At 40.8% G+C, this 72,089-nt stretch overlaps 1 pseudogene; it reads right to left on the reverse strand.

The window, feature by feature from the left end:
* Nucleotides 1-13,045: 13,045 nt before the first annotated feature.
* LOC118577468 lies at nucleotides 13,046-25,706 on the reverse strand (annotated as a pseudogene).
* Nucleotides 25,707-72,089: the final 46,383 nt, after the last annotated feature.

Genomic DNA, 72,089 nt, shown 5'->3' on the forward strand with positions numbered 1-72,089 from the left:
ACGGCCCCTAGTGAGGTAGCAAGTAACCGTTACATTTGTCTATGACCTTGAAGTACATACCCCTGGGTCATGGTTGCTGGGCACCTTTTAAGACCTGGGATGCAAGTACTTGGCATTCTCTCTTGGCTTCCTCATGATTTTAGATGCTGTCACAGACCAGGCAAATCTCAGACAGAAGACCAGTGTGGAACCTTGGCTCACCATTCCAGGATCTTGTGACAAATTCCTCTATTTTGTTTTGTGAGTTTTCTTTCCAAAATTAATTCCTTTGTCCTTAAAGCAGACTCCATGGATTTCTCCCATTACCAGGCTACAAGTGAATTCTTTGTATCAGATTCTCTGGGTTGTGTTGCAGGCTCTGCCATGCTTCTAGAGCTGGCGGCATGGTTATAGTGTTCAGTAGGGGGACAGTCATTGCTCTAAGTTCATTTTTCATCTCAACTCAAAGTTGGGGCACACTAAGCTTTGATGCCTCTGTGAATCTGATCCCCAAAGGACTTAATTAATTGGAAAGTGGAAAATGGTTAACAGACTGGATAGCTCAGTTGGTTAGAGCATAAAACTAATAGAAACTGGAATTCTCACGATCTTCTATTTTGTCATAATTTTTCCATTTCACAAATTGCACATGTTCAATGGTCAAATTTATATCTTGTGCTATCTGTCATTAAGTCCCTTGATTGCAGGATGCTTTAAAGGAGAAAAACTGTGTTTACACTTGGTTTTTATTCGGTATGCTACTGTTACTGGGTTCTGTTTGGTCCTGGGAGTAAAACACAGGCCAGAGTGATATCTGTCCACACAGAGGTTAAGCTTACCAGAAAAATCATCTGCCATTGATCAAATAATTGACCCAGACAGTGATTTAATTTCAATTGTTATAAAGAACTGCAAGAGGAAATTACAGCATGCAAAGAAAATAATTATTACGTTTCCCCCAGATCCAACACTCCAGTTTCATCCCAAGCTTTGCAGCAGAATTCCTGTTGTAGCCTCCCCTGCTCCCTGCTCCCATCTCCCCTGGATCCCACAGACCTTCCTCCCTTTAATTCCCCTCTCCCTACTCGTTTCTTTGTCCCAACTTCCAAACACAGCAGGCACCCCCTACTAACTCAAGGGCCTCTCCTGCCTGGAGAAGTAGGCTGTAGGGGAATCCACACCTCTCCTGCTCCTCCAGACCTGATACCCCCAGTTCTATCCCCTGATTGTAGCAGAAAACCCACTATGGTCTCTCTTTCTTCTCTTCCCCTACCCTCAATGGATGAAGATCTTCTCCCCTAACCTTCCTTCTCTCAACTCTTCCCATTATCCTGTCTCCAACATCAGCAGGCAATCTCTGTGAACACACCAGCTGAGCAGGCTAGGGAAACAGGTAAGCTAACTGAAGACCTGCACGTCTTCTTCCTCTCCTTCAAATTCAACCCTCCAGTCTCAGCTCTACAACAGAACACCTGTTGCTGCCTTCTTTTCTCTCTTGCCTGCACCTTCTGTGGGTCCTGTCAACCTTCCCCTCCCAGCTTCCCTCTCCCTACATGTTGCTTGGTCCCAGCACCCAACTCCAGCAGGCTCTCCCGCTAACCCACAGACCACTCTGCCAGAAAAGCAGGTAGGCTGTCAGTAGATCTTTCTCTCTCCTTCTGTTCCTCCACATCCAACCCCCCCATTCTCATCCCCAGTGCTAGAGCAGACTCTCTAGAGTGCCTTTTCTTCACTGTCTCCCTCATTCCAAGGGGATAAAATAAGCAGATCCAGATTGAACACTCTGCTCTCCTCCCTCTTGTGAATCCCTGCAGATGCCTATCCTATCCCCATTCCTAAGTGTCAGCTACAAATACACAGAATTAAAAATTTTTTAACCTAGAACTCCCAGTGCCCATAATTATCAAGTCCAAAGAAAATTCCCTACCAGGTAACACACAGCTGACCCACTCCAAAAATCTAGAGAGGAAAAACAAAGCAAGGAACAAAACATCCACGCAACAAAGACAATTCCAGAAATCAGCATCTAGACCTATAATCATCACAATCCCTAATGCTAAGACTCCAGTATAAAAACACAATCAATAACAGCCAGGACAATTTGTCTCCACTAGAGCTCAGCTATCCTACTATAGCAGGCCCTCACTATTCAGTAGTAATGGTGGCAGTAGAAACCACAGAACTATGCCAACATTTCCAAATGACAGACTAGAAAAGTTGCTAAAAGCAGCTTTTCTAATAATAGGAAGGTTGACTATTTATTATAAAACATCACCTGTGTTTACGAGGTACTGCATACTGTAGCTTGTTGCAATATATTGAAGTCAATATGCAGGGAAGGCCTCCACTAGGAACCATGCAGGTTGCTATGTGTCCCTTGCAAGTGAGAAGCAAAGAGATTCACTTTTGTACCAGGCTCAATATGTATATAAATATTGGCACAACACATTCCTGCCTTTTGGAAATGAATAGAAAATGATTTTTCTAGTCATTTCTGAAGAAATTCAGTTACTTAATTTTCTCAAAACAGTAGATGGTGTTGTACCATGCTTTGGAGATCATAAGCTCAAACTATCTGAGACGTGAAAAAATCAGATGGTTACGTTAATGGGCAGCTGGAAACATTAATAGACTGTAGCAATACACAGGTCTTGGGGTCATCAGGTGTGGGGCGTGATGCTGCTCTTGCCCTTTTCCCACTTTGTGAGCCTTGGCCAGGCTGCTAAGTTTTACCTTCCCCTCTCAAAATGGAGAAGATGATATTTTCTTCCTGTCTGGCTATGACTGCTCTCATCCTTATTTTGGGGTTGCAAGGTATGATGAAAATCGTTTTCTTCTCTCTCCCCTTCCAAAGACTTCTTCCAGCACAAAAGTGATTGGAAGAAGAGTGAGCCCCCTCCCTCTATCTGTGTGTGTGTGTGTGAGAGAGAGACACACAGAGAGAAAGATAGCACCCAACTCCAGCAGGCTTCCAGTTGGGTACAAATGAGTGAGTTTGGGGAGAGGGACTGCTGTACAGTTGTGGCATTTAAGTTAAGACTGACTCTCTGGAGAGTAATGCAGACTCTCATCAATATTCTTAGTCTCCATACACAATCAAAATGTTTTCCCTGTAAGATCAGAAATCTATCTGTTCATCCATCCATTCCAAAAAGGAGCCTTCATAGAAAGCTTACGCTAAAATTTTGTGGGTCTAATTTTTTTCAGGAAGATATTTTTGTGCTCATATTAGGTCCCTTGGTACCTCAGCAACTCTGTTTCTGCAGCACAGATTTCATCATTGTGTCCCAATTTTACTATTTGTCCATGATTTCAGCCTGCCACACACTTCTTTCCTAGTATATCCTAATATATTGCTGTAGGACCAGCACTGTACTTGACATTTGAACTAGTTAAAGTTGTCTGGTTGAATATGAATAGTTCTTTATACATGTTTGATAAATGTTGAGAAAGTCCTTTCATGTATTACTTTTATTTAATGATTCATTTTTGATATCATAGGTGTGTGACACTGTACAAACATCTGAGGTTGACTTGGGTCCATACTGAACATTCCTTATGTCCCTGACTACTGTTATAGGAAACAATAAGAGAGTATATTGGGGTTTCCAGCCATTCGGAGGGCCCTGCTGGAAGGCTCCCCTTTTCCAAGACTGCAGGAAGACCCTGCAATCTCCACACCCTGCCCCACACCCATCTGCCAGAGACCCCAGCCACTTCCTGAGACTCACCAGCCCCCAGCTCCCATCTACCTAGGAACTCCCATCTGGACCAGAGATGAGTGTCTCGGGTCACACCCAGAGAGGCCCACACCTGGGTCCCAGCCCTGGGCACCAGCCACTCCAGGGACCTGCCCAACTGGGCCCCAGGTTCTGGCCATAGGGCAGGTTCCCCCATCCCCACCAGGAAGGTTACCCCTCTCCAAGACCCTCCTATGAACCCTACAACCTACACGCCCTGCCCCCAAACCAATCTGCCCGAGACCTCAGCCACTTCTGGAGACTTAGAAACCAGCTCCCAGCTTCCATCCTGCCCTGGAACTCCCATCTGGACAAGAGGTGAGTGCCTGGGGTTACAGTCAGAGAGGCACCCACATCTAGGTCCCACACCTGGGCACCAGCTTGAGACCCCAGCCACTTCCTGAGACTCAGAGACCAGCCCCCAGCTCCCATCCCAGCCCAGGAACTCCCATCTGGACCAGAGCTTCCATCTGGACCAGAGAGAGGCTCCCTAAATCTGTCAGCTCTGTCTGGACCAAGTGCACTGATAAGACCAAGAACAAATCCATGAAGAGATGGGCAGAGTTCAAAGCAGAAGTACATAAAACAAAATAAAGAGCAATACAGCATCACCAGAACCTAGCCCTTCTCCAACAGCTAGACCTGAACATCACAGAAAGGAAGAAGCAGAAGAAAATAACCTTATAAGTAACATCATGAAGAGGATAGAGCCTTATATAGAAGAAATCAAAAATAAAGTAGAGGAACAGAAAAACAAAAAATGGGAAGAACGTTATAAAAAACTAGAGGAAAGGACAATTAAAGCAGAAGAAAACAATAAGTCCCTGAAAGAAAATCATTAAAAAGCAAGGGAGACAGTCCAAGACTTGAAGAGGGGGAATAGAAAAAATGAAGAAGACACTAGAAGAAGGAATGTTGGAAATAGAAAATCTGAGTAAACAAACAGGAACTTCAGAGGCAAGTATAACCAACAGAATGCAAGAGATGGAAGAGAGGATATTTGGTGTTGAAGATACGGTAGAAGAAAGAGATTCATCAGTCAAAGAAAACATTAAAACCAACAAAGTCATGACCCAAAATGTCCAAGAAATTTTGGACACCATGAAAAGAACAAACCTACAAATAATAGGGATAGAGGAAGGAGAAGAATACCAACTCAAAGGCACAGAAAATATATTTAACACGATCATAGAAGAAAACTTTCCCAACTTAAAGAAGGAAATGCCTATGTAGATACAAGAAGCCTATAGAACACCAAATAGACTTAGACCCCCCAAAAAAGTCCCCTCGCCACATAATAATTAAACAACTAAACATACAGAATAAAGAAAGAATATTAAGGGCAGCAAAGGAAAAAGCCCCATCAGAATAACAGCCAATTTCTCAATGGAGACTTTGAAAGCCAGAAGGACCTGGACAGATATAATGCAGACACTAAGAGACCATGGATGCCAGCTTAGACTAATATGCCCAGCAAAATTTTCAATCATCATAGATGGAGTGAACAAGACCTTCCAAGATAAAACCAGATTTAAACAATACTTATCCACAAACCCAGCCCTACAGAAAGCACTAGAAGGAAAATTCCAACCTAACAGAGGCAGATAAACCCGTGAAAACACAGGCAATAGATAACACCACAGCAGTAAAACCCAAAGAAGTACACACACACTACCACCAAAAAATAAAAATAACAGGAACAAACAATCACTGGTCATTAATATCCCTCAATATCAATGGACTTAATTCACCTATAAAAAGACACAGACTAACAGAATGGATACAAAAACAGGACCCATCTTTCTGCTGCATACAAGAAACACACCTCAAATTCAAAGATAGACACCTTCTAAGAATAAAAGTCTGGGAAAAGACTTTCCAATCAAATGGTCTTAAGAAGCAAGCTGGTGTAGCCATCCTAATATCCAGCAAAATAGACTTCAAACTAAAATCAATCAAAAGAGATGATGAAGGACATTATATACCCATTGCAGGAAAGATCCACCAAGAGGAAGTCTCAATTCTGAACATTTATGCCCCAAACACAAGGGCACCCACATATGTAAAAGAAACATCAATAAAGCTTAAATCACATATAAAACCCCAAACATTAATAGTGGGAGACTTCAACACCCCACTTTCACCTCTGGACAGATCGGCCAAATTGAAACTTAACAGAGACAAAATGGACTTAACTGATGTTATGACTCAAATGGACTTAATCAATATCTACAGAACATTCCACCCAAACAAAAAAGAATATACCCCATGGAACCTTCTCTAAAATCGACCACATACTTGGCCACAAAGCAAATCTCAGCAGATACAAAACAATTGGAATAACCCCCTGTGTTCTATCAGGTTTAAAGTTTGATTTCAACAACAACAAAAAACTACAGAAATCCTACAATCTCATGGAAACTGAACAATGCTCAACTGAATGACCAATGTGTTAAGGAAGAAATAAAGAAAGAAATTAAAGACTTCCTAGAGATCAATGAAAATGAATACACCACATACCCAAACTTATGGGATACTATGAAAGCAGTGCTAAGAGGGAAATTCATAGCACTGAATGCCCACATAAAGAAGTTGGAGAAATCTCACACTAGTGACTTGACAGCACACCTGAAAGCCCTTGAACAGGAAGAAGCAAAGTCTCCCAGGAGGAATAGATGCCAGGAAATTATCAAATTGAGAGCTGAAATCAATAAAATAGAAATAAAGAGAACAATACAAAGGATTAATGAAACAAAGAGTTGGTTCTTTGAGAAGATCAACAAGATAGACAAGCCCTTATCCAAACTAACCAAAAGACAGAGAGAGCACATCCAAATTAACAAAATCAGATATGAAAAGGGGGACATAACAACAGACAATGAGGAAATCCAGAGAATCATCAGGTCATACTTCAAAAGCCTCTATTCCACAAAACTTGAAAATATAAAAGAAATGGATAATTGTCTGGATAGGTACCACATACCTAAGTTAAATCAAGACCAGATAAACCATTTAAATAGTCCAATAACCCCTAATGAAATAGAATCAGTCATTAAAAGTCTCCCAACCAAAAAAACTCCTGGACAAGATGGTTTCACTGCAGAATTCTACCAGATTTTCAAAGAAGACTTAATACCAATACTCTTTAAATTGTTCCACACAATAGAAGAAGAAGGCATATTACCAAACTCCTTCCATGAGGCTACAATTACCCTGATTCCTAAACCAAACAAAGATGCAACAAAGAAAGAGAACTACAGACCGATCTCCCTCATGAACATTGATACAAAAATACTCAATAAAATTCTGGCAAACAGACTCCAAGAACACATCAAAACAATTAATCCACCATGAACAAGTAGGCTTCATCTCAGGGATGCAAGGGTGGTTCAACATACAAAGGTCCGTCAATGTAATACACCATATACACAAACTCAAAGAAAAAGCCATATGATCCTCTCACTAGATGCAGAAAAGGCATTTGACAAAATCCAACACCACTTCATGACAAAGGTCTTGGAGTGATCAGGAATACAGGGAACATACCTAAACATAATAAAGGCAATCTACAGCAAGACAACTGCCAACATCAAATTAAATGGAGAGAAACTCAAAGCAATTCCTCTAAAATCAGGAACAAGGCAAGGCAGTCCCCTCTCCCCATATTCATTCAATATAGTACTTGAAGTTCTAGCCAGAGCTATAAGACAACATAAAGAGATTAAGGGGATACAAATTGGAAAGGAAGAAGTCAAGCTCTCCCTATTTGCAGATGACATGTTAGTATACATGAGTGACCCCAAAAATTCAACCAAGGAACTGATACAGCTAATAAAAACTTTCAGCAACATTGCAGGATACAAGATCAACTCAAAAAAAATCAGTAGCCCTCCTATATACAATAGACAAACAGGCTAAGAAGGAATTCAGAGATACATCACCCTTTACAATAGCCACAAATGATATAAAATACCTTGGGGTTAATCTAACTAAGCATGTGAAGGACCTATATGACAAGAACTTTAAGTCCTTGCAAAAAGAAATTGAAGATGTCAGAAAATGGAAAGATCTCCCATGCTCATGGATAGGCAGGATTAACATAGTAAAAATGGCAATCTTACCAAAAGCAATCTACAGATTCAACACAGTCCCCATCAAATTATCAACACAATTCTTCACAGACCTGGAGAGAATAATACTGAACTTCATATGGAAAAAACCATAATCCCAGGATAGACAAAAGAATCCTGTACAATAAAACAACCTCTGGAGGCATCACAATCCCCGACCTCAAGCTCTACTATAGAGCTACTGTAATTAAAAACAGCTTGGTACTGGCATAAAAACCAACATGTGGACCAATGGAATCGAATTGAAGACCCTGACATTAACTAGCACACCTATGAACATATAATTTTTGACAAAGAAGTCAAAACTGTACAATGGAAAAAAGAAAGCATCTTCAATAAATGGTGATGGCATAACTGGATGTCAATGTGTAGAAGGCTGCAAATTGATACATAGCTGTCACCGTGCACAAAACTTAAGTCCAAGTGGATCAAAGACCTCAACATAAATCCAGTTACTCTGAACCTGATAGAAGAGAAAGTAGGACGTACTCTTGAATGCATTGGCATAGGAGATCACTTCCTAAATACAACACCAGTAGCACAGACACTGAGAGAAACAATCAATCAATGGGACCTGTTGAAACTGAGAAGCTTTTGTAGAGCAAAGGACATGGTCAACAAGACAAAGAGACAGCCTACAGAATGGGAAAAGGTCTTCCCCAACCCTACATCTGACAGAGGGCTGATATCCAGAATATATAAAGAACTCAAGAAATTAGACATCAAAATGCCCAACAGTCCAATTAAGAAATGGGCTATAGAACTAAACAGAGAATTCTCAACAGAGGAAGTTCAAATGGCTGAAAGACATTTAAGGAATTGCTCAAGATCCCTAATTATCTGGGAAATGCAAATCAAAACGACTCTGAGATACCACCTTACATCTGTCAGAATGGCTAAGATCAAAAGCACAGAAGACAGTTTATGCTGGAGAGGATGTGTAGCAAGGGGAACTCTCCTCCGCTGCTGTTGGGAATGCAAACTTGTACAGCCACTTTGGAAATCAATATGGCGCTTCCTTAGATAATTGGGAATCCATCTCTCCCAAGACCCAGCTATAGCACTCTTGGGCATATACCCAAGGAATGCTCAATCATACCACAAGGGCTCATCTATGTTCATATAAGCATTGTTTGTAATAGCCAGAACCTGGAAACAACCTAGATGCCCTTCAACTGAAGAATGGATTAAGAAAATATGGTACATATACACAATAGAGTACTACTCAGCAGAGAAAAACAATGACATCATGAGGTTTGCAGGCAAATGGATGGATCTAGAAAAAATCATCCTGAGTGAGGTAACCCAGACTCAAAAGGACAAACACGGTATGTACTCACCCATAGGAGGATACTAGATGTAAAACAAAGATGACTAGACTGCTACACAACTCTAGGGAAACTACCTAGAAACCGGGCTCCTAGGAAAGACACAGGGATCGCCCAATGACAGAGAAATGGATGAGATCTACATGAACAACCTGGACGACAGTGGGAGTAATGAACGCAAGGTTTGAGGGAAAGAGAGCTTAGGGGAGCAGGAGATCGCAGCTGGATCAAGAACAGAAAGGGAGAACAAGGAATAACAGACCATTGTAAATGATGACCACATGAAAACAGGAATAGGCAGAATGCTGGATTGGTCCCCAGAAATCCAGAATGATACATCCTCTGTAGACTGCTGGCAATGGTCAAGAGAGAAAGCCTGATCTGACCTAGTCTGGTGATCAGATGGCCAAACACCCTAACTGTTGTGCTAGCAATCTCATCCAATGACTGAGGGAAGTGGATGCAGAGATCCTTGGCCAGGTCCCAGGTGGAGCTCCAGGAGTCCAATTGTTGAGAAATAGGAAGGATTGTAAGAATGTAAAGAAACCAAGATTGGAAAAGAACAGGAACAAATAGCCAAACAAATGGAAGCACATGAATTATGAACGAAAGACTGTGGATCCCCCAGCTGGAGCAGGCCCTCTGGATAAGTGAAACAATTGAATAGCTTGAACTTTTTGGGAGGCAGCCTGGCAGTGGGACTCGGATCTGTCCTTAGTACATAAGCTGGCTGTTTGGAACCTTGGGCTTACACAGGGACATGTTGCTCAGCCTGGAAGGAGGGGAGTGGACCTGCCTGTACTGAATCCACCAAGTTTAAATGAATCCCCAGGGGAGTCTTGGCCCTGGAGCAATGGGAATGGAGGGGACTGGCTGAGGGGAAGGTGGGTCAGGGGCAAGAGGGCAGAGGCCAGGGCAACCCATGGCTGATGTGTAAAATTAAAACAGAAATATAATAAATTTAAAAAGGAAGAATAGAAAGTATATTGGTTTTCTTTCTTTGGGGAATCAGTCACACATATTTGCATATGGTGGTATTGTATTTGGAGATTTCATGTCAACTTTGCTTTACAGAGCTCATTCATCTTAGTGTACACATCTCCAACAGCTGGGCTGAGGTGAGTTTTCTATGAAGCATTTAAATACACTGAACATGTGTTTGGGTTCTCTCCCTACCGCCATGTGTCTCTCTGTGTGTGTGACTAATTCTCTCAGCTGATTCCTCGGCAGTGAGGGTCTGAGCAGAGCTCTAAGGTAGATGTGGTGGAAACAGGACATTCTCAGGAGGAATGGCAACATTTTTGATGAAGGAAAAGGAGCCCCATTCACACTCAGCAGCCCCTACCATCTTAGGAAGAGGAACAGAAAAGGTGGGTACTTGGAAACTGCTACTTCCTATTTCTGAAGGTTACTTGATTCCATCAGAAAGATGTCAAGTGCATTGCTTGGAATTTGGCTGCGGGACTGCAAATAGCACTGTTACCTATTTTTCTTTATTTCTTTCATTATCCAAGGAAATAAAGAGAAAAATGTCTTGTGAAGAGAAAGAACAAAAATTTTTATTTGAAGAGGATGAATTTCCCAACAAATATGACCATTAATACATTAATAGAACTGCTTGCCTAGCGCTGGGACTCCAACTGGTACGATGCAGAGGCTAGAGCATAGGAAGGTGCTCTGTTGCCAATATGGTAGTTTTCAACTAAAAAGCAAACATCTTTAATAAAATTCCCACAGAGATGGGTACATGGATGATTTACTTTAGAATTTGCTTGGGCATCTAGTATGAAGTAATGCAGGGTTACTTGGAGGTCCATCCAAGGCTTCATGTTGGTGTCCTAGGGGGATCAGAGTAGGGCGGTCAGCCTGAGACTCTCATCTTACTACATATTGATACAAAGCACAGATATCCTGCTGAGATTTGATTATTTGTACAAATACCCCAAACTCCAAGTCCCCATGGATGATGTGGAAAGTATCTTGGAAAGTAATGCACATGCTTCTGCTCAATGTGGGACATCAATCTAATTTAAGATAGTTATTAAATAGTAAAAACAAGGGTTGTAGGTCATCATGTTTACATCCAGAACCCATAGGCTCCTGGTAACACTTGAAGGATTTATACATTGGAATACTTCTGATCATAATTTCCCATGCTCAGAGAAAGGATTCTTTTTCACAATCATGACAGCATCTGTGTAGACCTTGTTTCATAAATAATTTTGAGGTGTACAACTTTAACATGTGTATACCACCAGCACCTCCTGTGGTGGATCCAGAGCTAATGACAGGTTGGTGAAGTCCTGCTGATTCCAATCCTCATTGGAAGTGATCTTCATGGAAGGATAGGGCATATTAATTTCCAGTGTTACTGTGAAGCTTTCTCTTAGTCACTGAGAATTTGGAAAGGATATTAAAATTGTTCTCTGGAAAGAGGTTTTGTCCTTTATCAATGGACTTGGCTTCTATGTAGCAGAGAAGAAGAAGTCAGTAGATGGTAAGAAGACAAGTAAATGGTGATATGCTCCCCTCCAGTTTATTCTATTTCCCTGTGTGTACCATGGCCCTTTGACATTTTTTTCTGTGCCTATTGTTTATTTAGTATCCTGTGTATCTTGGAGTCACAAAGTGGCTATAGTAACATTAAAGTATCCAAAAGAAGACACAATGGAGTCATGATTGGAAATGTATATGGGAGTGGGAGATCTGGAGATAAGGCCTATCATACTATACCTAGAAATGACTTTATACAGACTGAACAGGTTACATTTAGGAATATATCTGTGTATACATATAGGTATGCAATAACAATTGGTGAAAAAAAGAGGCCATGAATTTGAAGAAGAGTGGGAAGGAGTATATAAGAGGGCTTGGAAGAAGGAAAGGGAAATGAGAAATGTAACTGTATTTTAATCTCAAAAAGTCTGTGCAAGATTTTTGCAAGGGCTTAGGCCCAGTTCTGAGCTTCTGCATATAACTCTCAAACATCCCTAAATCTAGTTCCAGGGAATCTCATCTCCTTTTCTACTTTTGTAGGGACCAGGCATACACAGTGCGCGCACACACACACACACATACACACACACACACACACACACACACACACACACACACACACACACACACACACACACACACACACGAATTTCAGTGCCATAATTGAGTGCCACAATGAACACATAAATAACTATGGTTGGGACTGTTAGGATGAAGGTCTAAACTTTGCTTAGGGGGAATCAAGTGATACATTTTTCCTTCAAATTCCTGGTTTAATTGTTTATTTTGAGAAAAAGATCCCAAACATCAGGCTGTTCACAAAGTATTAACTTTAGAAAGAAAATATTAAGACTATTGCACTATTTCCCTGTAAGATGCATTTGACATGCCAACTCTCATTCACAAAAATACATGGTTACATTCGTGTTGAACAGTCCCACTCACGTGAGGGAAAACACACACCTATAATGCAAAGCTGCTCTCAGGGTTACAAGTAAACGAGATGCCTCTGCAGATAGGGAAGCAACTACCAAAATCATAGGCATGGGAAGAACTGTACTCCCTGAATAACAAGAGATTATTTTGGAGACAGTAGATAAAAACCATACATCTTTTTATTGTTAAGTCAAAGAAGTATCAAAATTAAAAGCAAAACTTACAAGGTAAGACTTAACAAAACTAAGAAGCATCAAAGGAAGTGAGAATGGAGCTAGGCGCAGGGCAATTATGAATCAATGAAACAGGAAGGATAAGGAGAAGGCGAACAGTGAGAATGTGCTCAAGTTCTAGGGGAGAGGATCTACTGTGACTTGGATTTCTCACAAGCGCCTAGGCAAATGAATAATGGATCAGATTTCTGAACGCTATGTGCTTAAGAGTCACCCTTTCCACTGGTGCTGTCTCTGTCATCCTCTCCTTCCTCAGCCTCTTCTCTATCATCCTTGATCAACTCCAGCTGGTCATCCCCCATCTTCATTGTCATCATCATCCGGCAGGTCACCGTCCTCAGCAGAGTCATCTGCACCTGCCTCAGACTCCATCTTCACATTAGTCTCATCTTTCTTCACAGAGGCAGTCCTCCGCTCCTCTTCAGGCTTTTCATTCTTCATGTCTACCAGACAAGAAGGACAAGTCTGCTTGTTTGCATTGTTCTTTTTCTTTTCCAGTAGAAATTCCACTCTTGGTTTTATCTGAGTCAGCTCCTTCTTAGTGGCCTGAAGGTCATTACCTTTCAACTTTCCGGACTTGGATGAAGATCCCCGCTGAACACTCTTCAAATTGAATCCACTTTTCCCCCTTCGAGAGGTGTTACCAGAAACGCGCTGGCATTTGGAAGGCACCACAGCTCCGGCAATAGGCGGCGGCGGCGGAGGAACACATGTTGGGTTACTGTACATCCTGTCATAATAATCCCGTTGAAAGTTATAGTCCAAATCAAATGAGGAAGTGAGTAGAGGGGACGGAGAAGGGTGTTCTGGCACTGACCCATATGTCTCCACTGCAGATCGTTTCACACCTGCTTTTCCTCGGTTCACTTTTGGTGATTAGTATCTAAAACCTGGCCAGCAACCATTCTGCCATCCTCTCTAGCTACAGCAGCCTGGGGAATTCTTTTGTTAACATATTGGACGAAGGCAAAGCCCTTATGCACAGAGAACAACCCACAATTTTGCCATTCTTTGAAAAGATTGCCTCCACATCAGTCTTCTTGACCACAAGTGTATTGAGATTCCCAATGAATACACGGGAATTCATGGATCGAGGGTCTGTTTTGTTGGTAACATTGCTAGCCAGCTCCTTTGATTACAAGGTTTCTCACAAAGCTGAAAATGTACCTGAAGATAAAAAAAACAAAAAAACAAAAAAACAAAAAAAGTCCTGGTAAGGGATTTAGCTCAGTGGTAGAGCGTTTGCGCAAGGCCCTGGGTTTGAACTTCAGCTCAAAAAAAAAAAAAAAAAAAGACTAACCTGATGGAAATAGCCGGGCTATTATAGTGGTAGCGCATGCCTTTAATCCCAGCACTCAGGAGGCAGAGCCAGGCAGAGCTCTGTGAGTTTGAGGCCAGCCTGGGCTACAGAGTGAGTTCCAGGAAAAGGCACAAAGCTACACAGAGAAACCGTCTCCAAAAACAAAACAAAACAAAAATCTCACGAGAAGATGGAGAGAGAGAAGAGACTGCCTCTCCTACTGCAGTTCTGTGTTGAAACACCAAAGCTACAGCAGGCAAGCAGCTCCCGACCGTGTTCGCTCACCGCCTCTTCACAAAATGGCCGGTGAGCTCCTCTCAAAGGGATACATTTTTAGCTGAACACCGAGGTCAAAGTTTATCTGGGTCATTCTGGACAAAGTAAGATGCACACAGAAAGGGAAATGTGAGAGATTTGGTGTTGAAAGACTTTATTGTAAGAAATGAAGATGTGATTAGAGTAAGAATACATGAATGTTGTATGTCAGACTTCATCTGCTGAGCAAAGTGAGACACAGAAGAATATGAAGCAATGAGGACACAGAATCTTGGATTAGGGTTTTATTTAAAACGCTCTTCAAGACTGAGAGGGGAAGGGACATTCTGGAAGCGGGGATGTTTTGCCAACAATGTCAGTAAGAAACATGGGACTTTAACTAGGTCAGTATTTTGATGAAGAAAAAGGTATGGTTTGGGAGAGATTTAAGAAAATAAAATACACAGGACTTTTTCGGGAATTGGATAAAGACAACTCAGGTTTTTGGTTTGAGAGATGCAGACTGTAATTTTATTTACTTTTTACATAAATATCCCTTATTGATTCAATAGGGAGCCATTACAGTGGCGAGTCCTGAGAATATCTAGAAGAAAAGGCGCACAGCCCAAGTGCCAATCAGTGTTTGCATTGCAGTAGGGAAAGATACACACATTGATGGACATGTAGATCACCAACATAATGAAGTTATGACCTACTGCTAATAAAGGCCCCGGGAAAGGGCTATAGATGATGTAGAGGGCCAGAACTCAGGAGATTCATTTTAGAGTTCTCCAGCCAAGTTCACAGCCAAGATCTTGTTAGCTGTGAGGTACCCAAGAAGTTCAGTGATGCCCTCCAAGAAAATGACTCAGGACAAAAGCAAAATTTAAGGACCAACAGAGGCAGGAAGGGTGGTTGTTAGTGAAGTTGAGAAGAGAGTGTACGAGGCAAGATGTGGGGAGCATGTGTATACTTATTTCCCATAACCTTCAAAAGTCCTGCTCTGGTAGTACATAGGAGACATAAGAAAACAGCTTTGTCTTTCCCTATGTGTATTTTGTAAGTAGCATAGAGCAGGTACTAAAAATGATGTTTCAATAAAATGTAATGGAAACATTTGAAAATTAGTTCTCTTCTAGACATGTGATGAAGAAAGAGACCTAAAGAGCTGGTTAGCCTTCTCTTCATCGTGGCAAATATCGAACAGAAGCAACTTAAAGGGGGATTTTTTAAGGTTTCATATGATTTAGTTCATGGTGACATCGCCCCATGATTTGGTTGGAAAATAATGCGGAAGATGGGGGTATGCATCTTTGTCTCATTGCCTACAGGAAACAGAAAAAAACAGGGGAAGAGCCAGGGACAGGATACCCCCAAGGACTTGCCCCTTGCTCATCTTCTTGGTCCTTAACTGAGTTTGTGATCAGGGGAATTTTAGTCACAGATTCTATGACCAACGGCTAGGAAGTAAGGCGCTTCACGCCTGCACCTGGTCCTCTCAGGGAATTGGCAGATTGGACTAAGAGAAGTGCTTTCTGTTCTGAAAGCCTGAGTCTGGAGACATGATTAGATGGTCAAGCTGCAGAGATGATGTATTATCAAACAGAGGTGTCCTGTCAGCCTTGCTGATATATTATCTTATAAAACATTGGGACATTAAATATTTGATAGTGGAACTCTAGATATTGATTCCCCCCAGTCATAAATGGCTCCTGCTTCTGAAGAATGGAAGGTTCTGCAGAGCTGTATACACCAGTAGATTGCATCCCTGCAAAACGAATGTCCAACAGTGCATCTGGGTATTGTCTTGATAAATTACATGACTCGGTGATCACTGACCCACATTCGTAATATGATTTTATAAAACCCATGTGACAATGTTAATGGAGATAGATGTACTGTAGTCTGTATACAGTAGAAGTCAACAGTGTTCCTGGAAAAAAATAAAAGTAGGAAATGTAATTATAGGTTTGCTATTATAAGATTTCATGTAAAGAAAGCGTTAGGTAGGTGGATATTTTTATGCAGGGAAGTTGTCAGAATTTCAGGCAAAATTACTGAATGCCAACTAACAATTCTGCTTTGTCAAAATAACTGTTTATTTCTGTGCTCCTACAGTCTCTCTGGCACAGCACCAGGTGTGAAATAATGGGCTTGTGTTCTCCGCATATGCTGGGGCCCAGGACACTTCAGCTTATGCAGTCTTATTTGGGGATTTCTGCTGTATGACTTCAGTGGCGAGGACTTGCTTCTGAGGATTCACAGAGAGAAAACACCGTGACCTTGGCAGTAAGGGCTCTCCCTGTCTCATCAGAGAGCTAGAAGCTCTCCAATGACAAACTTACCTGTGCTTCTGCACAGAATAATAGGATGGCTACAAGGAATTTTTTTTTCTTGAAACATAGCAGCTAATTTTGTGTCATTAGTTAACCAGCCTCAAACAGAAGGTGAAGTTTGGTGAGCTCTAGGTGGAAGACTGGTTCACAAAATCCCCTCCTAAAGTGCACATGGAATTTCCCAGTCTCCTGTGCTTGCTCTAATTCAGAGTTGAATTCCTGTGTACTGAAAAGTACAGTTATACAGTGGCAACTGAACATGATTAGGAATATCCTTGTTTGAGCTTTATGATATTCTTAATTGGCATGTAATTGTATGTATTTATGGAGTAAAATGTGGTATGTTAATACATGCATATATTTTATAATTAAAGAATTAGTCTAATTAGCATTTTCTTTTAAAAAATAATAAGGTTGTAAAGAAGTGTAATGTGACTTTGGACTATTTTTTGAGGATAGAGTTTCTAATTCACCTGCCAAGTATGCCTTAACCTTATTTCACATCTTACCTATCGTTAGAACCAAAACAGGGGAGGAAGATGAAGCTGAATGAAAAATTAGATAATTTAGGTTTAACTTTCTCTCTCTCTCTCTCTCTCTCTCTCTCTCTCTCTCTCTCTCTCTCACTCACTCTTTGGCAATGAGAACAAGGCAACACTGAGGTGAGTTTGGTCAGTTTGAAGTTCTAATCTGACAGCACAGGAAAGCAGATGTGAGCCTTGAGGGCAGATGTCATCACCTGTGTTAGCAGAGGCTCCCCAGTGGTGTGTGGATGAGATTATTCAAGGGAGAGCTTGAAGAGAGAGATAAGCAAAGCTCTGAGAGTAAAATCTTGGTTGAGATAATTTTTTTTTTAAAGTGGCTGGAGGAGAGAGACAAGAAAAATAAAAAGGAGTCAGTCAGTCATGGGGAATGTCTGGGAGCTTAGGGCAGAACAACATTTCAAAAGAAGGAAATGGTCAACAATGTCAGCTGCTGTACGAGATAAAGTACTAATTGACCTGGAACATGTCCATTGTATTCCTCAAACGGCAGGATGGACCTGACCATGGGGAGAGTTGAGAGCAGTTCTGGTAAAAACCTGGATTGTCATGCATTGGAGAGCAAACAGGGAAAGTACAAAGAGAAAGAACGCACTCTTGAAAATATGCTTGGTTTTTGTCTTTTTTTTTTTTTTTCCCCAGTCAACTTGCATCAATAGTACCAGTTTATGGGTTGGAAAGAGTTTCAAATTAAGGTCTCAAGAAGAAAGTGGTAATGATGAAAAGTCTGCTGTGTTCTGGTTTGAGGTCAGTTTGGAGACTTTTATCTAGGGAAATTTGACAGAACATGGTGGTCAGTGAGCATCTGGCAGGATCATTCGGTTATCAAGTACCCTTTATTGGAAGAGCATAAAATACAAGAACAGAGTTTGGGAGAGGGGTAAGGTGCTAGAAGTTGGACTGAGCTCACTCACTGAAGCTCTTTACAAACAGTGGGTGGAAAGAGTAGACCCCAGCACAGAGGAAAGTTTGTGAGTAGCTTTTTGTCCTGACAATTTCTAAACAAACGGCCTTAGGCAGCGACATGGGTGCAGTTTGTTCTTGTGGGCTGCGGCTGTAGGAAGGGGAGGAGCAGTTCTGACAAATGCGTGGAAGGGGCCAGATGCCTGCTTGAATTTGTGCTCTACATCCTGGGCCAGCCGTGAGGGGAGAGCCATTTTCAGCCTTGTTTCTTATGCAAGCCATGATGCAGCAGTGTGATTCCATGAAGAAGATGTTACTCATGGTTCATAACTAAAGACAGACACAAAGGGGCTTATATAAAAATCCCTTAGGAAATGTTCATCCTGAATTTTATCTCTGGCTATGTGTGCCACACCTGGCATATTTGTGGTGTCAGAAATTCTAGACATAAAAGGTGACAAAACATATTAGAGGTCCTTTAGCAGAATGACCAGAAGAAGGAAAAAATCAAGTCATGAAACATTAAGTATTGAATTGAGGACAGCAGGGATGCAACAAGGTAAAGCTGGCACAAGGTAGAGCCATTGTTTTCTCCTCCTGCAGTGAGACAGCTTAGATGAAGTCAGGGTGAAATGAAATGTTAGTAGGAAATATCATCTCTTCTAATGTGAAAATCCCCTTTCAACTGCCCCAACCAAGACGCATGATCATTTCCAGTATTGTGGACTTATCACTAGATGTACATATCTTCAGTGCCCATCTCTGGAAGGGGTATAAACGTCTCTAGTGCTGGATAAATCTCAAACTATGAGAATATCTTTTCTACTTACAAACTAAAATTTTTGCAGCTCTGTGACCTGCATAGTCAATTCTACTAACTTCCAAAGTTATTTATCTGAAAGTTTCTTCCTTGTTAAAAAAAAAGTTGTAGACTGTGGTTTTATTTCAGACATCTGGAGTTACCTCTTAAACATTAAAGACATCTATTATTTTCAGTTATATCTTTTAAAAATCACATGGTTTCTAGTTCCCCAAATCCTTTGACATTTGTGTCTAGACCTAGAGCTGAACATAGTTCTCTAAGTGTGGAATGATGGCATGTAGTAGGGCCATTTCCTGTTTGGAACCAAACATAATGATATCATCAACGTATCAAGATCATATAGCTCTAGTGTAGCAGTTTTTAATACTTAAATTTATATTTTACCACTTTATCCTTTGATAATGAATTATTTTATAACATAAATGCAGGTTAAATTTTATCTTGCTTGCTGTTTAAGCCCCTGTATTAGCAAGGTTTGCTAGAGAAACAGAACTATTAGAATGACTATATATATTCTGAACACACATATACATACATACATACATACATACATACATACATACATACATACATACACTTTGCCTGTCTAAAACACCTGATTTGTTTAATAAAGAGCTGACCAGTCAATATTAAGGCAGAAGAAAGGATAGATGGGCTGGCAGGCAGAAAGAATAAATAAGAGAAATCTGGGGAGAAATCAGAAGATCTAGTAGCAAGAGAAAGAGGAGGAGAGGAAGACTCTAGGGGCCAGCCACCCCACTACACAGCAAGCCATGGAGAAAGAAGTAAAGAAAGGTATAATGAAACAGAGAAAGATAAAAGCCCAGAGGCAAAAGATATATGGTATAAGTTAAGAAAAGCTCACTGGAAACAAGCCAGGCTAAGGGTTGTCATTATAAGTAATAGTAAGTCTCTGTGTGTCTTTATTTGGGAGCTGGGTGGCAGGCCCCCGAAGAGTAAAGAACAACCCCCCAAAAGCCAAAAGAGTGAAAACAACAACTGACCTTTTAGTTGATCCCAGATCCAATTAAGTTGTCAGAAAGAATAAACCATTCCAGCCTGATCTGGAGCTGGATCCTTATCATCCCAAGTATATTTAATATCTCACCTTTGTGTCATCTGTAAAAAGACTTTCCTGTGATGAATAGTCTTCAGTGTCAACTTGATTGGGTTTAGACTCACCATAAAATTTCCTCTGGGTTTGTCTTTGTGGACATTTCCAGGAAGCTTTAACTGATGAGGAAAGAGCCACCCTGAATGTGGGTAGCACTAATCTGTGCTGGGGTACCAGACTCAACAAGAATGAGAAAAGGAGCTGAGTACTACCATTAATTTCTCCCTGTTTCCCTACCATGGACACAATATGACCTGCCACCTCATGCTCCTGTCTTCCCCAGCATGGTGTGTCCTCAAACTGTGAGCCAAAAGAAACCCCTCTTTCCTGAAGTTGCTTATTGGGTATTGTGTCACAGCAACCAGAAACGTAGCTAAAAAGTTAAATTTCCCCAGTTCTTAATAAAGACATTGAAAATGAAGAGCCAAAGTAGGGGCTTAGAGAAATGTCACTAGAGCTCTTTTTATTAGAAAACAAGTTGATGCATTGACATTGCACAGAACATTCCCCAGTCACTTACAAGTCACCTGCTTCATGGCAATCAACCGCCAGCCCATAGCTCTCCATTATATCACTGAAGATCTTATGAAAAATGATCAAATAGCTTGAAGAAATCCATGTGACTTCTCTGGCTACCATTTTTTCAAATGTCTCTATTACCTATTACTATTCAGAAGAATATCAGACTCCTAAACAGGGCTTTCAGAGGTAATACTTACCAGTTTCTCCCTCTTTTCTCAATTCATTCCTCACTCTCAACTTGGAAGTCGTTGCTCCAGTCCTCCTGAACTCTATGCAGCAGTCTACACTACCCTGCTCTCTGCCTGTGTGAAGCTCTTTACTTCTGGCTTCTTCAGGCCTGATCCCTGCCTTGGCATCTTGCTCTTTTTGTCCTAGCATCTGAATGGCTCTTTGCCCTCCAGGCCCTGACCATTAACTAAAATATTTATACCTTTTTTTAGTAGGAGGGTTTTTATTATAATAAGAGAGAGAAACTATCCAGAGGCATCTGGAAGAGTCCAGAGCAGAGAGAAAAGGAAGTAAACTGGACATGGCTAGGCTGGGGAAATGGGAGAAAATAGTGGAGACAGCAAGAGAGAGAGAATAGCAAGGATGCAAGAGACTAGTGAGAAATAGAGATAGCAAGAAGGCAAAGAGATAGCAAGAGCATTTCTACCTATCTTAAAGTTGCTTGTCATTCTTTTCTGCTATTAAGCCAAGCTTAATCCCACCAAGATGACCTTGTATTTATTTCAGTCTGTCTCACTGGATTTAAGTTCCCTTGAAATCAATGACTGTCTCGTTGGCTGTTTTATTCCCTGTGCATATTATGACACATGCACAGACTCTGAACATTACTTCTATTTAAAAAAAGAAACTAATTGTGACTGATATTTGAATGAAAGTTGACTTTAGTATTTTTTGTTATTCTTCTAATAAACTATGTAAAAATGATTAGCCTTGAATTGAATTTGGTGACCTTTGAGCTGGCCTCTGGTGAGGGCCCCCTTTTCTAAGTACATAGAAATAATTGAGTTAAGGAGATGTTTTAGAATGTGGTTAGGTGTGATTATCAAAGTCATCTGGCTCTGGCTTACAAACCCCCTTTCTGAAATGGAGATATTTGCTCAGCTCTGATCTCCTGGCAATTTTCCCAATCCCTCTGATTTTTTCCCAGGACATGAGCAGCTGCAATAACAGCTGCAAATAGTTTTAATTGTCTTGGATGTGATGCATCTGGACTTGAACACAGTTAAGGCTGCCAGGCACTCTCCTCTCTCTGCCCTAGAAAGATTTGTGTTCAGTCTTTTACAGGCTTGCTACCACTTTCTCTAGTACATCAGAAATGAAAGCAAACTAGAAAATGAATTGTTCTGCTTTTGAACTGATTTACCATTTCTGTCAGTTAGGAAGCTGTTCCGGCCTTTTTATCTTATTAAAAACAGAGCTTTAAAACAAAACTTTTTGTTTGTTTTGCTTTTTGAGATAGTCTCATGTAGCTCAGATGGCCTTGAACTCCTGTACTACCTTGACTGCTTGTCCCTCCTGCCTCCACCTCTGAGTGCTGTTATCACAGGTGCTCACCATCATGCCTGGTTTTGTGTGCTGAGGATGGAATCCTAGGCTTCACACATGCTAGGCAAGCACCCTATCAACTGAGGCCAGCACCAACCCACCAGAGATTCTTATTCCATTCTCATCTAATCTGAGGTCTGAAGGGGTTTTACCAGTATGTTTCATGTAGCTGAAGGAGTCTAAATGGGCAGACACAAAGGAACAGTTGTTACACCTGGGACTGAAGGGTCTAAATAGATAGACAGGAAAGAACAAATATTAATCGTATCTAGGATATGTTTGATTACAGACAGATGGGGTGCTGCTACAAATGCCTTGGTACTAGTCCTTGAGATTTTCAAGGTCAAGCTGAAGGTGCAGAAGGCCAGAGTGGTAGATTTCAGTTATCTGACTCCACTTTGTTGTTTTTGAGATGGTGTCTGTGTAGCTTCGGCTAGCCTAGAAGTTTTGACCCCACTTGAGCCCTGAGACTGCAGGCGTGCACTGCCACACTCCAGCCATAGCTGTCTACTTTATCTCCCACTTCCCTTTCTCCTTCCAGGCTTGTGTGTTAAGGAGGGGCAGTGCTGGGTATCGCACTGAATTGCATTCCAAAATTCATCCATACATCTTTTTTTCTTTTTCTTTATTATTATGTGTTTTAAATTTTATACATCAGCCATGGGTTCCCCTGTCCTCCCCCCTCCCGTCCCCACCCCCACCTTCCCCCCAGCCCCTCCCCTCCATTCCCATGTCCTCCAGGATCAAGACTCCCCTGGGGATTCATTTAAACCTGGAAGATTCAGTACAGGCAGGTCCTGTCACCTCCCTCCAGGCTGAGCAAAGTGTCCCTGTGTAAGCCCAAGGTTCCAAACAGCCAGCTCATGCACTAAGGACAGGTCCTGGTCCCACAGCCTGGGTGCCTCCCAAACAGATCAAACTATTCAATTGTCTCACTTATCCAGAGGGCCTGATCCAGCTGGGGGCTCCACAGCCTTTGGTTCATAATTCATGTGCTTCCATTTTTTTGGCTATTTTTCCCTGTGCTTTTTGCAATCTTGGATTTAACAATTCACGCTCTTGCAGACCACATGAGAACAGGAATAGGCAGTGTGCTCGAGAGGTCCCCAGAAATCCACAATGATATATCCTCTGTAGACTGCAGGCAATAGTTGAGAGAAAGCCTGATCTGACCTAGTCTGGTGGTCAGATGGCCAAACACCCTAACAGTCGTCTTGGAACTCTCATCCAATAACTGATGGAAGTGGATGCAGAGATCCTCAGCCAGGCCCCAGGTGGAGCTCCAGGTGTCCAACTGTTGAGAAAGAGGAGCATCCATACATCTTTTAAATTCAAGGTTCATAACTATTTTAGTGTATTAAAATCATTGTTCTGAGCCAGTAGCAGTAAAGTAGGGTATAGTTGTAACCATTAAAAACTTTCATAGCATATTATGATCAGACTCAATCAGAATCTGAGAGCTTGGGGCAGTTTTGTAAAATCTGTCAACAGTTCCTTCAGAGCTGCCATATTAGAGTCAAGAGAGACCTACTGTGTGACTGAGCAGTAGTGTACTGGGCTGAGGAAAACTCGTGCTAACCTCTGCGATACAAAGGCTTGGCTGTGCAGTTGGTTACTCTGAGTAGACAAGGCATGCACACAAGGCTGGGGTGGCATGGGAGAAGGCAATGTACTAAAACTTAGGTTAGTATCTTGTGTGGCTAGAAGCACAAGTGAGAGGCAGAAGCCAAACCTCCTGGGGAATAATAGGATACTAGGGAGAGAAAGAAAATCTTAGATTAGAGCTGTGGGGGGAAAGTTGGCCCCCAAGAGCCTGCAGGATCAGACAGGCAGGGAGGCACTGCTCAGATGCAGAACACAGAAAGAAGCAGAGTTCTGATGTCAAGGACTAGTGTGGGACATTCTGGGTTCCGTGTGAGCAGATTACCCAACACTGTCTGAAGGTTTTATTTTGAGAAGGTTCCAGTATGGAACTCGTTTGTCATTTCAAGGATTTTACTTTAAAGCTACACATAGGGTGATGCTTTTTAGTTTGCTTTTTAAAAAAACATAGCCATATGCTTAAACATTGTAAGCCTTTTATAAGTCAGGTCATGGAGCAGCCTCGGCTTGGTTGGTTCTGAGGTCTATGATCCACTGTATTCAGGTGAGAGAGGAAAGGAGGCTGGTCTCATGGACAGATGGGAATGTCTCCAATGCTCTTGTTCACTTGAGTCATGGTGAGCTGGAAGATCCTAACAAACAGTGCTCTAGAAGGAAAGAACTCTAATGCACAGCATTTGCTGAGTACTTTGTAGTAAACACAGCCTCTAGGATTGATTTCAACGTCACCAGTGCTTTTAAACTCAGTTTCCAAAATTTGACATACATTCTTGCAAGCCAGTATTAGTTGGTTCTGACCCTCCACTTCTGTGTTTACATTAATTCTCTAAGAATCGTGGTTTATATAAGGAAGATCCAACTTTAGAGCTAGTATTTAGTTTAACCTATATTTGTGCAACTTATGAAAAAAAAGGATGTTAAAAGTTAACATAGAAAAATAGAACATAAGAACACATCATTACAACAGCAGAGTGGGGTGTGTGTGTGCGCTCAGGCCAGTGGCTGACACTGGGTCTTCTGTGATCATCCTACACCTCACTTTTTGAGACAGGCTAACTAACTAAACATGGAGCTCTTAGATTCGCTAGACTGGCTGGAGAATAAGTTCCAGAGATTACTTTCCCCCTTAGTAATATTTTTATTTTAAGTAAAATGTAGTTACATCATGTCACCCTCCCTCCCTCCCTGCAGCCCTCTCAAATGTGTCCTCTCTCCGGCGTCTCCATCTCCCTAGTGCGCTCACTCATTTTTACCTGGGTATTAGAGTCTGAAGTCAAGTCCCCATACTTGTCTGAGGAGACTTGAGGACTGAGCCCACCCATTTGCTCCTTCCAGGAAGAAGAGATTTCCACTTTAGTTTGGTGGTGTGGTGTTTACCTGCAGAGCCTTTACCCCTTAAAAAGCCTGGGGGCAGAGGGGTGAGAACTGGGTGTAGTGGCATGTGCTGCACTTGGGAGGCAGAAGCAGAATGACCACTGCAAGTTCTAAGCCAGCCTGGGCTCAAAGAAGCAAAACAAACAAACAAACTAACAACAAAAGCCAAGGGCAGAAAAATGCGTCAGGTTCCCATTCAAGGCTTCTTAGTAAGGCAAAGGAGAGCAGACCACAGCGTTCCCAAGGCCCAGCTCTTGTGTCTGGATCTCCTCCCTGTGGACACAGCTCTCTTCTGCAAGAGCACTTGAGCCTCCTACCTTGCCTTGGCAAACTCTTTTGCAAGCCTTTAAACTCCATCAGACCTGCTCTGATTGCAGTTGCCTCTCCATGGCCCCCAATCCTTCACAATGCCAATTAGCTGGGGCCCGCAGCCCTCCTTGGCACGAGCAGGTCCATTTCCAGTACCCAGACACCACCTGCGTCCTGCGGCTGATGCAGGCCCGGGGGCGCCTCCACACAGCTCTTCCTGTGTTCCGCATTTCCCCCTTCGTCCCCTCTCAGAGACCGACTGATGTGTGCGTAGGAGAGCCATTTAGTCCAATATAAAGGCTAAAATGTTTTTTCCTTCTGATAATGTCCCTAGTTTCGTCCCCCGTTATTATGCTCCATAATGCGCCGCGTGCGGCCATTTTGTCATCGCTTTGGGTCATCCTTGCTCACAATTGGTTATTTACTCAGGGGCTTTTGAAATTATTGAGTTGACACATCTGTCAGACGGCGAAAGCAGAAATGCTAAAAGGTCACTTGGAGAGAAACCAGCTGCTTCAGACAAACCTTTCTGCCTCCAAATAGCACAATCATTACAGCCTGACAGATGGGGCTCTGCTTTCATCCTGGCTCCCGGCTCTCCTTGCCTTCAGGTATTTAACCACACTACCTCATTGCCAGGTCAGCTGGGCCTCCTCCTAATTACCCACACAATAGGCATCTCCCTGCTTAAGAATAACAACTCTATTTTTTTCCTGAATAGGAAACCAGTTTCCCCACAGATATGAGCTATCCAGGGCTTTCCACAAACTTTGCTATTAACAGATGAGTTTTGACAGTGGTAAGCATGTTGCAATTGTGTCTGTAACCTTCCTTACACACTGCAAAACAAGGCTCTGTCCATGGTAGAGTGTGCGGGGCTTTGGGAGGGCTTGGAGTAGATGACCTCAAGGAATTAGGATGATTCCCTTTCTCCTTGTAGTCTTTCTTACTCTCATTCAGTACAGCTGGGTGGGAGGGTCTCATTTAGGTGATCTCTCTCTCTCTCTCTCTCTCCCTCTCTCTCTCTGTATTAAAATTCTACATGATGCTTAATTTCAACCATATAGGCAGCACAGGAAGATTCTTCCATGAACATGTTCTTCCAAATTCTTTTCTTTTTTTTTGGGGGGGGGGATATTAATACACCAATGGCTGTAATAATGGCCTTTAATCTTTCACAGTAATGAAAAATAAATTGATCATCATTTGATTATGGGTTTTCTCTGGACTGAAAGACGGATTTATTTATTTAGCCTGAACTTAAAACATTGTTCTTTTCTCTGAAGGTACAAGATGGCCAATGGAAAACATAAAGTCTGCTCTCTGTTTTGAGGGATACTTTGATGTGTGTGTTTACAAAGCATCTTATTAGGTAAATACAAGAGGTTGAAAGTAGAAGGATGTGTGGAGATGGTCTCATAGTTATAATTAGAGTTCTAAAATCACCACACATCTAGATGTCTCCCCTCAGGCTATTGAGACTTCACACTTAAAGAATGGGCGCCTTCACACTTCACTAGGAAAATGCTGTCACAAGCAGAAATGCAATTATAACAAACCCTCACCAACCCTAAACAATGACAGCCATGACTGACACTCTAACTATGGTTATTTTCCCTTCAGTTTCCTCCTGATTTGCTACCTTGTTAGTTTCCACCAGCTACCTCTGCATTCTCTTCATGCTTATTTATATTCTGGGGGCTGACCAGGGAGTTGGGGTCGACCTTAGGGCTCAAGAACTCTAAGTATAAAGGCTATTAGCAGCAGAGAAGACAACTGAATTACATTCCTCTTATCACATAATTCAGGAAGATCGAATTATCTACACACCAAAGCTTGAGTGGAGCTGTGAGTGGGGACGTAGTAAGAAATTGAAAACTGCCATCGTCTGTGGAATGAGGCCTGTTATTTTCTCCAACTTACTGGCAGCTGAAAGACTAAAACAAAACAAAACAAAACGTGATTATTGGATTCAAGAAATTCTTTCAAACCAAAGGAAACTGGCCTGATCAACTGGACAAACAGGTCTCTCAGAATAACGGATTTCTCATCTAAGCAACAATTTGAACATCTGACAAAAGTTTACTTTATAATGTACCTCTAGGTACCAGTGTTCCTATCAACCCTAAAGTAGTATGCCAAAAACTTTGTCTAACCTCAATTGGCTCTTCACTTTGGGGACCTGGCTTAATAGGGGGAATCATTCAAACACTATAGATTTCCTCTTCTGAGCTGTCTCCTCTTAGACGTTATGGAATCTCTGTCATGGTGACAATCTTTGATACAGGAAGTCTAACAGATTTTTGGATTAACAGATTTTTCTGGTGAACATTTTTAGGAGGAGCTGAGGGACAGCAAAGTAGACTGGTATTTCATCATGAAACAAATCAGAAAGGGAACATTCTGAAGAGACCCCAGGGAAGTTCTGAACAGCTGATTTCTAAGCGTGTGTGTGTGTGTGTGTGTGTGTGTGTGTGTGTGTGTGTGTGTAGGTGTGCATGTGGAACAATGACTACTCACCCCAGAGAGTGCGTAGATGGTAGATGACAAACCAAAGATACCGGCTTGAGGAACCACTGGATTTTACAGGGTTACTTACAGAAATATGGATGATGGGTTACTACAGAGGAGAAATGGCAAAAACAAAACAAAACAAAATAGTTGCATCACAAAAACTGACCACGACATGGGTAACAGCTTACATGAAAATAGTGCACTGCACATCTTGTAGGCAACCAAGCAGCCTGGAGACCATTTCTTTTAGGCTGATCAAGTGGTCTGAGCCCCTTCAGGTAGTTCAGGGGGGTTAAGCCTCTTCTAGGCAGTTTAGTTTGTCTGAGAGTGTCTCCCAGCAGTCTTTACTATATATATAAGCTTGGGAAAAGAGGAGCCCAGGGAATCTGGTCAGTTTCAGGAACTTCCTCGAGCCTTTGAGTTCTTTGCTTCCTGAGCTTTGGAGTTTCCCTGAAGAATGAAGTGTTTCATCTCTGCTTAGCACACCCTGTTGTCTCACCTCCCTGTAAATGTTCTGCATCTTAATAAGCTTTCCTCCAAGATGGAGGCTTTAATCCTGGAGCAAACATCTTACATAACAGGTAAATAAAACCAATAGATTTTGGGGCATGTGAGTATTCCAAAGTGATTCTCAGAAATTACATGTGGAAGCACCTTGGTAGAAAAGCACACCTCGTATGATTCACTGGCCAGTCTGAGTCATTGTAATTTTAGTATTAAAGAGTAAATCACTCTACCATGAGATCATCAGTTGCTGAAACCAGGAGCATCATGGATTCTTGGACAGAGCATATCCTGGAGTTATTGGTAGAGAGGACAATGTACAGAGAAAAGGGAATGGATGAAGAAAGACTTTATGCAGGAGGTAGGTATAATCTGGGTTGGATCTTGAAGAATGGATAGAACTTCTATGTGTATATGTACATGTGTTTGTATGTTTGTGTGTGTGCTCATCTTGAATAAAGTGAGGGAAGTGTTAAGTACAAAGAAAAAGAAAAAGAAAAGAAGCTGTGATTGCTTTGTGAAAGGAGCAGATAGATAATTCTTCTTCAGGAGTGAGGACTAAGAGAAGCCACCCTAACCAGGCTCAGGCTTTGAGGATGAAGAACTTTAGATAGCATACCAATGTCCTAAAGACAGCATGGCGAGGGCCTAAAGGGAAAGAAGGATTTCCTTTAAAACCTGCAGAGAATTGTACCATGCGTCTCAAAGGGTCTTATTAATAAAATCAAACCTGGAGCCACATATTGGGGTGAATTCTGGAAGATCAGAAAAGCAGAACAAGCCACAGCCACCTCACCTTGCCATTTCCTCGGCTGATCTCCTTTTTTCAGACTGGAAGCCTCTGAGTCCTCATCCAGAATGAATCTCAGCTGAACTGCTGCTCAAAAGCCTAAATGCTTATCCAGCCTAGTTCTTGGTCCTCATCCCTTACATACCTTTCTTTTTTCTGCCATCATTTCCTGGGATTAAAGGTATGAGTCACCATGCCTGGCTGTTTCCAGTGTGGCCTTGAACTCACAGAGATCTGGATGGATTTCTGCCTCCTAAGTAATAGGATTAAAGGTGCATGTGCCACCATTTTCTGGCCTCTGTATGTTCTGCTCTCTGACCCCAGATAAGTTTATTAGGATGCACAATATTTTGGGGAACACAATATCACTACATTTCCCATTTTTTGTCTAAAATTTTAAAAAGCTTATACAAGAGCTATATCTAATAAGTATATACAATATATACAGTCAAGATATTATACTTACAATGTCTAGTCCATTAACATTTAAACATTTAACAGGTTCAGATGAAAAACTCATATATATATATATTACACACACACACACACACACACACACACACACATATATATATATAAAATGTCCAATCTAGTAACATTTGATAAACTCAGACAAAAAATTTCATTACTTATCCTATTTAAAACAAGTAATTCATTTTTAAAAGTAGATTCAATAATTGACCTTTTATCTTATCATAACCATATTCTCACTTTTTTCTTTTCATAATAGATTCAGTAATCTACCTTTTGTCATTTTTCTATCTTCCCCTTTCCTTTTTAGAGTAGATTCACTGATCTACCCATTGAGAATCTTCATTAGAATGAGAATTAGAAAGATAGGGTGCAGAGATAAGCACCATAGGAAGGAAGGGTTGGAGAAAGGAAAGAGGAGCACCTGTAGTTAGTGTTTTCCTGCCTGACCCACAGTCAGGACAAATCTATCTCATCCGCCAGGCCCATAGACGCTCTGACCCAACCAAGTAAACACACAGAAACTTATATTGCTTACAAACTGTATGGCCGTGGCAGGCTTCTTGTTTATCTAGTTCTTCTATCTTAAATTAACCCATTTCTACTAATCTATACTTTGCCACATGGCTCATGGCTTACCATTACCTTACATCCTCCTTGTCATAGCGGTGGCTAGCAGTCTCTCCACTGAGCCTTCACTTCCCAGTATTCTCCTCTTCCTTGTCCCGCCTACCCTATCCTTCCTGCCTGGCTACTGGCCAATCAGCACTTTACTTATTTTAACCAATCAGAGCAACACATTTGACATACAGAACATCTCACAGCAAGCACCTTCAGTGAAAACCCTGTGGAATATCCAGAGAAAATCCACTGAACAAAGGTAACATCTGACTCTCATAACCACACTCAAGGGTGGGAGGTTTTACCTCAAGCAAACTTAGTACAACAGCCTGTGAAATAAAGAGCACAGAAGAGTGAGGAACTGGCTAGGACACTACATGAAGAGTAGTTATCTACAGTACAGATCAGCTTCTTAACTCTATTCCCTGATTTCTTCAGGCTGTGGGTTCTGGCCTCTGAAGGGCAACCACTATTTGAAAGGGGCAGGCTGTGCTCTCACAGAAGGAAGTGGAGGGAGGAATGGGCACATGATTTCAGGTCTGGATTTGGTGCACAGACTACCACTTAAGATGGCTCAGGCTTCCTCAAATCTCATCTATAAAAGTGGGCTAAGATACCTGTTAGGTCTCTTAAGGGTATAGGAGTCATCCCACAAAAGACCACCATTCAAGTATGCAATTAACAAGAGTAAAAATTTCTCGAGAGTAAAAATTCCAGCATGCAGAGGTCAGACATATGACAAGATGCTGATGATCATGAGGAGAGTGTGCAAGCTCCTTTTAAGGGGCTAGGGGAATTCCAGCTGTAGTTAAGTGTACTTTTGAAGTATTGGGTGTAGACCCTTATTGGTACAGGAATCATTTTATGATTGGCTCATGACATCTGGTCAGCAACTGTAGTTGCAGTGTCAGGGGTCTAGTTCACTGAAAATAGCAAGAACAGGTTTTTTTTTTTTTTTTTTTTTTTTTTTTTTTTTTTTTTTTTTTTTTTTTGTGGCCAGATTGGCTACCAGACTGGACATACTTCCTGAGGGTCTGATTGAAGCCAGACATGAGTTACATAAGATGGTAATATAGGGCAGAGGTCTTAGCTAACTGACTCGTGAGAAAAAAAACAAAGACAAAAACAAAACAACTGTCCCTGTTAGGGTCAATCCTGTTATAAGAGGGGACAGCTTCTTCAGTACCTTCTTTATTAAGACTGCTATAAGGGTAAAAGTTGATAATTTATGGAAAGTGATTTAAAAAATGACGTGGATGCAGTAAAGACCCATTAGATGTGGCTATTGTTTATTTCCAGTAAAGGCTAACGTATTAAAAGAGGAGAGAATAGCTCCTCTTAGAAGAAAGCTCAGGGCATGTTCTTGGAAAACTTGAGTGTTGAACTACCTATACAAGCATAGAAGACAACAATTCTGGAAAATCTGGAGCCAATGGTAAAGAACCATGAATTTATTTTTAAAAACTATTCTGTTGGTAGTAGGGGTCCCATTCAGGTTTTGAAGTGTGGAAGTAACGTGATTTACATCATGCTGGTAATACATAGGTTAAAGGGGATGAGAGAAGAGTTAATTGGTCAGGTCTGTGTGAGTTAAAGCAAGGAGCTGTTGGGCTGTAGAAAAGTCAGTAGGGAGTAAATTTGGGATAGTATTTCTAGTAGCAGATAGAATACATGTAAGAATGATTCCAATGCAAAATATGGCTTCTTTTAATGAAGTGTATGGAAGTGTTTTTATATTAAAAGTTAGTTTTGTCTGTTCAATTTAACCAGCTCTAAAACATATCAAATGGATTTTAATGAAAACATTAAAGGAAGTCAAGTAATGTATGCTCTAGATCTCCATGATACCTGACACCTGGGCCCAGGAATGCTAGAAATGTGAAGTAGATTTGTAGAAAAGGAGCCACCAAATGCTGTATTTTACATTGTGTGGGACATGACCTTGGCTTAGCATCTTTTGGGCTGTAGAGTGTGCTGCTTAATTTACTACATTTCTGCACATTCTAACCCATTGTAGGTTTTTCCCCAATAGGGAACTAAAGGAGAGACTGTCACCATTCTTTTGAGCTCATATCAACTGAGAAGCAAGCATTAATAAATCCACTGAATGCAGGGCTTTCTGAGCTGATCCTTGACATGCGTTAGCTATTGGCATTCAAATTTATTTAATTAGCAGGCTTTAATTTGCACTAAACAGAAAAGGCAGGATTCAGAGCAAGCATCAGGTGACACTAATGTTAGCCTAATTGGTCAGATCTGTGTTAATTATCAGGTAACTTGGCTAAATAATATAGCCATTCCCAGACAAGGACAAAGTGATTTTAAAAGTCTCTTGATAAGGCTCCACTTCTCCAGAGCAGCCTATCAGCCTTCCAGCCACAAAGTATCATTTACAATGGGTCTTTGTGAGATGCTGTTTTTAGATGAAGGGTGAGAATTAAGGATCCAGATTTAAGGTCTGAAGGGCAAGTTTCCACAATGGAGAGACCACCTTCAAGCCATATTTAGAAGGCATGTGACAAGTCCTACTTTGTGAACAATTAAGCCTTTGAACTAACTGAGAATAATCTAGATTCAATTCTAACCACTGTCAATAATTGATCAATAAAAGATAATTCTTTCCTTCCCACAGCTGGTATCCTTGTTATGTAGGATGGGATTCTTCTGACCTTTTTACCTAGCATATGATGGGTGTTTGTTTCCATGCTATTTATGGTATAATTTGTATTAATCATTCCTGAAAAACATCTGTGTAACATTACAGTAAAGCTAGCTAAATCATAGATACTATTTTAACCTTCTTATGTAGGGAAGACAATAGAGAATAAAATCAAAGAGGTAGAGCAAATATCTGTAGGGTCCAAATGTTTGAGTGAAAATAACTCATATAGAAGATATGGAGGGGGTCCTCTTTCTGTGTCAGCTTAGGAAACAGCCCATATAGAAGAGATGGAGGGGGTCCTCTCTCTGTGTCAGCTTGGGTAGGGAATATAAATCATTGTTAGGGTGCTGCAATAGTTAATATTGACAAGTTCAAGTTACTAAAGCAGACCCTTGGGTATATCTGTGATGGCATTTACAGAGAGGAGTCACTAGGGCATAAGACCCACCTGAATGACATGGCACCATCCCGTTGGCTGGGGGCCTATGCTTCCTTAGAGGCAGTGAAGTCTGGAGCTCAGGAATATGGGAATTCTTTCTGTTTCCAGCAACCACAGTGTGAGATGTACTGCTGTAGCTTCCTTGTCATAGTGGGCTGAGATCGCCAAAACCATGGGGCATAGCAAATCTATTCTGTACATTATTTATGTAGGTATTTTATTACAGCCATGGAAAGTCCAACTAAAACAGAAAAACAACACACACACACACACACACACACACACACACACACACACACACACACACGATACTAGAGCAGTGGAGAGATTGCTGCTGCCACCTGACTGTGTGGTTCTGTTATCATCTAAGGGTCTTGACAGGGTTTTTTTTTTTTTTCCTATGTCAGTTAAAAAAATTAAAAGGCAGGAAAAATTCTGAAAAAAAAAGCAGTAGCAGTGGGAAAATTCTAGAATACAGCAGATAATCAGCTTGTGGAGAGGTTTTTATTAGAGGAAAGGAAACACAAATAGCAAGCACACCAAAAGACCCTTTGCAAAGCAGGGACTCTGGAGCCTGGATTTCCAGGCTCAACTTGAGGGGTGGGGTTTGTAATATTTCAAAGGATTTTCCTCTCCTAGTTTAGGGTTGGCTATATTGGACAAACACAAGATGGCTGATCAGCCCACAACAATTGTGTAAACATGTCCTCATCAGGCCTTGATGTCTTCCAAGAGTTCATTAGGAGGGATGTTTTGATTCTGGGAGAAAAAGACATGCTAGGACTTTGTTTGAACTTCTATACTATTGTCTCAGGTAAAGACAGTGAGAAGGAAGCCAGACATCTTGGAAGTTCAATGTCTTTATTACATAGTCATGGCCTTCTCTCTATTTATCTACCTGTCAGCAAATCTACCTCTACTCCCTCAGTTCAGAAGCCTGTAGAAGAAGTTTTTTATAGGAAGAATTCTGGAATATTTGGGAGAATAGGCTAGGAAACCTTAGAATGCAGCAAGCTGACTTAATGAATGTGTTTGCTGTGAGCTCAGAAGAGAGAACCCTGCTAGGGAAGGCAGACAATTAAGCTAGTGTTCATGAGGTTTCAGGGAGGAATGAGGACTCTAGGAGCCATTCATGCTCCACTGTAGCAGCCAGCTTCTCTTCATGTTGTCCATGCCCTAATACTCCATGGGAGGCTGGATTAAAGGTGGTGGACTAAGGAATCTGGTAGGGGAAATTTTAAGATAGGCCAGCATCCAGACTGCTGCATCGGCATTACTGGTTCTTCTTCTTCTTTTTCATTATTTATTTATTTATTTATTTATTTTTCTATTATCAGCTTGATACAGTATAAATTCTTTTCCTAATATGAAATGTTTTGTTGAGGCTTGCCCAGTAATTGAGTAAACCCAAAACTTATTATAAGTCACAGTCATCCTAGGGTCCCCCTGCTATATAGCCTCCCTGGTTCTGTGAGTTGCAGTCTAATTGTTCTTTGCTTTATATCTAGTATCCACTTATAGGTGAGTATGTAGCATGTTTGTCCTTCTGGGTCTGGGTTACCTCACTCAGGATGATGTTTTCTAGTTCCATCCATTTGCCTGCAAATTTCATGCTGTTATTGTTCTTTCTCTGCTGCGTAGTACTCCATTGTATACATGTACAACATTTTCTTAATCCATTCTTCAGTTGACAGGCATCTAGGTTGTTTCCAGGTTCTGGCTATTATGAATAGTGCTGCTATGAACATAGTTGAGCATGTATCTTTGTGTATGATTGAGCATTCCATGGGTATATGCCCAAGAGTGGTATGGCTTGGTCTTGAGGTAGATTGATTCCCAATTTTCTAAGAAATCACATACTGATTTCCACAGTGGTTGTACAAGTTTGCATTTCCACCAACAGTGGAGGAGTATTCCCTTTGCTCCACATCCTCTCCAACATAGACTGTCATTAGTGTTTTTGATCATACCCATTCTGACAGGTGTAAGGTGGTATCTCAGAGTTGTTTTGATTTGCATTTCTCTGATGATTAAGGATGTTGAGCATTTTCTAAAACTTCTCTCAGCCATTTGTGATTCTTCTTTTGAGAATTCTCTGTTTAGCTCTTTAGCCCATTTTAATTTAATTGTTCAGTATTTTGATCTTAGAAAGATCACGAATACAAGGAACATTCATAAACACAATAAAGGCAATCTACAGCAAACCAACAGCCACCATCAAAGTAAACAGAGAGAAACTCAAAGCAGTTCCACTAAAATCAGGAACAAGACAAGGTTGTCCACTCTCCCCATATTTATTCAATATAGTACTTGAAGTTCTAGCTAGAGCAATAAGTCAACAAAAGGAGATCAAAGGGATACAAATTGGAAAAGAAGAAGTCAAACTTTCACTATTTGCAGATGATATGATAGTATACATAAGTGACCCCAAAAATTCTACCAGGGAACTCCTACAGCTGATAAACTCCTTCAGTAAAGTGCTAGGATACAAGATCAACTCAAAAAAATCAGAAGCCTTCCTATACACAAATGATAAAGGGGCTGAGAAAGAAATCAGAGAAACATCACCTTTGCAATAGCCACAAATAATATAAAATACCTTGGGATAACACTAACTAAACAAGTGAATGACCTGTTTGATAAGAACTTTAAATCTCTAAAGAAAGAAATTGAAGAAGATATCAGAAAATGGAAGGATCTCCCATGCTCATGGATAGGTAGGATTAACATACTGATTCTTTTAGAACAAAATTTATGGGGAGAATAGAAAGAAAATCAGCAAAGCAGAGAGATCTGAAAAACTTACCATTTGTCCAAACAAACTGCACATGTAAAGTTGTGGCCAAGGAGACTGTGTGACCTGCAGAGAGTGGGGCCTCCAAGAATAAGCATTGCTACTGGGACAACTGGGAAGCTTTCCAAGAGCATCTCAGGACCTGTTCAGCAACCACCCACTGGTCTGTGGCAAGATGAGTAAATTGATTTGAAAGGCTTTCCACAGAGCTGCTAGTGCATCCTGATCAAGAGGGCCACACAGGGAAGCATTTCCCTGCATTCAGTCACACAGGCATTCAGAGGACCATTGGAGTTCAGCTACTGCTTGAGCAAACAGAGGGCCTTGTCATGTTCCTGTGATGTCAGTTAGGAGGTACCTGAAGCATCTACCAAGGTTTCAAAGGAATGCCTGGGAGACCAGGTCATTGTATAAAGGTGAGGCTCTCTGTAGGGAATCCCTGAGAGCTCTTTGAAGCAAAATTGGGGTTAATTCTCAAGTTGAGAAAATTGTGATATTTTGTAATGCTCAAACATATCAAAAGGAGAATAATACTAATGGCACAGCATATTTATACAGAATTTTAAATTGTGTCCAGAAACAGTTTTATTGGAACACTGCTATATACATTTTTTTTTTTTTTTTTGCAGATTCTGTGGTAACTTTTGTATTATACTGATAAACTTGGATAATTGCAATAGGGACTGTATGGCCTGAAAAAACCAAATATTTATTGTCTGGTCCTTCATAGCAGAAAGTCCTTCTATTCTTGCTCTAGAAAGTGAATTGTTGTTTTCAAAACCACTTGTGAAATTCCAAAAAGAAATCCTAAGCCTTGCCTTTACTGACAGTTTCCTGACATCATAGCCTTGGCTAATAGTAGAATATCTCTTTGTTACTGTGCAGGCTTCTTTAAGTAATTAATCATCACTAATGTTGCAACTGGCCTAACTTTACATGCCTGTGCTAAGCACTTTAGTGACCTCTGCCTCATTTATGATCTGTCAGGGCCAGGATTACATCTCACTTTACAACTAGAATCACTTATTGAGGAAAATGTTTCCTTAGGTATTTTATTAAACTTACATACTTAAAATATTGCTCTAGCATAAAATGACAAAAATTCAAAGATTTCCTAAAGAACTAGGATATCTCCTGGGTGGTGTCTGCTGCAGCCAGGTGTTTGTGCAAGTATGTGTTGGGAGGAAAAATTGTTTGAAGATTGTGTGTTATCTCCACCCCCCCCAACTGAAATTCAAATTGGATACTCTATAGCTATTGTTTTACACACATGCTATATCATTGTATTTTAATAATATGGTTAGCTGAATTTTTGCTAATGTGCCAATTTTTGCCTATATTACTCTTTATTCATTATATATGAAGAGAACAATTTCATGTTTGACATGTAGTGAACACTTAATAACAGTTGTATTTATTTTGACTCACAGTTTCAATCCATCATGGTGGGGATGGCATGGTAGAGTTTATGGCAGTTGGAGTGTGTGGCTAGCATTCCTGGTGTATCAGGCTTAAAATCAAGGCTGGGCTATCACATTCACAGGCCATGCCTGGTCTATGTTTGCTAGTGAGGCCCTATATCCTAGCAGTTCCTTAACCATCAGGTTTCAAGTGTTCAAACACATCAGTCAGTGAAGAATATTTCATCTGCAATCCTTATCACCTGATATCATCACCATTATCATCAGCTGCTTGATCAACATGACTATATATGCAGATGTTATTTAGGGTACTGGCTAATACAATGCTATTCCCAACTCAATGTCACAACTTGGCTTCTAATTATGATGATGTGTCTCTAATTTTCCTGTACAAAACTGAAAGTGAGGTGCTTTCATGGTGCACTTATAGCTTGTTAAGGAAGACATGGTATCATGTATTCCAGGTTGACCTGGAACTTGCTATATAGTCAAAGGTGACCTTAAATTTCTTACATTTCCATCTTGACTTCCTGAGTGCTTGGCTGTACATGGTCCTGAGGATTGAACCTGGAGCCTTGTGCATGTTAGGCAAGCTCTATACCAAGTGAGCTATATCATTAGTTCCAATGTGCATGTGCTTTAGGTAGGTATGTTATGATTCTTGTAACTTCCTGCTGCTTTAAAATGTTCCTTGTCTTATCATTGGAACAGCTGAATATTTAATCCCTGTAAGCAGAACTTTCTGTCCCACAAGCAACTTCCAAATACAGTCACTTCCCAAATTACCACACAGAGTTGTATATTAATTATAAATGCTTGGTCAGTAGCTCAGGCTTACTACTAACTAGCTCTTATACTTAACACATAGTTCTTATCTATGTTATCCACATGACTTGGTACCTTTTCTTAGTATAACATTCTTACCTTTATTTCCTCTGCATCTGCCTGGCAACTCTCTGACCCCATCTGTCCTCTTTTGAGCATTCTTGGTTTGGTCCTCCCAGCATATACTTCCTGCCTGGCTACTGGCCACTCAGTGTTTTATTAAACCAATCTGAGTGACAAATCTTTACAGTTTACAAGAGGATGATTCCACAGCAAAACCCCACTTATAATTATCTCTAAGACAAAATCATTAAGAAAATGCTTGAAGGAGTTTGGATATATGCCTTTTTGTGTATATTTTTAACTGATTATCATCTACTTACTTCTATGTTCTAAATTTCAAAATAGTACATGTAAATAGGCAGCCTGATGAAAAAGAACTTAAGGCAAATCCAATAGAACATTATCAGTGTCAGCAAATGAATGAAAACCTTTTGTTCCTTTCTCACAACATCCTCTGTTCACCATCTTCTACATTCATAAGTAAAAGTCAGAGATCAGTGAATAGGAAGCTGGCATTTCTCTAAAGTATATATATATATATCTCATTAATTTTTAAGGCTTGCTACCAAAATAATAGTAAGTAGGGGTGTCTTATAAATAATAGTTTATCACAATTCTGGGAGGCTAAGAAGTCTAACAAGAAGGCACTGAAAGATTCAGGGTCTGGCAAGGGCTCATTTCTTGGACTTCATGTATATTGTCATGGTGTTTTCACATAGTGGAAGAAGTGATATTTCTTTTAGGCCTCTTGTGAGGACACTTATCTCATTCTGAGACTTCCACCTCACAAATACCCTCACTGCCAAGCACTATCACCTTGGTAGGAAGGATCTCAATACAGGAACACTGGGGACTGCATGGATTCCCTCTTGGTCTAAGAATATTATAATTCCCCTAGGAAAGCAGCAGGCATTCCTATGAAGAGAAGTCTGAGTGCTAGCCAGAGTATGCAAATGACCTCCTGGCCAATGGAGAGAAGCAGACTCATTGTGTCTGTCAACTCCTGTAAATTAAATACCATTTAGATATCATCACTTTGTCTATCTAGGTCATGGGTACATTTGTTTGCTTGTCTGATTGCCCTGTGTGGGATAGTCTGAGAATGTGAAAATCTTAAAATTTATGAGGATAAAGGAAGAAATTATTGAATAGCATTTTGGATCTATAGTAGAGCTAGAAATATAAATTTTAAGAGTTTACATGATGGTTTCTATAGCAAGAAAATCAAGAAAGAAAAGAAGCTATAAAATGAAATAGGGGCCATGACTGAAGTAAGACCACTCAGGAACACCTTTGCTTTTTATGAAAATGCTGCTCTACCAAGACATGGATAATCCTAAGCAGAAAATTAGATTTAGCAACAAAGACAATATCCATTATGCAAAAGTGCCACTGTGAATGCATGAGGGAGGGAGGGAGGGAAGGGAGAGAGAGAGAGAGAGAGAGAGAGAGAGAGAGAGAGAGAGAGAGAACCTGAACATGTGCTTCTAACCTTGAGCACTAGCCTACCCATTGGCCACCTACCTACCTGCTCTTTTACTTGATCTCTATACTTTTGTCCATTGTGGCCCCCTCATCCCGTCCTTCTCTATCCTGTATTACAGAGTCTGTTCTGCTTGTTCTCTGGGCAATTTTTGTAGACAGATAAAGAGATAGAAAGTATTGTCTTTTGTTTAGGTGTTTCATACTGGAAATTGTTGAACCTAGGGCCTCATGAATGTTAGGCAAAGGCTCTTTACATGTGCTATAGTCCCCCAGCCCCAAACTATTCCTTTTTTGAAGTTTATAGTGAGAGGGTAGGCAAGCTAAAAGAGTGCTGAACAGAAATTGAGGCGGAGATAGGAAAAGAAGGTGAAGTGCTGTTTTGTTATTTTCACAATGAAATGCATGAGCACACGTTATGCTCATCATATTCTGAGTTTTCTGTGAAGATGACAATATTCAGTCATTGAAGGTGGGGCTGTGAAGGAGAAACAATGTGCAGAAGACTAAAGCTCCTAAATGCTAAGATGGAAAAAGGTGGTACAGGAAACAAATTGTGTTTGGAACTAAGGAGAAAATGGCTCACTATGGGGGAGATTAGCATTAAAATAAAAGAAATAGAAAATACTACAGTTGCATGTGGTGCCCACATCCTCTAAACAGAAATACAACCCCAACATTCAATTCACTGAAAAGATATCAAATCACCTAATGAAAGACAGTAAGGGGGACAGCTGTTTCTTCAGAAGACTAGAGTACTTATGGAGTCTAAGACAGGTCTTGGAGAATATCTTAGTTTGCTTTTGTTGCTTTGATAAACTCCATGACCTAAAGGAACTTGGGGAGTGAAGGGTTGATTATATACAGGTTACAGTCCATCATCAAGAGAAGCCAGGGCAGGAAATCCAGGAGCTCAAGGCAGTAGAAACCACAGAGAAATGCTATTCCCTGGCTTGCTCAGCTTACTTTCTGATATAATCCAGGACCTCTTTCCTATGGGTGGCAATGCCCACAGTTGGCTGTGCCTTCATATAAACCACTAAGAAAATGCTTCCCAGGCCAGACTAATGGAGGCGATTCTTCAATTAACTTTTCCTCTTTCCTGGTGGCTCTAGTTTGTGTCAAGTTGACAAAAACTAATCAGTTTAGAAGTCAATAGAACTGGGCACAATTCATGTTCCAATTGTTTAGGCTTGATCATGTGGGATGATAAACAATTGTATGCTGAGTCTAGCTAGGTGATCTCTCAGCAGAGGAGCTTTAGTATTTACTTTGATGAAGGTCATAGAGTTCTTCATGGACTAAAGAAATGTATTTTCAGAGAGTTTGTGAAACAAAAATTCATGCAAGTTTTTGGCCAAACTTCCACATAATACTAAAGTCTTTAACATAGAGAGGCAAATCATGATGTCCTGTTAATGAAGTGTTGTAGATGGTTTCTTTCTGAATTCAGGCAGGGTAAGTAAACAATCCCATTAAGAGTAAACATAAATTTGAGATAAATCAGGAAAATAAAATGAAATTACCTATATTTAAAAGGCATCTAATTACTGACAACCCAGTAGGATTACAAATGTTTTTTTATAGAATGGAAATCTGTTGATGTTCAGATTTTTCTTTGTTGATTGCTGCAAATAGTGCAAAGGGATGTAAAAGAATATTAAGACAACAGAGAACCAGCATACAAGAAGTTAAAGTAGGCTGCCCAGGACTTCTCAAGGACAATGCCGACTCACAGAGCTACACTGGTCCTGTACAGAATTCTAGCCAGTACACACCTGTTAGCAGCGGACATGTTATGAGCAGAAGGTAGACATCCTCTTTGTCCATGAATCCTGGCTCCTTCTGGATGAATTCAGATTTGACACTACATGCTTTAACCCAAGTTCATGGAGCTCAACTAATCATCCCTTATTTTGGTCCAAGTCAGCACCTTTTGTCTGTATTACAGTGGCAACCTAGCTGGAATGCCTATGCTCACTTCTCATCTTCTATGGCCCATTCTTAATATAACACTTGGAATGATTCTTTTAAATCCTCAGTCAAATCACATTGCTTCCAATGGTGCCTTCTGAGAGCAGGGGCTGGAGTCTTCATGTTATTCTACTGGGTTCTATGCTGGAGGCCACACGACCAGCCTGCCCACTGATGCGCTGTCCTCATTCCCTGTTATTCTCACTCTACTCATCCCTTCAGTCACACTGGTTCCTTGTCTCTCTGGACTGTCCAGCAACATCCTCTCTCAGACCTTTGCACATATCCCCGTGCTTAGGGTACTTCTCATATTCTTCAGGTCTTTGTTCAAACATCACTCTTTAAATGAAGCTCACTGCTAGTAATCCCACAGGAAAAGATGTTTTCCATCATGCCTCTCCTGGAAGGTCCTGTCATGAAGGGCTTGTTAGTATTTTATATAAGTTTTCTTTCTGAGTAAAATGAGAAGTTATTGCAGGGTTTTGAGTTGAGGAGTGGATAATCAACATATCCCTTGATAGGATTCCTCTGGCAGCTATGTTAAAAGTAAGTTACAAGTAAGTTACAAGGTATGGGAATAAAAGTAGAAGTGTGGGAGTCCATTTCAAAAACTGCTGTAGACAACTCATCAGAATGATGGTACTCAGATCAAAGTGATTCTAGCAGGAAGTGGCTGGATTTTGGATATACTTCAAGGCAAATAAGATTCTCTGATATATTTGATGATGCACGGGGGAAGTGAGGGAGGTAATTAAAGAAAATGACAGGGACTTTGGCTTCAGTGGCTATAGAATGATGCACTGCACTGCACTGAGGAATGCTGTAGGCAGAAGAGTTGTAGGGGAAGATCAATTTCACTTTGGACATATTGAGTTTGAGACGTCTATTGGACATGCAAGTGACAGTGTTGAGTAGCAGTTGGATATACAAATCTGGAGTTCTGAAGAGAAGTCTGGAGTTGAGACATAAATTTGAATGTCATTGGCATGTAGATGGCAGTTAGCCCGAGTCTCCTGAGAACAGGGCTTGATGGTAGCAAGATAGGCAGTCACAAGGAAATGGGGCCTAGGGGGTGGAATGTGGAAGGAAGGGGCCAAATGAGACATGCTCTCAGTCTTCCTATGCTGTGTCTTACAAGCAATTGCATACATTTTAGGACAATTTACTTGGGGTTATAATACTTACATTGAACTTTCATAACAAAATAGCATAGACTAGGTGATTTAAATGATGAGAATTTATTGTACTACAGTTATGGATGTCAGAAGTCTGAGATCAGGATGCCAGCATGACCCGGTCACAGCAACGGTTCTGATTAGCCTGAAATGGCTGCCTCCAGCTGGCATGTTTGTCTCTTGTATCATGAGAGTATCATCCCCACTTGATAAGGTTCTTCTGCTGGTCTGCTTAGCAACCATCACTGCTTCACCTCTAGATGCAGTCAAATGCATTTTGTGAGGCTACAACTCAGTTCACAGCACTTTTACGGATCACCAAATTAAGTTCACTCAGAAATCCACAAAGTCTTAGCTTGGCACAGCACCAACTCTAAAGCTGAGGTCTTATCTAAATATCTAAAGCAGACATGGGTAAGATTCAAGGTACCTCTTATGACAGGGCAAAATTCTGGGGCAGGGGAAATGGGAGCAAAGATTTATACATAGGCTCAAAATTTCTTTCATGTAGAAGTCCATGCTCATTCACCTCCTATGTGTAAAACTCCTCTGAGATTTCTGGACATGAGCTCCTGGACACCCAGTGGGTATCTAATATCAGGACAGAAGCTTTATGGATGTAGCAGAAGAGGCCCACAATGGCAGAAGGCCAGGGCCTGTTACCTGGTGCTTATGGGGAGTTAGAGTCAAGACAGAACTGATTGCTGTGGCATGAGGGTAGGGTGGTACAGTGGTAGTGGAGGGTAGGGAATTGGGGTGGAGAATGGGAGTGGGGGATGTGGTGACTGTGATGAATTACAGTGAAGCTAAAGGGTGCCAAGTAGCATGTCAGAGGCCAGGGTAATTTAGGAAGGAGCTTTCCTGATTGGTTTCTCATTCCAGAGTTAATTTTCTATGACTGTGTTTAAAAGTAGTTCTGATATACTCTTTTAATGTTATAAGTCATTCTAAAATAGAACAAAATATTTATTCTACAATAGGTAATAGAGGTCTATGTGCACATTGATATTTAAGCAATAACAGCATGCTCATTATACCAGAGAAAAGTCAAATAACCATGCTATAAAGACTTGATAGTAGCAGATCCTCTTTTGATCTGATGCAAAGAAGGGGAAGTTAAAGCCATAAACAGTAGAAGGGGGCAGGACTTTTACTGACGAAGATACCGGGAAAAACAAAACAAAACAACACATAAATGGAATTTTGCCAGCAAATATGAAATATGCCAAAATCAGGCACTCTTCTACATTTTGAAAGACAAAGGGACATAGAACAGAGCAACTCCATATAAACTGGGGTAAGGGTAGCTTTAGTCAGAGTTTTCTAGAGGAACAGAACTGATAGAATACATTAGAAGACCCTTTCCAAGTGGGGATGAGTGGTAGTTCGAATGTTATTGGCCCCCATAAACTCATAGGGAGTGCCATTATTAGCAGGTGTGGGTTTGTTGGAGTGGGTATGGCCTTGGAGGAAGTGTGTCATTAAGGAGGCAGGCTTTCAGGTCTCATATATCCTCAAGCTGTGCCCAGTGATACAGACCACTTCCTGTTGTCTGTGCAAGATGTAGAACTCCAAGCTACCTCTGCAATGTGATGTCTGCCTGTATACAGCCAGATCCCCCCATGATGATAGTGGACTGAACCTCTGAACTGTAAGCGAGCCACCTCAATGAAACGTTTTCCTTTATAAGAATTGCTGTGGTTATTGTGTCTCTTCACAGCAATAGAAACCCTACCTAAGACAGATTGGTACTCTCATATGACACAAGAGACAAATGTGCCAGAGCTTTATCCGCCAGGAAAGCACATAGATGGAGGCAGCCATTTCAAGCTAAACAGAGCCATTGCTATGACCGGGTCATGCTGGCACCATGATCTCAGACTTCTGACATCCACAATTATAGTACAATAAATTCCCATCATTTAAATCACACAATCTGTGCTATTTTGTTATGAAAGTTCAACATGTGGATTATAACTTCAAGTAAATTGTGGACTTAGGCTGGCTCTGAACTCATGATCATCCTTCCTCAACTTCCCAAGTATTGAGATTATAGGTATGCATCATGCTGCCCAGAACAGGGTATGAGTCTCACCCTCTAAATTATTTTACAAGCCACTCACTTCTTTTTATTGTAAACATTTGTACTCTGTTGATTTTTTTTATTGGCCTTTAAAAAGATTTGAGACTTGCCCTCTTAGAGCTACTTCCCTATTGCAATTACTTCATCCATCTGTGCAGCCCCGCCCAAACATGACAGAGCAGTAAACAACTTTATTTTTTAAAGTAAAAGTAGTGCTGCCCAATACATTTATCAAAGCACATTGGGACCATGTGTGTGCATGGGTATATTAAAATCATATGAGGAAAACCTGGGCCATGGACTTGTGAACACATCAAATTGAGGAAGGGCACAGAACCCTCACATGAACCGCATAAAGAGGAGAACACTTAACACTGTGGTGGCTAACATCCCACAGACTGGCCATCTGATCACCTGGTATGTGTGTCAAGGGACCAGTGGAGAGAGAAGTCCCTAGTGTGCTCTAAGGTCTTCGCCTCAGTTCAGTACCCATTGCTGATGTGGCTTACTCAGATTGCCATCTCTCTGCCTTTCCTTCCATTTGGCCATGCTGTCCTTCTCGTCTATGACTTTCAGGTCCTACATCTCCTTTTTATAACTGACTGAACCCAAGGCTTGGAAGCAACCTGTGAGTCTGAAGCAGATCTTTGCATTGCTCTCGGCTTCTACTTCTGCTCTTTAGTTGGGCATTGTGGAGCTTCATGACCTCTGCTGAGTCCTCCTTGATCCTGAGTAACCATTCTGCAACCTTCCATAAAACATATGGACAGATTCACTGCAGGATGTGGAATGTGTGATCTGAGAGTTAATGCTAGCAGTAGTTCATATAGTAGAGTTAATATTAGTTATGATTGGGATTAAGAACCTCTGCTTGCTTAGCCAGCTCTCAAAGGAATCAGACCACTCAGTAAATGGCTGCCAATGAAAACAGTGTACCTTGTGTTACATTCTTTATTGTTATTCAGTAAATACTGACATTGTGGAAAGATAATAACATGTTCATCTACATTTCTGACATAGCACATTCACATTATCTTCAACCTGAACCTAGAATTGTTTGTGGCTATGCTTCATATTATCCCAATCACTTTTACTCCTTTCCCAAATTCATTTAACACCTTGTTCTGGCTAGTTTTATGTCAACTTGACAGAAGCTAAAGTCATGTGAAAGGAGGGAACCTCAACTAAGAAAATGCCTCCATAAGACCAAGCTGTACATAAGCCTGCAGGGCATTGTCTTAATTGTTGATTGGTATGGGAGGATCCAACCTACTGTGAGTGGTGCCATCCCTGGGCTAGTGGTCCCGGGTTCTATAAGAAAGCAGGCTGAACAAGCTGTGGGGAGCAAATCAGTATGCAGCACCCCTTCATGGCCTCTGCATCAGCTTCTACCTTCAGGTTTCTGCCCTGCTTGAGTTCCTGTCCTGACTTCCTATAATGATGAACAGTGATGTGGAAGTGTAAGCCGACTGTTTCATTGAAGCAATAGAAACCCCAACGAAGACATACCTCATCTCTATAAAATCATTTTCTGAACTAGTAACTTATTTTTCTGCCCAAACTGGCAGACAGCTTTGGCTTTTTTTTAAATAAATAATTCTTTTCTTTATTATTATGTGTTTTAAATTTTATACATCAGCCATAGGTTCCCCCTCCATTCCCATGACCTCCAGGTTCAAGGCACCCATGGGGATTCACTTAAACTTGGTAGATTCAGTACAGGCAGGTCCTGTCACCTCCTTCCAGACTGAGCAAAGTGTCCCTGTGTAAGCCCAAGGTTTCAAACAGCCAGATAATGCACTAAGGACAGATCCTGTTCCCACAGACTGGGTGCCTCCCAAACAGATCAAGCTATTCAATGGTCTCACTTATCCAGAGGGCCTGATCCAGCTGGGGGCTCCACAGCCTTTGGTTCATAATTCACGTGCTTCCATTTGATTGGCTATTTGTCCCTGTGCTTTTTGCAATCTTGGTTTCAACAATTCACGCTCCTGCAGACCCTCCTCTTTCTCGACAGGTGGACACCTGGAGCTCCATCTGGGGCCTGGCTGAGGATCTCTGCATCCACTTCCATCAGTTATTGGATGAGAGTTCCAAGACAACTGTTAGGGTATTTGGCCATCTGATCACCAGACTAGGTCAGATCAGGCTTTCTCTCGACCATTGCCAGCAGACTACAGAGGAAATACCATTGTGGATTTCTGGGGACCTCTTCAGCACTCTGCCTATTTCTGGTCTCATGTGGTCTTCATTTATCATGGTCTGTTATTCCTCATTCTCCCTTTCTGTTCTTGATCTAGCTGGGATCTCCTGCTCCCCTAAGCTTTCTTTCCCTCAAATCTTGCACTTCATTACTCCCACTGTCATCCAGGTTGTTCATGCATATCTCATCCATTTCTCTGTGATTGGGTGATCCTTTGGTCTTTCCTAGGGTCCTGTTTTCTAGGTAGCCCCCCTGGAGTTGTGTAGCAATCTAGTCATCTTTGTTTTACATCTAGTATCCTCCTATGAGTGAGTACATACCATGTTTGTCCTTCTGAGTCTGGGTTACCTCACTCAGGATGATCTTTTCTAGATCCATCCATTTGCCTGCAAACCTCATGATGTCATTGTTTTTCTCTGCTGAGTAGTACTCCATTGTGTACACGTACCATATTTTCTTTATCCATTCTTCAGTTGAAGGGCATCTAGGTTGTTTCCAGGTTCTGGCTATTACAAACAAAGCTGATACAAACATAGCTGAGCATGCCCTTGTGGTATGATTGAGCATTCCTTGGGTATATGCCCAAGAGTGCTATAGCTGGGTCTTGGGGAGATTGATTACCAATTTTCTAAGGAAGCACCATATTGATTTCCAAAGTGGCTGTACAAGCTTGCATTCCCAACAGCAGTGGAGGAGAGTTCCCCTTGCTCCACATCCTCTCCAGCATAAGCTGTCTTCTGTGCTTTTGATCTTATCCATTCTGACAGGTGTAAGGTGGGTATCTCAGAGTCATTTTGATTTGCATTTCCCAGATAATTAGGGATGTTGAGCAATTCCTTAAATGTCTTTCAGCCATTTGAACTTCCTCTGTTGAGAATTCTCTGTTTAGTTCTATAGCCCATTTCTTAATTGGACTGTTGGGCATTTTGATGTCTAATTTCTTGAGTTCTTTATATATTCTGGATATCAGCTCTCTGTCAGATGTGGGGTTGGTGAAGACCTTTTCCCATTCAGTAGGCTGTCGCTTTGTCTTGTTGACTGTGTCCTTTGCTCTACAAAAGCTTCTCAGTTTCAACAGGTCCCATTGATTGATTGTTTCTCTCAGTGTCTGTGCTACTGGTGTTATATTTAGAAAGTGATCTCCTATGCCAATGCATTCAAGAGTACTTCCTACTTTCTCTACTGTCAGGTTCAGAGTAGCTGGATTTATGTTGAGGTCTTTGATCCACTTGTACTTAAGTTTTGTGCACAGTGACAGATATGGATCTATTTGCAGCCTTCTGCACATTGACATCCAGTTATGCCATCACCATTTGTTGAAGATGCTTTCTTTTTTCCATTTTACATTTTTGGCTTCTTTGTCAAAAATTATATGTTCATAGGTGTGCTAGTTAATGTCAGGGTCTTCAATTTGATTCCATTGGTCCACATGACACTTTTTATGCCAGTACCAAGCTGTTTTTATTAGGGTAGCTCTATAGTAGAGCTTGAGGTTGGGGATTGTGATGCCTCCAGAGGTTGTTTTATTGTACAGGATTCTTTTGGCTATCCTGGTTTTTTGTTTTTCCATATGAAGTTGAGTATTATTCTTTTCAGATCTGTGAAGAATTGTGTTGGTAATTTGATGGGGATTGCATTGAATCTGTAGATGGCTTTTGGTAAAATGGCCATTTTTACTATGTTAATCCTGCCTATCCATGAGCATGGGAGATCTTCCCATTTTCTGACATCTTCTTCAATTTCTTTTTTCAGGGACTTAAAGTTCTTGTCATATAGGACTTCACATGCTTAGTTAGCGTAACCTCAAGGTATTTTATAACATTTGTGGCTATTGCAAATGGTGATGTATCTCTCTGATTTCCTTCTCAGCCTGATTTTTTTTTGAGTTGATCTTGTATCCTGCAATGTTGCTGAAGGTTTTTATTAGCTGTATCAGTTCCTTGGTTGAATTTTTGGGGTCACTCATGTATGCTAACATGTCATCTGGAAATAGGGAGAGCTTGACTTATTCCTTTCCAATTTGTATCCCCTTAATCTCTTTATGTTGTCGTATAGCTCTGGCTAGAACTTAAAGTACTATATTGAATAAGTATGGGGAGAGGGGACAGACTTGCCTTGTTCCTGATTTTAGTGGTATTGCTTTGAGTTTCTCTCCATTAAATTTGATGTTGGCTATTGGCTTGCTGTAGATTGCCTTTATTATGTTTAGGTATGTTCCCTGTATTCCTGATCGCTCCAAGACCTTTATCATGAAGGGGTGTTGGATTTTGTCAAATGTCTTTTGTGCATCTAGTGAGATGATCATGTGGTTTTTTTCCTTGAGTTTGTTTATATGGTGTATTACATTGACAGACTTTTGTATGTTGAACCACCCTTGCATCCCTGGGATGAAGCCTACTTGATCATGGTGGATAATTGTTTTGATGTGTTCTTGGAGTCTGTTTGCCAGAATTTTATTGAGTATTTTTGCATCAATGTTCATGAGGGAGATCGGTCTGTAGTTCTCTTTCTTTGTTGCATCTTTGTTTGGTTTAGGAATCAGGGTAATTGTAGCCTCATAGAATGAGTTTGGTAATATGCCTTCTTCTTCTATTGTGTGGAACAATTTAAAGAGTATTGGTATTAAGTCTTCTGTGAAGATCTGGTAGAATTCTGCAGTGAAACCATCAGGTCCAGGGCTTTTTTTGGTTGGGAGACTTTTTATGACTGATTCTATTTCCTTAGGCGTTATTGAACTATTTAAATGGTTTATCTGGTCTTGATTTAACTTAGGTATGTGGTACCTATCCAGAAAATTATCCATTTCTTTTAGATTTTCCAGTTTTGTGGAGTAGATGTTTTTGAAGTATGATCTGATGATTCTCTGGATTTCCTCATTGTCTGTTGTTATGTCCCCCTTTTCATTTCTGATTTTGTTAATTTGGATGCTCTCTCTCTGTCTTTTGGTTAGTTTGGATAAGGGCTTGTCTATCTTGTTGATCTTCTCAAAGAACCAACTCTTTGTTTCATTAATCCTTTGTATTATTCTCTTAATTTCTATTTTATTGATTTCAGCTCTCAATTTGATAATTTCCTGGTGTCTGTTCCTCCTGGGAGACTTTGCTTCTTCCTGTTCAAGGGCTTTCAGTTGTGCTGTCAAGTCACTAGTGTGAGATTTCTCCAGCTTCTTTATGTGGGCATTCAGTGCTATGAATTTCCCTCTTAGCACTGCTTTCATAGTATCCCATAAGTTTAGGTATATGGTGTAGTCATTTTCATTGATCTCTAGGAAGTATTTAATTTCTTTCTTTATTTCTTCCTTAACCCATTGGTGATTCAGTTGAGCATTGTTCAGTTTCCATGAGACTGTAGGATTTCTGTGTTTTTTTTTTTTTTTTTTTTTTTTTTGTTGTTGTTGTTGAAATCTAACTTTAAACCATGGTGGTCTGATAGAACACAGGAGGTTATTCCAATTGTTTTGTATCTGTTGAGATTTGCTTTGTGGCCAAGTATGTGGTCGATTTTAGAGAAGGTTCCATGGGGTATATTCTTTTTTGTTTGGGTGGAATGTTCTGTAGATATTGATTAAGTCCATTTGAGTCATAGCATCAGTTAAGTCCATTTTGTCTCTGTTAAGTTTCAATTTGGCCGATCTGTCCAGAGGTGAAAGTGGGGTGTTGAAGTCTCCCACTATTAATGTTTGGGGTTTTATATGTGATTTAAGCTTTATTGATGTTTCTTTTACATATGTGGGTGCCCTCGTGTTTGGGGCATAAAAGTTCAGAATTGAGACTTCATCTTGGTGGATCTTTCCTGCAATGGGTATGTAATGTCCTTCATCATCTCTTTTGATTGATTTTAGTTTGAAGTCTATTTTGCTGGATATTAGGATGGCTACACCAGCTTGCTTCTTAAGACCATTTGATTGGAAAGTCTTTTCCCAGCCTTTTATTCTTAGAAGGTGTCTATCTTTGAATTTGAGGTGTGTTTCTTGTATGCAGCAGAAAGATGGGTCCTGTTTTTGTATCCATTCTGTTAGTCTGTGTCTTTTTATAGGTGAATTAAGTCCATTGATATTAAGGGATATTAATGACCAGTGATTGTTCATTCCTGCTGTTATTTTTATTTTTTGGTGGTAGTGTGTGTGTACTTCTCTTCTTTGGGGTTTACTGCTGTGGTGTTATCTATTGCCTGTGTTTTCATGGGTGTATCTGCCTTCCTTAGGTTGGAATTTTCCTTCTAGTGCTTTCTGTAGGGCTGGGTTTGTGGATAAGTATTGTTTAAATCTGGTTTTGTCTTGGAAGGTCTTGTTTACTCCATCTATGATGATTGAATGTTTTTCTGGGTATATTAGTCTAGGCTGGCATCCATGGTCTCTTAGTGTCTGCATAATATCTGTCCAGGTTCTTCTGGCTTTCAAAGTCTCCATCGAGAATTCGGGTGTTATTCTGATGGGTTTGCCTTTATATGTCACTTGGCCTTTTTCCTTTGCTGCCCTTAATATTCTTTCTTTATTCTGTATGTTTAGTTGTTTAATTATTATGTGGCGAGGGGAATTTTTTTGGGGGTCTAGCCTGTTTGGTGTTCTATCGGCTTCTTGTATCTTCATAGGCATTTTGTTCTTTAAGTTGGGAAAGTTTTCTTCTATGATCTTGTTAAATATATTTTCTGTGCCTTTGAGTTGGTATTCTTCTCCTTCCTCTATCCCTATTATTTGTAGGTTTGGTCTTTTCATTGTGTCCCAAATTTCTTGGACATTTTGGGTCATGACTTTGTTGGTTTTAGTGTTTTCTTTGACTGATGAATCTATTTCTTCTACCGTATCTTCAACACCAGAGATCCTCTCTTCCATCTCTTGCATTCTGTTCGTTATACTTGCCTCTGAAGTTCCTGTTTGTTTACTCAGATTTTCTATTTCCAACATTCCTTCTGCTAGTGTCTTCTTCATTTTTTTCTATTTCCCTCTTCACGTCTTGGATTGTCTCCCTTGCTTTTTCATGATTTTCATTCAAGGATTTATTGTTTTCTTCTTCTTTAATTGTCCTTTCCTCTAGTTTTTTATAGTGTTCTTCCCATTTTTTGTTTGTCTGTTCCTCTACTTTATTTTTGATTTCTTCTATATAAGGCTCTATCCTCTTCATGATGTTACTTATAAGGTTGTTTTCTTCTTCTTCTTCCATTCTGTGATGTTCAGGTCTAGCTGTTGGAGAAGGGCTAGGTCCTGGTGATGCTGTATTGCTCTTTATTTTGTTGTATGTACTTCTGCCTTGACATCTGCCCATCTCCTTGTGGGTTCCTTCTTGGTCTCATCAGTGTACTTGGTGTAGAGAAAGTTGATAGATTTAGGGAGCCTCTCTCTGGTCCAGATGGAAGTTCTGTGCCAGATGGGAGCGCTGGTCCAGATGAGAGTGCTGGCCGGATAGGAGTTGGGGGCTGGACTCTGAGTATCAGGAAGTCTCTGGGGTCTCCTTATTTTGTCCAGATGGGAGCTCCTCTTGTCCAGATGGGAGTTCCTCTGGTCTCTGGTCCAGATGGGAGTTCCAGGGCAGGATGGGAGCTGGGGGCTGGTCTCTGAGTCTCAGGAAGTGTCTGGGGTCTCCAGCAGATGGTTGTGGGGGCAGGGTGTGGAGACTGCAGTGTCTGCCTGCAGTCTTGGAAAAGGGGAGCCTTCCTGCAGGGCCTGCCAATTGGCAGGCAACTGGGGCCAAGTTGGTCACGTCCTCCTGGAGTGGCCTGTGTCCAGCGGTGGGATCCAGGCACAGTTGCCTCTCTGACTATAACCCAGGCACTCACCTCTGGTCCAGAGGGAAGCTCTTGTTGTTTACTCTTACTTCACCAACTCCGCAGCTTCCCCAAGAGCCAGCTTTGGCTTTTTATTCATGGCAACTTGAAAACCTTTTACCACTGCTTACCTTCTCTGACTTTATGGCAGCAATGTCACTATGTCCTTCCTTCTGGTGACTCCTCAGTCTTTGTTAATTTAAGTTGCTCAACACAGATACTCTGTAGGACTGAGCCTTTGACTAGGAATTTCAGTAGTTCTTTCCTACAATTATTGTCTGCAGACTTGATTGGCTTGTCTTTCTGTCTTAGTGAGCTGCACAGTATCCTACTACACTACCAGTGTACACTACCAGTATCCATTTGGCCTGACATGAAAAAGTCTAGAAAGTACTGTTATGGAACTCCATCCTAACACCTATTCATTTTATAGTCTAGATGTCTATAGTAATAGCAATCTGTCAGCTACTCCCCATGGGGAGATGTATTCTTAATCTTTATCACAGCAATCATTTCTCTGCTGAGCTTGAGATCAATGTAACTTCACAGAATATCTCTTCTAATATGACTCTTGGAGTTAACATGTCCACTATCAAACCTTTGATCTCTAGTCTGTTCCTGTCAAGGAATATTACCAACCACTACAAATATGGAAACAACATTTTGAAACCCATCTCTCTTATATCTAATGAGTTATATCTTGACTTGGATTGTGGCCATCAGAACTCATCTTGCCATGCTGAGTCTACTTGAAATCAAATCTTTCTCTGGACTGATGTGGTAGCGTTTATGTTGTTTAAAATATTTGCTGCTCATCATCACAGTTCCTTTTGTAATGACTCCATTCATGAGGGGATAAGACATTCCTGCTCCAGAAAATTGAGAGCTGATGATTGGGGACTTGCTTTGCCTGAGGAAATGCAAATGAATGTTACTTAGGTTTACTCAAATTAAAATTTGAGGACATGGTCCTTCAAGTTGCTTCAAGACATCTGACATCACCTGCATAAAGTCTAATTTCTCCATGATCCTACTCTAATTTCTGATAGCAACTGCATAGTTAGGAAATTTTCAAACCATCTCATGCTGTGGTAACTGGCTAGAGATATTCATGAGACTCATTAAAAACTGTTAGGCTCATGGTTGAGGTTTATTACATAAAATATACAGGTGAAAAATTAACAAAAGCCAGAGGAGCATGGAGCAGAGACTGAAAGATTCCAAATGTAAACTGAACATTGATCCAGGACAATCTACATGGAGAGATTGGAAGAGAAAGTGATTGGCACCCAGGGGAGTCAGCCTGAGCTTTTGTGTCCAGAGTTTTCCCTGGTGCCCCATTGAACAGGCATGATTGACTGACTCCCCATGCAGTTTCTGGTTCCTCCAAGGAACCTATCCTAAGTCACAAGGGTCTTTGAGACTTTAAGGTGTGGCAGCCCCACCATAACATTCACATAGCTAATCCTTCTTTAAAGCAATGATATTCCAAAGGAACCTGACATGGATTACTTCTAGAAGCAATTACTTCTAGGGGAAGGCCAGACCTCAAATCTTAGCAAAGCCAATTTCTTTACCACAGAAAAATGAAGCAATTTATTTTTGAGTATCATTTTTAAATACCACAATGGCATTTGTAGTATCTTTCTCTCTGCCACCTGGCTGGCAATCTCTGAGGCAAACCTGTCTGGTTCTGAAGTAAAGATGATATGGAACACTCATGAGCAGGAAATCACTACAGCACATGGAACGCTCTGAGATCTTGAGACTGTTATCATTTTGACCACCCTAGGACAGTCTCAGGGATGTGTCATTTGGAATTTATCCCTACTGTCTGCACTTTGATCTGTCAGACCTATTTCACATACATTTCCAGGGACAAGTGGTAAAGTGACCAAGCAGCACACATTTCTACTCTGCCCAACCAGATTTCTGGCACAGGCTGATGAGTCTGCAATGATTGGAACCAAATCGTCACAAAAGGAGGACAGAAGCTTTGCCATGGTCTTCCACCATAAGAAATCAAATCTGGAGTTTTTAACCTTCTTCCTGTCCCCAGCGTTTGGCACTTAGTTAAGAGCCCGGGAAGGGAAAGGAGATGACATGCTTTCTCCTGGACACTTAAGAATGCTCAGTGGTTGGCTTCAGTAATAATTCCTGGTATTCAGGTTTGGGAAGGGTAGCTGATGGTGTGTCACCATTAATCTATCTCTTATATGTAATGTTATTCCAAAAATACTAAATGAATGCAAACAGAAAGAAGCTGGGAGGAAAGCAATGCAGACTTTGCTTCAGTCAGTTGGGTTTTTTCCTCAGGTGGAATTAGTTAATGGATGAAGCAGTTGGCATTTTCAATGACTCTGAGGCTGTCAAACATATGGGCAAGAAAACCAATGTGTGGCTGATGGGCTGGCCACAGTGCAGCTGTCAAGAAATCAGAAGAGGCCAAGAGAGGAGATGGAATGGTGGTTGACTCTAAGAGGAGGCCAAGAGTCTATATTTGATCTAGAAGGTAAAAGGATAATATGGTTGAAGCAGTTCGTACAAGAATTAATTTCCAGGGCAACAAGATACTTGGCAAATTATCTGTTTTTCTGAATTGGCAGATATGTGGGGAATGAGAGTAACATGTCCCTTAGGATGAACAGTTTATTCTCATGGGTACGTTATTTACTTACTGAAAAGCAAATCTTACTAAGAACACAATTGGAAATATCTTTTAATTTACTATGCTCTCTGCCTGCCTTCCCTTCAATAGAGGAAAAAAACCAGGTGTGTCCTCAAATAAAACTAAAAACCATACAGGAATGCTTACAATAACTATTACAGGCAGAGACTCCAGGTTCAGACTCCCTTGTTGATGAGAAACAGAAAAATGCCATGCAACACTGAGCCTAATGCTTCTAGAAAAATTTGAAACAGTCATTGGGATACAAGGAAAGCAAAGATGGACAGAAAGGAAACATCTAAGAAAAGATTTGTTGAAGAGGTAGGAAGACCTCATGGGAAGTATGGTGAACAATCTGTCAGCTCCCAAATAGCTGCAGTTTACAGCTTTATTTTTCTCTTTCTCCTTCAGCGACAAACACTCTGCAGGAGCTGTGTCTAGCAAGCATCTAAACCAGCAACATCTCTAGGAGGGCACAACACAAATTCTTACAGCAGAGGGTGGACATGCTGGAGGCAGCATGACTGTTGTCTTAGTCTATTTTTTGTTACTAGAATACAATATGTAAAATAGAATAACAGAAGTTTAGGGAAGAGTGTGCTGGCACCCACTAACTCAGCAGATTGATGCAGGAAGATCCCAAGTTCAATGCCAATGCGGGCCTGGGCCTCCCTCCCATCCTGCCCTTTCTCTGCAAAGGCATTCATTTATCACACAGAAGTTCAAGAGCATACATATCTGCTCTGCATTGCTGGGATCCTTCTGAATGCATCACAACTTAGAGGATGGTATTATGGCTAAAGCACACATGAGAGCGAGAAGTTACATGGGAAGACAAGAAGATTCTATACAACAAATCTCACATGATAACTCACTCCTGTCAGAATGAATTAAATCCCACAGAACCTGACATGAATGCTCATGAGACAGCATTCATTGGCTCATGAGAGTGAACCTCTATGATCTCCTACTAGACTCTACCTCTCAACAGACCAAAATCTCTAGGCATTACCTATTACAAGGTTTGGAGGATAGCCATATCACAACAGCTACAGTGTAATTCACAAGCATCTGAAGTGGGCAACTTCTGTTGGTGTAGGAAATTTCCCATTGACATGTCTAGAGTTTGATATAGAATATGGACCTTCCTTTCTGTTACTTAAGGACAAAGTGAGCATCTCCTGAGGTGGTGAGGGTGGGGTTGAAAGTACCAAATAGTTACTACGTTTCAAAAAATTCTCTCCATTTATGCTTTCTGTATCTGAAAGGTACTTTTATTGTCACTAGCAATATTTCCTGGATGTCCACTGTAGACATGTATTTATGGTGAAGCTAAGGCAGAAATCTACCTGGTAAAAGGGAATGTCCCATTGAGTCCAGTGCAAGCTGGGATGCTTGCATTTCTTCTTCAGTATTGTCTCTGTGAGGAGAGAGACCTTATGGATCTGGAACAGAGGATGGGTAGGTTTGGGTGGGTGTGCTCAGGTCTGGAGTACAAACAGGCTCCAGCATGTACCCAGTGTAGACAGTAGAAGCCTTGGTCAAGCAGAGGGCTCCATGAATACATGGTGCATGAGCACTCCTGGGGAAAACACAAAGGTGATGGAGGGTAAGAATGAATAGTGCTGAGAGATTTGAAAGCAGATTATTTTCTAGAAATTTTAAATTACTTACCTTGTAGTTCTGTTGTAGTTTCTTAGCCATACCATTTTAATTTAAAATGAGTTTTATCTTTAGCAGTTCCTTCAGGATTTATATAATCATATAAATATAATTATATAGTATAATTACATAATTATACTATATACAAATATAATTATATAATCCATGAATATATAATTTAACTGATTAAATTTATTTTTAGGGAAGTTTTGAATTTGTAGAAAAATTGGCCAGCTGGTTGAGATTCCCGTAACTACTGCCACACAACCCTAGTTTCCCTATTATTTATATCACATATTAACATGGTCAATAGTGAAGTGATTGCATTATTACCTTAAGTCCATAGTCTACACTGGGTTTAGTCTGTGTAGATTAGTATTGTGAGTTTTAGCAAATGCACAATGTCATAAATCCATCTATCCACTATTTAAATATCCCACAGAAATTTTCTATCATTTTACTATTCTCTGTGCTTAGCCTACTCACCCATTTTCTGAGATTTATTTTTAATTAAACTTAGCATATACTAGAAGAGTCAATTAAATTTATATATATATTTATTGTCTTAATTGTGGTTTCTATTGCTATAAAAAGACACATGACCATGGCAACTATTTTTTCTCTTTTTTTCTTAAGAGATTTTTCTATTCATTTTACATACCAACCACAAATTCCCCTGTTGTCCCTCCTCCTGCACCCCAGCCTTCCCCTCCCAACCCACCACTCATTCCCATGAGGAGTCAGCAGAGCCTTGTCAGAGATCATGATGCCTCCAGAGGTTACTTTATTGTACAGGATTCTTTTAGCTATCCTGGGTCTTTTGTTTTTCCATATAAAGTTGAGTATTGTTCGTTCCAGATCTGTGAAGAATTGTGTTGGGATTTTGGTCGGGATTGCATTGAATCTGTAGATTGCTTTTGGTAAGATCGCCATTTTTACTATGTTAATCCTGCCTATCTATGAGCATGGGAGATCTTTCCATTTTCTGATATCTTCTTTAATTTCTTTCTTCAGAGACCTAAAGTTCTTGTCATACAGGTCCTTCACATGCTTAGTTAGAGTTACCCCAAGGTATTTTATATCATTTGTGGCTATTGTAAACGATGTTTCTCTGATTTCTTTCTCAGGCCTTTTATCATTTGTGTATAGGAGGGCTACTGATTTTTTTGAGTTGATCTTGTATCCTGCCACTTTACTGAAGGAGTTTATCAGCTGTAGGATTTTTGGGGTCACTTATGTACACTATCATATCTTCTGCAAATAGTGAAAGTCTGACTTCTTCCATTCTAATTTGTATCCCCTTGATCTGCTTTTGTTGTCTTATTACTCTGGCTAGAACTTCAATAAATAAATATGGGGATAGTGGACAAGTGACCATGGCAACTCTTACAGGAGAAAACATTTACTTGAGGTTGGCTCACAGTTCAGAGGTTTAACCTGGCTTGAGCTTCTGGGACCTCAAAGCCTGCCCTCAGTGACTCACCACCTCTAACAAAGACATATCCATTCCAACAAGGCCACACCTCCTAATAGTGCCACTCCCTATGGGCCTATGGGGGGCATTTTTATTCAAAACACCACACATATGATACATTAAATATGTGCATCTATACCTATAGGGACACACACACACACACACACACACACACACACACACACACACACAGGTTCCTTCTAGCTGTCTGTAAACTATCTCAAATAAAATTAGGGCTGCACGTATGTTGAACCTTTGTGCCTCTCCTGAATGTCTGAGGTATTTTTTTTTACAAGAATGCAGTAGTATTACCATTTATCATTAAACCCACCCAGTGTTAAACTTATCACTTTGACACTTTTATGATCCTTAAGATGTCCTTGTAAGGGTTGATACCATGGCAACCAGCATTATATATTAGGATCTAACAGGAACTTCTCTTAATAAATCAGGCATAATTGGCATATATGCATTAGGATGAATTCAAAGTTATTCAACTGGAATGATTTTATATCAAGAAACATTAAGTCATTAAATTTGCTTGTCCTAATCTTGCTTTCAGTAAGTGTTGGTATACTTGTCCAGCTTAAAAAAATAGACTCTTAGCTTATAATACTGTGCTTTTAAAAAGACAATATTTATGGATAATACATGTGAAACAGCTTGATGCATTATTTATTTGCCTTTGACAGATCTGAACTGTGGTGGGTTTAGTCAGAATTACAAGGTACTCTTCCCATCCTCTGGTTTACTGAATGTTCTCCCATGGTGCATCAGTGCACTTAGCCATGTTGTGGCTAAGTCATAATAGTGATTAGCCATGCAGAAGGTTTCTGTATGGACTACAACCCATGCATCAGACTTTCTCAACCAGTTCACCACACTCTCGCACTTCTTGTTTGCCTCCAAATCTGAGACAGAGCCAAGAACTAATTATATAAACTTTAAACACAAAGAAGGAGTCAAGAAAGGTAGTTAGCAGAGTGCTCAGGATCATCAGAGAACTATCAGGTCTACCTCATTGAGGTTGGTTAGAGATGCAGAGTCCCAGGCTCTCACAAGACTGACTGATCATGAACCTTAGATGAACAGTGCAAGAAGCTGGCTTGGTTGTTCATTACATACACTCTTAAAGAATGCTATGGTTTTGAATTGTGATTTCACTATTATCAGTGCAGGAATTGGCTGACCCATGCAATGTCAGCATCTCGGTTCTTTATCATAGAATCCACAATGTTTGTACCAATTAGAAGCATAACGGCCCAGTGGATGTAAGTTTCTAGTCCAGTGTCCCACATGTACTAGAGTGCATTCTTCATGCATTTAAAATAGTTTGGGAGTTGTAAAAGTCACTGTGTGGGGGAACGTGACTGAGAACAGTCTCTCTAGCAATGTGAAATGGCACCTGAGTAAAAAATCAATGAAAATTTCTATCACTGTACCTTCTGTGGCTATCATAAAATATCTAGTATTGGGTGACTTATTTATTAAATATTTTGCTCACTGGGCGCCTGAAGACCCAATAGTGAGGGGTCACATCTGTCTGGCCTGTGGTGAGGGTCTTCTGTCTACAGCATAATATGGCAAGTGACATCATGACAGGAGCATGTGCAGGAGCAGAGTGATGAATGTGGGGAAGAATTCCAGAGCAGGGGAAGGTTCCAGGCTTCCTTATAGTAATCATTCTCATGAGAAGTAGCCTAGTTCCATGCAAGGTAACTCTGTTCTCTCTGAGGGCAGTGCTGCCAGGACCCAATTTTACCTTCCAGTACGTCCCACATCTCGAGGACTCTACACCTTAACGTTGACACATTGGGGAACAAGCTTACATTTTCAGAATACACAAATCAACATCAAAATAAAAGCAAAGGTAATGTACAAGCTCAAATTTCAGGATGTCTTGTATCTGTGTCACTGCTCAGTGTGTACAGCTAACTCATAATTCTTTATCAGAGTGAAATGATCCAGAGCACACATGAGAGACCCTTGCTTTGTACCTCTTCCACAGAGTTGAGATCCACAGGCTCAGCAGCCAGCAGTCACTATCATTTCTTGCTTGTGGGTCTGTGATGTCTGTCCACTTGTTGATCCAGTAATTGTGCCCATTGCATCTCTGCATAGGTGCTACTGAGTCTGCATCAGGGCTAGCTCAGTTATACTGGACCTGCATATAAGACTCATAGGCAGATCTGAGATTAATATCCAGAAGAGGGCAGTAGGACACAGATTAAAACGCACTCAGCTAGACACCGTGACTAATACAGGCTGCTTGCAGCTATTCACAGGCAGATCAAGCCCTTCCTTTCCTGTTGGAATTCCATGGACAGCATGGCATTATTAGAAACAGAAAGTAATGTTTGCTGAGCACCTGCTATGTGCCAATCAGTAGCCAGGTATTTCTCACTTGTGAGAATCATGACAACCCCGAGATGTAGATGTTTTCATTTTCATTTGTACTGAGGGAACAAACAAACCAACAAAAAAGCAAAGTTCAGAGAACTTAAGCAATTTGTCTCAAATCACACAGCAAGTAGTAGATGCAAAATTAAAATCTCTAACATTCCAGGTTCTTCTTAATCATGTCAAGATTTGACAATTGACTTTAAACTGTACTTATTCTCTTCAATGGTCCTCTGACTTAGACAAAGGTTCTGATTCTGTTTCACCTATAGGTCTGATTGGGAAAATAGATTTGTGGATGGAAAATATGAGGAATATGAAAGGAAGCTATGGGTGGCAGTGGAACCTGGCTGGCAGCAAACTGTGGTATGTCCTTGCTAATACAATGGGTTTGGGAAGACCAATTCTGTAGAGTGGAACCTATTCACTATACCTTCAATGCAAGGCCTTATTTGCTTGGCCCGTTATTATTTTAACATGACAGATATATGACCCAAGTTGCTATAATTTTAGCTTTCATTCCTGGAAGGAAATTTACACACACACACACACACACACACACACACACACACACACACACAGAGAGAGAGAGAGAGAGAGAGAGAGAGAGAGAGAGAGAGAGAGAGAATTTTTTTAAACCAGAAAACTGTGACCCACAGAGATTAGAATTTTATACATTAGAATGACCAGAGAAAAGAACAGATACAAAATTCAGGAGTGAAATTATCATGGTAAATATTAAATGCTCACATTGTCTATGATAACAAGTGACTGCTGTTGTTCCTTAAAGCAGGGTCAGTTGTAGAAAAGGTTAACATGGTCAGTGGTATTTAATACAGATTGCTGGTGTGCTGAGTTATGAGGAGAACAAAGGTCTGACTTTGCCATTTGCACAATAGGTCCAATGATGGATATGCAGAGTATCTTGTCTCCAATCACTCTGTAATAGTACCATCACTTTTTATCATAAAAGAATTATGTTACTCCATATATGAAAAATGCATTCTTGAACTGCTGTGAATTAGTTTTTAATGTACTGTGACCTTGGATTGCCCTGGGATATTACTGCTAAATGATTACTTCTGAATGCTTTTTGAATAGCTGCATAGTGCAATTAAATGTGCAATACATCATGGATGACATAGCTAAACGCCTCTTCTGGTCAAGAAACCCAAAGAGGTCTTGGGAATGATGGTAATTTTGCATCAGTAAGATGAGAGAGAAGCAAATCTCTTGTTAGTAGTGAAATAAGTATGGATTGAAATAGATGATAACCTTTCCTGGGGTTAGTCAGTGGGAAATACACTTTTGATTAATAGCCATATAGGAAGATGATTGCTGTCAAAGTAATGTCTCCTAATAATGTCAACTGTCCAAAGTGACCATTGGTCTTTCTGAGTGACAAGTTATCAATGGGGGGCACTCACTGGAGAGAGAGAGAGAGAGAGAGAGAGAGAGAGAGAGAGAGAGAGAGAGAGAGAGAGACAGAGAGAGAGACAAAGAGACAGAGAGAGAGAGACAGAGAGAGGGAGGGAGGGGGAGGGAGGGAGGAAGGAAGGATGTCTCAATGGGTAGATAAAGGGATAAAGAATTTGGTTAATATTCCAGCCTCTTTTCTCATATGGGCTTATATACTGAATTATTATTTCTATCAGTGTGGGGCCTCATAAATCTTGTAGTTTAATCAAATCTCTTATATCAAATTATTGGCCCTTGGGAAATCCTGTCAGAGGGGAGAGTGGCACAGATGAACCATGAGGAGGTCAACAACCTTTACCTATGGCTCATGGCTTAGGTCCAATCTTGTATTCTGGTAGCTGAAAATGATTACCTGCCTATTGGTTACTAGACAAGTGGATGAAGCCGAGCCATCAATTTACCTCATTGTCTGTAGAAAAGCTCTGATTTCATGGCTTCCCCTCAGAACGAGGCTTAGCTGTGCCATGGGAAGGTGACACAAGCTACTACTTACAGCAGTTTCACCTTGGGACTGCTGGTGACGTCAGTCTTTGAACTGTCACCTAAAAAGAAACTTACCCAATACAGAATGTTCACAATTTTCATTTGTCTGGAAACATCTTAATAGTACTTTAAGAGAATTTGATGCATGAATATAACTGTTACTGTGCAAGTCCAGCAATGTCAGAGCTCACCCTTCATCAATCCAGCTGGGTCCTGCTGAGGTATAGCTCTAAGCCACACCCACCTGAGAACAGTGTCCAGGCAGAAGGAACCAGTGAGCCTCACCTAGAGAGCCCCCAAAGTTATGTGGGCTTCATCAGACCCCATGTGGAAAATGAGTCTATTTGCAGTGTAGATGTCTCCATTCCTGCTTCCCACTCTCCAGCTCTATGATTGTTGGCCTCATTTACTGTTTGGAGACACCCTTTTCTGTTATGCAACCTAAAACGCACTAGTGCTTATCTGTTATGATACTGGTGTGAGTTAAATGATAGCTACTTACACTCTCATATCAACCAACTGATTGTCATGGGTGGACCTTCAAGGATGAATTTGTGTGTACACAGCTAATGTTCTACAGATTAATATTCAACGTTGTTTGTTTATTATAGAGATTTTCATTTTGTGATTATTTGTTTGTTAAATATGTGGTTACCACCCATCAGACTGATGGATCTGTGAGACAAGACATTTTGTCCATTTTAAGCACCTAGCTGATAGCACAGTGACTGCCACTTAACAGAGTACATACATATTTATGGATGAGTAATAAATGAAAGAAAATTCTTACTAGGAACTCACTTATATGCCTCTGAAAATGGAGAAAAGAATCCACAAAGAAGACAAAGGTAGGCTATTTTTAACTAATCAAATTATGAGTGAACATTAATTATAAAGAATACAACAAAAATTATAAAAAAAACTCACAAAACAAACAAAAATCCACCTTTGAAGTTCTTCACTGAAGCCAGCTAGGAGGAGGAGAGCTTCCAGTGCACACTGGTTATGAGCCCATCCCTTCCTAAAGCCTTTGGGAAGTTCTATTCCTACTGTTCACAGAGCAGCAAACAGAGCAGATTTCAGACCTTGAGATCTCTCACCAGAATTATGTCACAAGCTTCCTAATTCACTCTGGTGCTCCACGGGTGGCCTTCCGGTCCTAACACTGTGAGAGGAATCTCTTCATTGTGTCCATGGAACCATGCTTAAGAGCGTCTGTGGCATCTAGTTGACTTTGGGATAGAACCTAAGTTTCTTGTTGTGTTTCTCTTTCCTGCCTCTGCCCCTTCTCTCCAGGTTAGATGAGCAGGCCCATCACTACTGTGTGATGTTACAATGCTTGCACATTCCTCTCTTTCCTTGAACACCAACTTCAGGCTTTATCCCCCACCAGCTGCCTCTCTCTCTCTGTTCTCATCTAGGCTCCTGCATCTCTCTCTTCTTGATGCTCCCTGGGCTCTTTCTTTTCCTGTGGGTATGAAGCTCTGTTCTGTGCTTTTACCAGATGCCAAACCCCATGAGGGCTCTGAGTTTCTGCTGCACATGCTCCTTGTCTGTGGGAACTGCTCAGTGAGCAGGGGTGGGGAAAATGGCTTGCTCACTGACTTGGCGATGCTTTAACTAGTCTTTGGAGCTTGTGAGGGTGGAGTGCAAAGGAGTGGGTGAATGTTGGCTTATTAGTTCCTTGCCATGTATCCATTTTATTCAGTGCTAAATTCAAAGCCAAGCCAAGTCAAGCACTGTAGAGAAAGGAGAATGCTTATTTGCCTGGGCAGGTGGTGTGTCATCTAGGTATTAAAAATAATTTTCTTCTCATATTTCTCCAGGGACACGATGTTATTATATGAGTACATGTGCTCTAGTCTTGGTTGGCTGTTTCAGGTGGCTTAGGTTAAGTTACCCTGCAGTAACAAATACTTTCAATTCCTTCGTGACTTATAACAGAGGTTGACTACTTGCTCACATCATGCCCGTCATAAGTTGAGCACAGCTCTGTATCTTGCCCAGCTTTGGCTGATGGAAAGCAGCACCCCCTCTCTTCCCTCTGGAATACTGGTGGCCTCATAGAAAAGACAGAAGAGAAGTCATAGTGGTTTCACATCTGGCTTTAATGCTTACAATCATTCCTTTTGCCTATATTTCATTAGCCAAACAAGTCATAGGAGGGAAGGGAGCAAACACTGAACAATGCTCCAGCTAATCACACTCCAGACTAGATCACAAACTCCTGTAGGGCAGCAGGTTATGCCTCCTCTGACAGGATATCTGTCACTTTGCCAAAGAGTATTATTTTTATTTTAAAAATAAAGAACAGAGGTGGTTGACTAGAGAAATCATGAAGGTTTATTTAGACTAACATGCTGTTCACTCATCTCATGGTTCAATTTGTGTGTTGCTAATTATCTCAGAGTACTTGTTATATTTTCTAATGAAATATTTAACACGATATTAATTTGAATATATTAAGTAGTTGCTTGCAAAGAGTCAACTTCATCAATATAAACATATATATGACTAGTCTAGAAAAACAAGGAATTTCTTTTATTTATTTACTTTAATATTTCACAAAGGAAAACATTGAAGAAGCAGTGACTATGTTTGGCCATCATTCTCATTTCTTCCTCCATAGCAAAGTTGATAGCCAAATGCCTTTATGGTTTGGTGCCAAGTGACCCTTCTGCCAATTAACCCTTGTTCCTTGTACTGAGGTCTGTGTGCAGCCAAGCTGCGACATTCCCTTTCTCTGTGTATGCATCATGATTTCTCACCATTTTAGGTCTGCTTCAGCTGTTACCATAAAATTCCTGGAGACTGAGTAGCTTAAGGAATTGTGAAGTCCAAGACCAAAACACTGACAATCAGTATATCAGGAGGGCCTGCTTCCTCTATCTCATGAATCTGTCTTCTTGTGCCCTGATGGAAAGAAAGATGTCTTTATAAGGACACTAATTCCACACATAAGGGCTGCATCTTAGGACCTCTCAAAGCTCCACCTCCCAATACCAACACGCTGGGGGTAAGAATGTCAGTATGTGGATTTGGGGTGGGGACACAGATATTCCAGCATCAACACCCTATTGTCCCCTTCCTGAAACACCCCACCCCCCGTAGACCTGCATGAATGCACTTTCTACCCAGTTTTGACAACTTCTCCCTGTCTTCTCCAATCAGTATTTGAATTTTCACCCTTATCTTCTTGCAGAGGTCCACTTGCTTTATCTTGTTAAGCAGGTTCAGATTCAGGCTCAGTATAGTTAGAATTGAATTTAACTAAAGGCCTGCCACTGAGCTCCTTCTCAAAAGATTTCTCACCCGCGGAGTCTCCACTGTGTCATTTTTGAAGTGTCTCATAGGGTATTTTCATATGTAAAGGGATTTATCCCCTGAGTAGTCATTATCTTACAGAGCTACATATTTACTGAGCAGGACCATCCTCTCTCTCTCTCTCTCTCTCTCTCTCTCTCTCTCTCTCTCTCTCTCTCCACATGCAGGCACACCTATGTGTGTGTGTGTGTGTGTGTGTGTGTGTGTGTGTGTGTGTGTGTGTGTGTAAACTTGTATATATGGGTGTACATGTACTTATGAGCATGTGTAAGGCCAGATGACAACCTAAAATGATGGTTCTCAGTTGTCTTCTGCCTTTAGTTAGAGAAAGAGACTTTTAGTATTGCATAACTTCAGCACATAGCCTATGCCCAGCCTTTTATGTGGGCTCCAGAGAGCTGAAATGGGGTCTCATATTTGCTGGGCACTTTGCAGATGGAGGCATCTCCCCAGGCTGGGTTATTCTCCTTAAATCTCCCATCTCCACCTGTGACTTTGCAATGTAGGTACTGGCTGAGTAAATGTATTTGTGCATAGACCTATACTGGAAGGTAAGGCTTGTTTTGCTGTGAAGTTACTGATTATAGACTGGGTCTTGATTCCTTTCCTTAAGGCTGATTGCCAATAATCTTGATAAATAAGACCTAAGAGTGAGTGCCCTGGATCCAGGAGTAAGGGCAGGTGAGAGATTTGTGTGGTGGCAAAACTTTCAGACACTCCTCTGGCAGAGGTTCAAAGAAAGTGTAATGAACTATTATCATTTACAGTAGGAAAATACCATTCATCCATCACAGAAATACATATTGCAAATCTGTTCCCATAATTCATTGAAAATGTCTTTCTTTATTCCTCAAATAATGGCAACCTGAATATGATTTTTAAAATTATTTTTGAAAAAAGCCCTCAAATTTGCATTGTATATCCTTGACTTTCTGAGAACATTAGTTAGATGCTAAGCTGTAAACTTTGGGGCAGGTGTTCCCCAAGTCAAGCGAATGCTTTTGGAGAAAAGCAAAGCTTTATATTTGGAAACGCTTATACATCACAACAAAATACATCACTGTTTTTGAGTAAATACAATTTCTCTTTTTATGATCCACTAATAAAATTACAGCTCATTTTAAAGCACTGTATTCATTTAACAATCTAGAAACTGACTTCCTTAAATCAAGCTAAGTATCCTCAACCGAGAGTGCTGTCCAATTCTTGGGTTAAAACTTCCCACATAGATACATAGGCAGTCCCTGAACACTGTGGAGGAGGAAGCAGGATTTGCCAGCGGAGACTTGAGTCTTTGGTTGATCCTGTTAAACAGGATCATGGCATTTGTTTCTATCCTATGTATTCTTTTCCTGTTGCCAGTGAAAAGTTAGCACACATGTAACGGCTTATAGTAGAGCAATTGTGTTCTAGAACTCTAGACTGCAGATGTCTGAGACAAGACTCGGGGTTAAAGTGGGAAGCTTGCAGGGTTGGATGGACTGCCTTCCAACCCTCAGAGCAGACTCTGTTCTACATTCAGAGTCCACTAGGGGCCAGCTGTACCCTCTAACTGTGTTTCTGTGGCCACATGACCTTTTTCTTTACTATGTTCAAAATTTGACTTCTTTAGAATGGCATTTGAGGTTATATGCGGGCCCTCTCAGGATGGTCACGGATAGTCTCTTGACTCAAAAACCTGTAAATTCCATCATAGCTACAAAGTCCCTCTGCCACATAATATTACATTTACAGATTCTAAGAATGAAGACAAAGGCTATATTAGATATTGTTAATCAGCCTATCACATTTTGTGCTTTAAAAGCTATTCTTCATTCAGACTATCATATTGACTTTTAAAGAATGAACCATAAGCAACTTTCCCAGAAAAGAAAAATAGGACATTTTTAAAAGACTACATCTTGGGTAGAACATTAACATGGGTCCTTTCATAGTTTGCCTCTTAATTGTGGGTCATGAAGTCTGGTCACCAGCAGTACAGATTCTCCTTTTCATTGTATGTGCTTGTGTCCAAATCCAACTGGGATGCAGCCATCAGTATGATTTTGGGGATGGGTGAACTCTCATAGCACTCACTTATTATTATTAAAAATAGATCTGTGTGTCCTGAACTGTGTAACCAAGCATTTCAGTAGTTCCTCCACAACAGCACCCAGCATCACCATATGAACTTAGGGCGCCAGGGTGACTCTGTAACCCTCAGAAATCACCATGCTTAGTGAAAGTAACTCTGTTGATTGAAATAGAAATGAGAAAATTTATCTCTACTTACCTACTTATTCTATCTTTCTTCATAATTCTAGGTAGGGAATAATTTAAACTTTGACTTTGTTCTTTCTTAATTTTATGAGTTGCACTAAAACCCCTGAGAGTCATTTAATTTTATGGAGTTTTGTGCTAATATCCAAGTGCATTCCCTCAGAAATACATTTTTATCTTCCATTGTAAAACTCAAGTTCCCATTTTAACACATATTTGCTTGGTTCTTATGCTAATTTCAATGCTTATCTTTACAATCAACTTTATTATTATTATTATTATTATTATTATGTATTGAACAAGTTGAATGCCTCATTCTCAAGGGACTGATGTCAGAGTTATATAATACAAGAACAATGGGTGAATGTTATTCATTTAAAAAGCAAAATTATAAATCAATTACAGTGGTGGCTAAACCCCCTTCATGACATGCCACAATTTACTCCCAATGACATTTAAACCTATCTCACATGCTGAACAATCTGTAATAAATTATGATTTTTTTCTGCTTCTGAAATGAAGCTATAATTATGACAGTTGAATTCTTGTTCTGGGAAATAAGGTGGCATTTAATTCCTTGAGAACAAATGACACTCACAAAAGAACAGTTAATTATTCTCAGCTGCAAAGGAAGGAAGGAGGGGAGAGAAAAATTATGAAAAAGAACATGGGTAGTACTCTGTGAAATATCTATTAACTAATGCTTAACTAAGTGAACTAGAGTTGAACTTCTGGGTCTGTCCTGAGCCCAGGTAACACCTTTTAAAATTTTAGTCTTCAACAAAGCACAGATAGGGACGAACTGGTGAGCAGAAACATTCTCTTGTCTTTGTATATGAGAATACAAGTGCTCTCACAGTTAACCTCTGCTTCTAAGAATGGAGACTGGCACTCTAACTCAGTTAAATCAGACCCAGGGGTGGGATTGGTATCATGGCATTAGTTTCCCATTACAGATGTCCTAATTCAGCTCTTTAGTGGCCACAGTCCTCCAATCCAATGGTAAATAAAGACAAAAGCAAATGTTATGCCCCTGCCCCCAAATTTGTTGTTGTTTGTTTTTAGTTTAAACAGCAGCGATGCTTCCATTGGCTTCTCCCTGATAGCCTTTTCCTGGTCGTTCTGGCAAGAAGCCCTGATACAGTTGACTATGCCAGCACATGGGAGGCAGGCCACTCCTCAGAGCTACTCCTGAAACCATCAGCTGTGCGCCAGCAGCCTGCTATTAGAGATGCCTCTTTCTCTCACATCCCTGTCTTCCTTAGGGGGAACAGATACTCTAGAGAAGGGCCCTGCTGAGTGGAATTCCCCATTTTGACTGCAATTAGGGATTGTGACTTGATTGATTTGGGGGCTCTCTGAAATGTAGCAGGATCAACACAGTTGCACACAAAACAAGGCATAATCCACTGGGTTAAATTAACGTTAAATCAGAGATGATTGGATTAATTGCTATTACATTTTATCTACTGTGCACATGTGCTGTTGGCAGGGTTTCAGAGCCTTTTTAAAATTAGCTTAGAATGGGATGGAAATGGTACAGGTGCAAATGATTTGTGCACTGGGTCTTTCAAGTGCACAGTGGGCTCATAAGAAGGTACATTTTTTTCCAAATCATATTTTGGATGTGATTTACAAAAACTGTACTGAGAATAAACTTGGCATCTACTGTACAGAAACTGTAGATGTGTTAAATGGCAAAAGGACTCTGTTGGCGAGGAGATAATTTGGTAAATGGATCTCCTTCAAATTGGTGGCCTTGGCACTGTCTCCGGTCTGTTTGCTGTGTTGACATGGTTTTCTGCCCTTATGGGAATCCTGAGGGTTCTGAAGATGAATGCAGCAGAACACTTAGTGTAGTATCTCATCCCCACACACATCCTTCTAGAACGGTGCCTCTTCAACAGATTTTAAGAGTGAAATGTGCAATGGCACCGAGCAGGATGGTTTGGCTTAAAGGAAGTCATGTGAACTATGAGGCTGAAAGCTCCATGGGACGATAGATTAGGGACACAAAGCTGAGATAATCAGAGACTGAGGCTTTTGGGGATCTCTTTTCCCATCAGCCAGCAGCTCAGGCCCAGAGCTTGGTGAACATGTGGAAGCCAGCCAGGAAAAAGGTTAGGTTTTTCTGCTTTAGGAAGCCAAGGGAATCAACACCTCCTTTTAAAGACACTATGTGCATGCTCTAAGAATAGCTCCAGTGGAGGAGACAGAGATGTTACAAGAAGTTGCTCGTATTTGGATTAACTCAAATAAATACATCAGAAGATGAAGTCTTCTTGTCCTGAACCCTTTAAGCCAGTGGTTCTCAACCTTCCTAATGCTGTGACCCTTTTATTCAGTTCCTTATGTTGTGGTGACCCCCAACCATAAAATTATTTTCTTTGCTACTTTGTAACTGTAATTTTGTTACTGTTATGAATCATAATATAAGTATCTGTGTTTTCCGATGGTCTTAGGTGACCCCTGTGAAAGGGGTATTTGAATGCAAAAGGGTCAAGACCCACAGATTGAGAAACACTGCTTGAAACTCTGTGTGCAGTCTCAGACTCAGGAGAGCAGGCAGTGGGCATCCTCTGTTGCCCCTGGATGAACTCGCTTCTGCGGGCCTTTGCCTTTTCCACACTTACTTATGTTTGCTCCCAGACTGGTGTTTTGAGTTTCCGGCCCTGCCCTGGCATCCCTGCTGCCACCCAAGCTCAGACTGGCTACCGTCTTCACTCCTACTACACAGCTCCGCTAGCCTCTTGCCTTTCCACTGTCAGCGTTATCCTCTGAACTCACTGCCCAGTCTCCACCCAGGCCATGCCAGTTACCACAAGAAAGATATTTCATTCCTACAAACATCTAAACACAACGGATAGCTGAGAGCTGTCCACATCAGATCATTTCAACATTTTAGTAGCGTATGTATTACATTTTTATGCATTAATTTTAAAAGGTAACACGTGTGTAATTAAGAATCCATGATTCTAGCAAATAGAGTAGAAGGAAACTCCCTCCTTTCGGTTGTCCCTTGGGGCCAGTTCCCCATTCAGAGACAATCATTGTTATGAGGATGCAGCTTTCACCTGCCACTT

Source organism: Onychomys torridus, chromosome 2 (genome assembly GCF_903995425.1).
Source record: "Onychomys torridus chromosome 2, mOncTor1.1, whole genome shotgun sequence".
Lineage (NCBI taxonomy): Eukaryota > Metazoa > Chordata > Mammalia > Rodentia > Cricetidae > Onychomys > Onychomys torridus.